Here is a 72,089-nt window from a genome sequence, read left to right as displayed (position 1 = left end):
ATATTTATAAGTTATGTTTGTGATAACTTATATATTGATTACAGATATATTATATATTGACAACATACAGGAGAGGTTGACACAGAGTCTACCGAACAACCTTGTTGCTACGCAGAGCGTGACGGAAGGCATGGTGCGTTGGGCACCGAATGACGCATACGAACAAGCGCTTGGGAAGCTTGAATACGCGGGAAGGGTTCGGCAAGTTGGGCAGAACGTTTTGCACGTACGGGGGACGTCATATTCATACTGCACCCCTTCACAGGCATGACCATCCCAGTGTACATTGCAGAGTTGCTCTGTACACGAGGATAAGATTGCTACGATGGAGATCTTGTTACTGGTGCAAACCGATAGAAATGAGGCGTTGGAGCAGCGTATGAGGCAGTTCGAGTCCATTCTTGCCTCCATGGGAGCACTACATACGAGCCCTGTTACTGAGCAGTCTACAACTCCAAACGGAGGTAGTACATCATCTGTAGGTAATGCATCTGCAGGTATGATTACAATTGTATAAACTCTCTATTTACTCAATGCTATCGACTTGATATGCATATAAATTAATTTTTTAATATTATTATTATTTGCAGGTAATGCGACGACGGTTGGGCCACTATCGCCCCAAGGTCTAGTGTCCCCCCTTGGACGGCAGTATTCGCAGTCGCCGCTGGACCAGCACTCACCTGTTGGGGCACCTTCACCTACTACACCGTCCCTTGTGCATCAGTCATCCGTTGGCCAGTCATTGGCTGGTACGAAAAATTGTGATATCCAAAATCAACGAGCGTGAAGAATTGTACAGTTTTCGTAGTGCTGTTTTGTTAATAACAATAACGTTTATTTATAAATAATTTATTGTTGTTTCGATTCTGAATTATTGCAATATTGTTTAAATTTGTATTTATTGTAAATATTTTAAATATTGTAATAATATTTTGGGAATATTGAAGAAAAAAAAATTGACTTGCAAATTTTGCCACGTGACTCCTGCCACGTGTATGACTGTGGCCACGTGGATTTTGACACATGGCTGCATGTGGCCACGTGGTTTTGGACCACGTCACCAATCCCCATAGTCAGCCACGTGGCCATAGTCAACCGTGTGTCAAAAGCCACGTGGATGGGAAGCCACGTGGTTGCATGTCAATGTGGCTTCTGACCACGTCGATCACGTGTCGCGACGTGGCTAGGAAGCCATGTGGCACAGTGGTGACGTAAACAGTGTGGCCACGTCGCGAAATGTACATTTCCCGACATCCTGATCCGCCACGCCGTGCCCACGTCGCCAGTTACACGTGGCTAACTGCAAATGGCCCAAAAAAAAAAAATTGAAGTGTTTTAAGGAAGATTTCAATAGTATAAAGAGAAAACCATGTTAAAATTTTTAGACAATTTTGAGATAAAAGTTTTAATTTTCAATAATAAAGAAGAGAAAAGAAATCACGTGCTCAGTTTTAGTATCAATTTAGAAAATACATGTAGTTTCCGTAAGTAAGGACAAAATTACCTAAGTCGAACAGGTTGATACATTTAACAACACCTAGGTCGAACGGGTGGGTACATTTGACAAAACCTAGGTCGAATGGATCGGCATCTATGTTTGACATTTTAGAACATGTAAACATATTATGCTCAAACTAACATGCGCAGCGAAAAATAAAATATAAGGATCTAGGCTTACCTCTAGCCATCTTTGCTCAAGCGTTTCCACGATTCATCTGAAGAATAAGAAAATGTTATCTGATGGATCTTTTAACCTATGCCTTACTGTATTGCGGTACTAATAGTGTACACAAGCTATTAATTTATAGGCTAGGTCAGAGACCCTCAAATATGGTAAATATCATATTGTTCATCCCATCAAGAAAACAATATTATTAATTAATTTTTGAAATCCATTAAACGACTCCATTACGGTAATTTAATTACATAACCGTAATACTACATATACTGTTTATTTATTAAATATTAATAAATACTTCCTTACGTGGCATATAGGACATATAAGAAGATAATATCTTACATGACAAACCTTGGTCGAGCTAGCAAGTTGTTGCGCTTGAAAACCCTAGGTTGACCGAGGTTGTATGTTTAACATGAGGCCAAAGGAAAGGACTGGTATATATAATTAAACAAGTAAATTTGATCAGCTGAACAACATTTCAGATTTAGTTTAAGGTTTATTTACGCATGCAAATAGAAATGCAAGTCTTTTACATTCAATTATTTACTTTCGGTATTTGTTGCTAGTAGACACTTAATTAGTATATATATGTAGTAGGTATGATCGGAAACTAGTTTTTTTTTGTTAGTTACAAAGACGAGGCTCGAAACGAATGCTACACTCTGTATATTGCATCTAATTAACAAGCAAACATTTAACCTCTTCATTAAGAAATTTTAGTGGGAAATTAAATTATTGTTTGTTTTATTAGTTACAGAAATGAGGCTCAAAATGAAGGCTACAGTCAGTATTTCTATTTTTTATTTATTTTTGGATGGTAAGAATTCATAAAATCTGTTATTTTTTTGTCACACAATAATATTATGGTCCTAAGGGAAGTGATCATATTATAAAAGGAATCATCTTTCTTTCAACATACATGCAAGCGATCGACATCCCGAGGAAAAAGATCGAATCCGGAAGATGCTTCGCTTCTTGAAGTTCTTATTGGCACTTCTGGCTGATCATGCCATGTCTGCTAGTGCTAGCAACATATTCCTCTTAGCCGGACAAAGCAACATGTCCGGCCGCGGAGGCAACTACAACGACTCGACGTCAAACACGGTCAGATGGGACGGCCAAATCCCGCCTGAATGCAGATCCAAACCAGAAATCCTCCAACTGGCTGCAAACAAGAGCTGGGTGGAAGCCCATGAGCCTCTCCACCAGGAAATCGATCACTGGAAGACCTGTGGGATTGGACCCGGCATGCCTTTTGCCAATGCAATCTTAGCCAAATACCCGAGCTTCGGGAGTATTGGTCTGGTCCCCTGTGCTAAAGGAGGAACCAGGATAATTGAGTGGGCTAAGGGGACTGAGCTATACAACCAGCTGGTGAGTAGGGCAAAGGCCTCCTTGAATGGTGGGGGGAAAATTCGAGCGCTGCTTTGGTATCAAGGTGAGAGCGATACAGCAGAGCAAGATGCCAAGCTTTATAAGAGCAGATTGGAGAAGTTTTTCAACGATGTCCGACATGATCTCAACTATCCTGACCTCCCCATAATCATGGTACGGATTTTTTTATAATTCTATTATCATTAAAAAGTCCTATATAATATTAAAAAGTGTCGTATGTAGAGTTGAGTATTAAATATTTAGGCTTTGTTCATTTAATTAGTTTTATTTGGAACGTGATTGGAGCTCGATTTTATCATGAAGCTAGAAATTAATTTGTTTAAGCTTAGCAATCTTGTTCAAGAACTGCTCAATTAACTTATTTGTCTATTAAATAAATTAAATATCATGATTAATTCTTTTTTTTTCTTTTTTTTTTTTCTTTTTTTTTTATGAATTAAAACTTTTATAACTCAAACTCACAGATACAACTCTCCGGTAAACAATAGAACCAACATCCTAGATAGGGACAAACCCCCCAAAAATCCATACTAATCATTAGTTAAATATTAATTATTGTAAAAATTTATCATTTGAGTTAATTAAATAAATTAATTTGAATCTTAAATAATCCTATCTCGAATTTATATATATGTTTTATAGTATGCATATAAGTTCATTCACGTACATATATATATATATATATATATATATATATCCAAACATACACACAAACATACAAATCTCTACAACTAAAATCTCAGTAACAATAATTCAAGTTATATGTATCATACTATGAAAAGAATATAATTCTCTTTTACTTGAGATGTTTTCATTACAAAATTAAAATAATACGTACTAAAAAAATAGTAAAAATAAAGTTATAAGAGTTTATTATACACGAGTATATATCGTTTAATATTGGAGCAATTTGTGTGCAGGTTGCAATTTGCTCAGCAGATCAAGGACCTTTTATGGATGTGATAAGAAAAGTTCAGCTGAATTTTAATCACAAAAATGTCAAGTGCGTTGATGCCATGGGATCAACCTTTTTAGCAGATAACAAGCACTTGGATACCAAGTCTGAGATTCGCGTGGCTCAGAAACTGGCCGACGCCTTTCTTTCCTCTTTTGCTCATCTCTGATTCTGTCCATGGCCTACTCAAGTAACCAAACATGTCTCCCCTAGCTCCCTTGTACCCCGTTACTTATATTGATCAGAAAATAAATAATTATACTAAAAAAAATTTATATATATATATATATATATATATATATAAATTAAACTATATATTATGATTAAGACTTTCATATATGATACACATGTTTCTTTTATTTTTAAGATGTCCATGACGATTGATGCATAGCCTCATCAAACAGCTTTTCTTTTTATGTTTTAATTTTCTCTCCCGATAGTGCATTAGAAATCTTGATGAACAAGCTAGCTAGGGTGCAAGTGCTCCAGCAATCATTTATACATATATATATATATATATATATATATATATATATATGCTTAAAACCATATTACACAGACGCCAGACGGCTCGGCTTGTTTGATCAGTACGTACTACCTAATTCGAGCTCCAGCTCAAATCAAACGCAAGCTTGAATTCAAATCAATTTTGCCGCACGTACGTACGTGGAGATCGATGTTTTGCTGCAACGTTTGACCGGCCCTCCACGACGTCGTTTTGTCTTAAACATGGGGCTTTTGAATCTGGATTATATTGTATGTCAATTGAAAGAATTGAGTGATGAAAATGCATGTTTTGGTTCAACGGGAAACCAAAACTGTTTTCGTTGACCCAATTTATAGTACAACAAATGTTAAAGAACATGTGAATTTAATTAGCCATCTACATGAAAAGTCAAATTATAATCAAACATGTGAAAAGCAGAAGTCAATTACGTACGTACTGTTGCAAAACAACCTCAAAACGTTGCAGAACAACAACGTACGTTTAAGCTGACGTACGTACGTTTGCTGTTCTGCAATGTTCCAGCGCGCTGACCAAACGTTGCAGAGAACAACGTCAAACGTTTTGCTTGCTCGATTTCTTATCTTTATTAACACGACTATTTTTTCAACGGGATCGACGAAAGCCTGATCCCTAGAGAAGTTTTATAGATTTTTCTGACATTTACAAAATGACCCTTTATGGAATTGTCGCTGTGGAAGCGGCTATTATAGTACTCCAATGACCATATATACTGATGGTCATGATAGCCATCACTACAAAAAAAATATCCATTCCTGGCATTTTTTAAACCACCAGGAATGCATCAATAAATGCCAGGAAACAAGTTCCTGACGTTTGATTCCTGGCAGTTGCATCTACCACAATTGCAGTGTCTGGAAATGTATAGTTACTGGCATATGTGATATATGCCAGAATATCTTGGCACAAGAATTATTGCCAGTAATGAACCAACAAGCACCAGGAAATAATTCCTGGCGCATTTTGACGCACCCTCTGGCGCATGGGCATGCGCCAGTGAGTTTCAAATTTATGTGCAGGAGTTTCAAATTCATGTGCCAAAAATTTATAATTTTTATTTAATTAATATTAATTTGTATTAATCTTGTAGAACCGGAATTTTTAAAAACTCTAAAATCAGTTTCTAAAGCACCAAAATCCTTATAAACAAAAAATTAAACATCATACACAAATCCTAATAAACTACTTACTTAAACATATTATAATAAACAAATTCATAAACAAGAAAGTACTCACTAGCTGCATGTCATTCAAAAAAGTCTTCATTTAATATCTTTGTCATTCACTGCTGAACAATATCCCCCAAAATAATGAACATATTACAAAAATCCTGATAAACATATTACATCATACAATATCCCTTGTCATGCAGTCTTCCAAAACTTTTCTAAAAAATCAAAAAATCAGTAAGATCATTCTGCTGTAAATGAACAATTTCTGTCAGCGACAGCACAATCTCACAATGTTCATTCAACAACCTGTACAATAGTTCAATCAGCAGCGGTGGTGATCCTCTCAAATTGTAAATTCCACCAACTCCTGTAGGGCTGCCACCTAACATTGCATGTGAAGTAGCATCATCTATCAAAAGCAATTGGAGAAGTTGAAGATATATTATATTTGCAACTTATGCACATTTTTCTACATTAAATGGGAGTCAATGATAACAAGCACACAATCAACCCTGAGCAAGAAAGACAAGAATAGAGTTTAAGGGGGCACTAGCATGAGTCATTAGTGGTTTTGTTTCCTTCTTTATTTCTTTGATAAATGAGATAACAGACTGTTATTTAGAAAGCAAAATAGGTCTAAGCTTTAGAGCGATACAAATATTTCCTGCAATTCAAATACTTATCAAGACTATATTGCTGTTTGCATCTACTGACAGTGTGAATATGCTATGCTCTATTACGATTATGGTTTATGGATATGTATGGCACTACTCTCTTCTATCAAGTATGGTATAATGTAGAAACAGAAGCAAAAGACAAGCATGGCAGTGAAATCAGATTTCTTTGCTAGCTCTTGAAGAAAAATTACTATTTCTCTAAGAATATATGCAGCATATATATATATTCACGGCCCAGATACAAGCTAATACTTTGATTTACTGCTTAATTGTCTTAAGGTGCAACAAGTAATTTGAACAGTATCCTAAAGGCTTAGTTAGTTTGTCTCATATGGATTTATTTTCCTCCAAAATTTGCAACTAAACATTATCATGCTACTGTTTTCCCAAAGCTAGCCTACAAAACAAGAAAGGGAACTCACAAGGCTTCACATTAATTTTAACAACTGATATATGCATAGAAAATCAGAGCACAATGGAGAAGGAAATTAACCCATTAAAACTTAGCACTTTCTAGACAGCAAGTAAACAACAAATTTGCAACTACTTGAGGAAAAATGACTTACATGGTATAGATGGATCAAGAAAAGGCACAGGGTGGATTCCATTTCCATGAGCCATAAATGGGGGTACAATAGGAGCATGTCAATCAGAAGAAATCTCCAAATCCTAAAACAACAAAAATTTATATTCTTTTTTTAATGAAACAAGTTTAATTTCATTCCAAAGGAAAGCAGGAAAAGATCCTGAACAAAGAGCAAGCAGATAGAGTAGCTTCCAACTAACAAAACGTAGAACCCAAGCATCTTGAAAATGCAACAAAAAGGGCAAATATTTTGTTTTTTTTATAACCAATACATGTACCACTAACTACTCTGAATCAAGGATTCATGTGGGGAAAATCCTGCTGAGTGCACAGATTCTTCTTAGCCTCTGAATCTTCAACCTTCAAGAAGAAACTAGAGTCAATGTAATGAATGTAATTCCTAGTATAAAATATATGAGTCTCCATTTCCTACCACAGACTTCTCAGCATCTTTCATAAATAGAATGAAAGGTGAGCTTCTACTTTCTCTAGTTACAACTTGGGAAAAATATATTATTAAGTCATCAAGCAGATGATGAAAAACAGCACAAAACAGGGTGATAAAAAACTACCTCAAACAAAGTGTTAATAAGTAACTTGTCCAAGTCTTTCGAGCCCGTGTCCAAACGAAGATCAATAACTGTGTGTGTGTGTGTGAGAGAGAGAGAGAGAGAGAGGGAGAGAGAGATTCAATATAGAGCAATCACCCCTAAAATAACCAACATCATACACAAATCCTGATAAACTAATTACTTAAACATATTCTGAAAAACAAATTCATAAGCAATAAAGTCATTATCATCCAATAAACCCACAGAATTCTTCTTCCTAATCATCCACTCCATCATCTTCTTTCTCACCATCCACTCCATCATTGTCACAATCTGCATTGGTGACACATTCGCGGAGATTCGAGAGAATAGGTCGATAATCAGAGTCAAAGTTTGGCTGACTGACCATCTACATACAGCAAATATTTTGATCATAATATGAAGGAAAAAAAAAAAGTATTCATTATATATGCTAAAGACAATGTCATCTATATACCGATGGGAGCGAATTCTGAAACGCAGCTTTAAATTCCTCAAATTCCTTGATAAACTGAGCATAGTTAACATATTGTGGATAGTTAGATGGGACTTGTGGTGCAGAAGATGATGTGGCCTTAGAGCCAGATGCACGCCTAATGCCCAATCCGCGTATGCGTCCAGGCCTTTCTTTGCCAAATACTTGTCCATATGCGTCATTTGGATCCCAATCTATACAACCATGTGTGGGCATTCGTGTCGATGGAGGCGATTTTGACATAATCTCCTTCATTAGTGCCTATAAAAAGATAAACGGATTAGCAAATCCCTGGTTTGTCTTGTCACCTCCTTCTATGACACCAATTTAAAAAAACTCAAACAACCATTAAAAAACCAAAAAATTGGAAAAAGAGCAATTATACCAACAAAATAAATCAAACACATACGATTTTATCCCCCGCCTCTGCTGTCACAGGAGTGCCATCCTTGTGTGTGTGAGTTTCAATAAATAACGAGCTTCTGTTAGGGTCTTTCCTTGATCCTGACTCCTACATATTACGAATTTAAAAACATACATTCAAAATAAATTTTGTTAAAAGCCATCTAATGCAAGCACCCACACAATATCTCTTTCAATGCATACCTGTTCAAAATATAGCTTAGCTAAGCTCTTTGACCCAGATGTGTGTAGAATGTTTTGCTTGTCCCGACGTTCCTTATTTTGAAGGGCTTTCCTCTACATAATTTCAATAAAATAGTGAGATACATAAGCGTTACAAATGTTGGGATGTTAATAAAGATACGTTGTTACCTGCACTTTGGGATCACACCAATGTCGAACTTCAGCTTCAAAATCAACAAGGTTGCTAATGTATTGCGGATCAGTTGTGGCAATAACATGCTCTGCAGACTCACCTGGCTGGATGTTCAATGACTTCTTAAGTTCGTATTTGTACTCCCTCCTCCTTTTTGACAATTCCGAGTATGCATGTTGTTTTACAACCTCTAGTGGAAGATTTGTCTCAAACTTAAACTTCCTTTACATCGAAGTTATAACCACAACGGTGTCAGTACTATCTTTCCAACAAATAGTGATAGTAGATATAATTAACAAAGACAACTAAATGAAGCAAATCTATATATAAATTCATTTTCTCACGTGAATAATTTCCCACATTGCTTCTTTTTTGTCAATTGGCACAGACCTCCAGTCATTGGGGATTAGAGGGCATAAGCTAGCTGTTCTCACAATGGAAGAACAAAAGCCAGGGAACTTCTCGCTACCCACTCCAACTACCTGACCGTCATTATTCATTAGAATGACAATCCGCAGTTCACCACGTAATTGCCAAACATTTTTGGCTCCACCTACACTACATGTATCACGAATTCCATTCTCATCTGTAATTTAAACAGAACTTATGTTAAAAACAAATTGTTAAAATATAAGTAAACCAAACTATTAAATCATAAACAAATTGCATACCAATAGTCATGACCACCCCCCTTTTGTAAGTCGTTTGTTGGGCCTTCAGTGTGCTTTGAGATGGCCACTCTTGAAGGTCATGTGTTGTGGGGGATGACTGTGCATGAAGTCCAGTGATGGGTGCGGGTGAATCTTGTGTCTCCCGATCCGGTGATTGGGTCTCGTCATCGGTGCCTATTGGTTGGTGCAGCGGTACAGAAACTGTTGAATTGATCAAACGTCTATATTTACGAGGCGCCATTTATACCTGTAGACATGAAAACACCTGTTAGCAGTGAAACCAACAAAATAATAGGATTAACACATTAAAAAACATTGTCAAAGTATGAACAAAATTTATCACATATTGAAATATGTTAACACTATATTTACCTAAGTATTTTAACTGAAAGTATTTCCTATTTGAACCACCGTAGAATTATCTACTATTGTTCCTTCTATATCATTTCGAACCAACTCATAATTATCAAATTCTTCTGCATGCGTATCTTGGATTTGAAGGTCGAAAGGCTCGCACTCACGATAAGTGTCATCAGTATCTTCATTTGATTCCCCCTGACCGACGTCGTACACATCTCTTGCTTTTGTATGAACTACGGCAACCCAATTTGGGTTCCTATCGTCCGTAACATAATATACTTGTGATGCTTGATAAGACAATATGAACGGATCATCAGCGACATTGTCACCAACGTGTATTAGGTGAGTGAAATTCACAAGGATTAAACCATATTCATCCTTCATCCATCCCCTGCCCCGTGTTACATCCGCCCAGTTAGACTTGAATAACACGTGTCGTGATCCATCGTAATATTGCACCTCAAATATGCGAGTTAGCACGCCGTAGTATGTCGGGCCATCTATACCGAGTACACTAACTCCACTATTTTGGGTTGTCTTTCCTTGATCGTTCTCAATAGTACGAAACAAATTGCCATTGCTGACATATCGCTTAAATTCTGATGCTGTTCTTAGAGGCCCTATGGCATGCCACTTTAACTTTTCCCCTAATTCATTTAAGTGGAGCTCGTCCATTTGTTGAACCTGAGATATGGGTGTCACATCATTAGAGTGAATATAATTTCACAAAAGGTAGGCAATAAATTTACCATGTGTATCACCGTGCAACATAACACTTACATAGTCCCTAAACCAATCTGGAAATTCTTCAATATGCTTCTTATTCAAATCCTCTATCGTTACGCTTTCCATATCGCTTGAACGACTTAGTGCATCAACGTGAAGCCTGCATATTTCACCTATTAACGTCAGCATTTCGGTCATATAATCTAAACAGTATTTTACTCGTGATATTAAAATTGCAACTCACGTGCGATATGGAGCGAACATATCGATGTTTAAGAGGATATATCTATGTGCCTGATTCAATGTAGTGTCGTCAAGTTCGACAGTACGAACCGCCCCTCTAGAGTCGTCCAACTGTCTAGGTGGGCGGTTGTGAACCGTTGTCACGTTTTCCAAATACCGTGAACAATATGTTAGTTGCTCATCTGTTATATACCCTTCTGCAATAGACCCTTCTGGTGCAGCTTTGTTACGAACATTTATCTTGAATCGATGTAGACACCTATACATATTACATAAAAGTGTGTAATCGAGTACTATGGAGTATAAAAGAACTTATATTGAATGAATTGTGTCGTACCTCTCAATAGGATACATCCAACGATAGTGAACAGGTCCACCTAACTTACATTCACGAACCAAATGTATGACAACATGCACCATCACTGTGAAAAATCCTGGCGGAAAGATTCTTTCCATATCACACAAAATGAATGGGATTCGACCTTCAAGGCGATCCAAATCCTCTAATCGCAATGTTTTGGAACAAATCTCTCTGAATAAAGAAGACAACTCTATTAAAGGTTTTATAACCTTCCTTGGCAATGTTCCACGCAGTGCAATTGGCATGAGTTGTTGCATGATGATGTGACAATCATGACTTTTTAAACCCTTAATACAACGTTCCTTAAGTTTCACACAACGTGTTACATTTGAAGCATACCCATCTGGCACTTTCACATTTGCCAATATCGCCAAGAAGTCATATTTCTCCTTATTAGACATTGTGAAGCATGCGGCCGGTAAAATTGTTTTGTTAGGGCTAGTTCGGACAGGGTGTAGTTCACCTCTCAAACCCATCTCTTCTAAGTCAAGACGTGCCTCGTAGTTATCCTTTGTCTTACCTTTCATGCCCAACAATGTGCCTATAATATTGTCAAGAACATTTTTCTCTATGTGCATAACATCAAGATTGTGACGCAACAAATTATCTTTCCAATAAGGCAATGTAAAAAATATACTCCTCTTTTTCCACTTTACTGGCCCCACCGTAGAAGCTCGACGGCTCCCTCTCTTTTGCCCTACACAAGGTTGATCTTCAACAAATCCAACTTCTCCTAACTGTGACATGATCTCTTCTCCATTTAACACAATAGGTGGAGGATCCAATTCTTGGGTACCATCAAACAATTTCTTATCCTTTCGGAACCTATGATTCATTGGCAACCATCGCCTGTGCCCCATATAGGCAAATTTACGTCCATTTCTTGAGCGTTTCGCCCGGGTATTATGCATACAACATGGACATGCAGCGCGCCCTTTCGTACTCCACCCAGACAAGTCACCATATGCAGGAAAATCATTTATTGTCCACATCAAGGCCGCACGCATAGTAAAGTAACCCTTTGTGGCTGCATCATAAGTTTGTACTCCGACATCCCATAATTCCTTCAGTTCTGATATTAGTGGCTCTAGGTATACATCTATTTTCATTCCAGGTGCACTTGGGCCTGGGATAATCAAGGATAACATAATAGAAGCTTGTTTCATGCTCATCCACGGGGGTAAGTTGTACGGTACCAACATTACCGGCCAAGTACTATAAGAATTGCTCATATTACCGAAAGGATTAAATCCGTCTGACGCTAAGCCAAGCCTGACATTGCGTGGGTCAAGCGCAAATTCTGGGTACCTCTCATCAAATGTCTTCCAGGATTCACCATCGGCTGGATGCCGTAGTACCCCATCCTTGGTGCGCTGATCATAGTGCCATTTCATGTGTGAAGCAGTCTTCGTTGACATAAACAACCTTTGTAACCTTGGAATCAAAGGAAACCACCTCAATACATTCGCCGGTTTTCTTTTTGATTTTTGTGACGAATCATCATTTAACCTCACGGTCTGCTTCCACTTTGACGCTTTGCATTTTGTACATCTTTCTAAATTCTCGTTGTCCTTCCAAAACAGCATACAACCATTGCGACATGCAGGGATCTTCTCGTATCCCAACCCCAAGTCCCTCATGTATTTTTTGGCCTGATATGTGTCTTTAGGCAGCTTTGCATCTTTTGGAACAATTCCTTTAAGAAACCCCAGCAATTTTGAGAACGATGTGTCACTCCATCCACTTTCACACTTCAAATTGAATAGCCCAATAGTAGCACTAAATATACTATGATCGGTGCATCCTGACCACAGCGGCTCGTTTGCTTCTTTCAACAACTCGAATAACTTTTTAGCTTCCTCAGTGCATTCTTCATCATGTTCTTCTACTACATTATCGTCTTCCACACCCATCTGAGACCCACCTTCATCTGCCCGAATATCTTGCATGGGGAAAGTATCATGCAAGAGGGATTGCATCCCACTGTCGCCTTCATGAATTGGGTCCATATTGACTGGAGCGTTACTAACTTGATCAGCAACGGTTAACAGTTGTTCTCCATGCATGAACCATGTTGTGTAACTCTGCATAAACCCTCCTTTTCCCAATACCAGATGGTTGTATACATCACTAGAAGGTAGTGTCTTCTGAAAATAACACTTATTACACGGGCAAACTAATCTCCTAGGTGTATTTGTGTTTTCTAGTGCAAACTCAATAAAGCGTAACACACCATTCCTATACTTGGGATCAAACCTAGGCATTGTGATCCAACTCTTGTCCATCACTAAACTGCACTATAAATTAAAATAACTATGAATTTTCAATCATTATTAGAACAAAGATGTATAATTAGAACAAATGGATGTCTAATATTATGACTAGAGATATTTCTCTTAACTATATATTATGACTTTTAAGAAAAACATAAGAACAATATTAAAGCCTAAGGAAAAAAGAGAAGCCATAATCTTCAAGGTGATTAACAAAAGCCATATAATTTTAAGGCCAGACAATATAAAAAGAGAAAGTAGAAATTAAATGAAATGATAGCTACAATGTCTATGAAACTAGTGTCATCTCGTTATATGGAAACTAATAGATAAGTTATTCACTAGGAAAAAAATAAAAAACCAAAATTCTCTTAAAAAATGCAGGTTAATTAACTTATATATACATTGAAAGTGCATGTTCATAAACCAATTAAGCTGAGTAATTACTGAAATTAATTCATAGATTTCCTTAGAAGCATGCTGCACCCAGTTTTTGTGTTAGTTTTGATCTAACATTGCAGATTTCCTAAGAGATGAGAAGACTAATATTTGACTAAGCTGATTAACTTACTTAATATTTCAGATTTAGTGAAATTAATGTACAGATTTCCTTAAAAGCATGCTGCACCCACTTTTTGTGTTAGTTTGATCTAACATTGCATATTTCCTAAGAGATGAGAGGCCTAGTATTTGACTAAGCTGAATAACTAAACTAATATTGTAGATTTACTGAGTTTTAGATACATATTATATTATATATCAATAGCACCAAATGGACCCAAGTACATCCCATAACTATAAAAGATTACTCTGTTGAATATTTGTTCATTTATGTGTTTTTATACTATTAAACCAAACTAAATATCTGTTAAAAACACACAAATAAAAATAGGAGCCTAATAAAACCATAAAAGAACATAATGGAATAACCAAATGGACCCACCAAGTACAACTCATAACTAAAATAGATTACTTTGTCCAATATTTGTTCCATTATGTGTTTTTATACTGGCTAATTTGTTCTAGCACTTATTACAGTGTCTCATATCCATTTGTGTCCACTTTCTCTTCCTGAAAGAACCCCGAATTTTGCTTGAACTCTTGCTGTATTAGTTTTTGTTTGTTTGTTTTTGTAAAAAGTGCATTGCATAAATTTAAATAAAAAAAAAAAAAACAATAATACAAAAAGATGACAAGAAATAAACTTAACATCTAAGAATAAGCCAAATAAATCACGGATTCAATAATTTGATGACATGAAAAGGGAAGTTGAAAATGACGAATATTTAGGTGATCTAATAAATGGGCTGTCCAAACAGTATGTGATTTATAATTTTACTTCAACTCTTGCTGAAAATCCACCAAGTATGAATTTTCAACTCTTGTCCATCACTAAAGTTTTTGTTTTTTTGCTCTGTTCTGATACTTTTTTTACTGTGCACCAATGGGGCTTTCAAAAAAAAAAAAAAGCTAAAAATTTATATGAATTCTGAATGACTTGAAGAAAAAAAATTGACAGACTAAAATAACTAGTGTAAGAAGAATGACAATTTGATGGCTTGAACTTGCTTCAGACTTTTGAGTTTTGTTCAATAAATCAATTGCAACTAAAACATTGAGTTGATTTCCAAAAAAAAAAAAATGAAACATTGAGTGCCTTTTGCCTTTTTGACTTTGTCGGCAGATTATAATAGATGAAGATAAATATCTGAAGTTGGTAACCGCGGTGGTGATGCGTTAAAGCAAAAAAAAAAAAGAAAAAAAGAAAAAAAGAAAAAGGGAGCAACGTACTGAGCAGGCTTCAAAGGCAGCTTTTGGACTTTTGTTTATTTATTTAAACGACTCGTTTTGGAGAACAATAGGAGACACTGTATCATCTTCTTCTACCTTCATCTAACCTAAAAGCTGAAACTAACAGAAAAAAAAAAAAAAAAAAAAAAAAAAAAAACCAAAATCAAAGCTAACACCCGTATATATACAGAGCAAACACCCAATCTATGTAAACCCAAAACAAACTATACAACGAAATCATGTCCAAATGCCAAGCAACAGGGACTATAACCCCTTTTGTTCTAATGTTTATAAAACATGTGCATCTTCTATGTATAACGAAAAATTAACCAAAACAAACGAACCCAATCCAAAGGAAAATATAGGGGTTTTCACAAATGAGCTAGCCTCCAACAATTATTACACCTAATTGAACTAAAATCCACTACATTCACTAAACAAATTCAACCGTATTCACTAAACGAAAATATAGGGGTTTTCATAAGTTGAAATCTACCGAGGAATCCATGCACAGAAAATTGAAGCTAAAGAAACACACCTACTGATTAGAGGGAGGCGAGCTGGTGGGCTGGCGGCGTCGATCAACGATGGTGGAGCGGATTTCAGGAGGAGATTTGTGAGAGAGCAGTAGTGAAATTTTTTTGTGAGAGACATATATATGCATTTATATAAGAAAACTGATATATACTTGATCGAGAGAGAGAGAGAGAGAGAGAGAGAGAGAGAGAGAGAGAGAGAGAGAGAGAGAGAGAGAGAGAGAGAGAGAGAGAGAGAGAGATCGAGGTCTTGCACGTTCGCGCGTGTTATTCAAAAAAAAAAAAAAAAACAAACAAACTTGATAAGGAAGCAGTTTTTTTTTTTCAGCGTCCCGCGCGATTTTCACTCCTTGGGAAAAATGATTTCCTGGCACATACTCATATGCCAGAAAAGAGACCACCATTATATTCTGGCAATTCTTATTTCATTAATGGCATAAGAATTTATGCCAGGCTTTTTAATAAAATTTTCTGGCATATTTTAAATATGCCAGCAACCTTTTGCAAAGCTGGCGTTTTTTATAAACACCAGCATTTAAAATGCCATTAATGTTGTTTTTTTTTTGTAGTGCATGGAGACTAATCTCCATATCGTACGTGGTGGTTGAAAGATGAGAGGCAGAAGAAAAGAAAGAATACTACACATACTCCTAGCTAAGTGTTTAGTCATTGACGTAATGGTAAAAATTATCATTGAAAAGTTTGGAATACCTCATGGGCATATTACAGTATTGAAAAATGTTAGAATTCCTTTTAACTAGCTTTCTTTTGGTGTCATTCTAGATGATATGGATTTAATTTTTTTAAAAAAAAAATCTGAAAAGGTGACACTTGCGAAATGTAATTTTTTAAGCAAAAAAAATTAAATCCACGTCATTCAGAAGGACACTAGAAGGAAGTTTAGAATTTCTCTATGGTCATATTACTCCTACACGAGGAATTAGATAGGGAGATTCACAACAGGACTCCCGGGAAGTCCAATCCTGAGAAATAGACACTTAGCAGCTATTCCCAATAAATCAGGTATCACTTATCCCAACAAATCCGGATTAGGACTCTACTCCAAGTTGAATTGAAATAAAAGTCATAATCCGATTAGCAGAACTATCCTAGTAGAATCGAGATAGGACTCTTAGTTCAAGTATAGTTTGATCAGTAGTCATATTCCTGGTAGAATCGGGATAGGACTCATGGTCCAATCAGATCATATATCAGAATACAAGTAGAACTCTGACAACACTTCTAGATCAACAAAAAGCAAGAATCCTAATTCAGGTTTGACTCCACCTCTTTGCCTATAAATAAGCTCATACCCCAGGTATAAACTCAAACTGATTTTTTATGCACAGATCATTATTTTTTCATAGAAACTAATTTAGGCATCGAAGTGGGATTCTCAAAAGGATCCAGTAATTTTAATTGTTTTGCAGAATTCTTGGAAAGCATGAAGAACATCAAAGAACGTGTTGATTCATACCATACCGAAAACTGTACCAACAGTTTGGCGCCGTCTGTGGGAATAATTATTCATTCCTTTTTTGAAAAAAGAAGAAGATCCAGTATGGTGATAAACAAATGTTCCGGAAGCTAGACCAACCGACAACCCAGGGCCCCACTGGAACCAGTTATTCAGAATAATCCACAGCCTCCACCTTCCGGTGGAGACTAGGATCGTATAGCAGTATTGGAAGCTCAAATTGAAGCCTTAAATGCAGAATTGCTGCCTAGAAGGCCGGGATAAACCCATCTCGAGGAAAATCGGGATGGGCATGAAGAAGAAGATTGCAACAACAACACTAATGCTTGGAGGGAGGATAACCACCAAGGAGATCGTTCCAGGGAAGATAATCACCAGGAACAAAGGAAAGAAGGCCCGGCCCTAATGGAGGCTGATAGGAGGATGCAGGATATTTGAGCAGAGTTATTGCCGACTTGGAGAGAATGTGCAAATACATGGAGATGGAAAGGAATGACAAAAGCAGATCCGTAGTTGTGAATAAGCTACTAATGGGTATAGACTCACCCTTCACCAGACGGGTAGCAAACTATCGACTACCCAAGAAGTTTAAGGTACCTCAAATTCTAGGTTATGCTGGAGACAGAGATCCTCTAGATCACCTAGAGAATTTTCGAGCTCATCTAGACATTCACGGGACACCCGATGAAATAGCGTCCCGGACCTTCTCCTTACTCTTTCGGGGAATGCCCGGGACTGGTTCAGGAAGCTGCCCCCGAATTCTGTTGATCAGTTCAAGGAGTTGTCCAAGATATTCTTAACGGAGTTTCTAGCTTTTCGGATAAGGAAGAAGCATTCGGGATACTTGCTATCGTTGCACCAGGAAAGCAACGAGAGTCTTATGGAGTTTATGGCCTAGTTCAATCGATAAAGGGTTATGGTTGAAGACATGACCGAGGATATGGTCTTTGCTGCCATTTATTAGGGAATTTCAACTGAGGATCGTTCGATGAAGAAATTGGTCCGGAAGCAATCGAGTACCTTGTAGGGCCTAATGGATCAGGTAGAATAATTCATCAATCAAAAAGAGACGCTGAAGGATATGGCAGTTCTAGGCTACCCCAAGAGACAGCCCTAGAAAAGAAAATGAAAGAATTCAGAAAAGCTGATGAGGAAGAGCAGAGGTAGTAAAGAAGTTCAAAGATTACAACTTTACACCTCTCAATGCCGAGATATCAGAATTTCTCATGGAGATCAAAAAAGATCGAGCGTTTTGCCAACCACCAAAGATACCAGGTAATCCTCCTTACCGAAATGTAGGCAAGTTTTGTGATTTTCATAAACAAGTAGGTCATTAAACTGAGGGGTGCGTAACCCTAAGGTTGTTAATAGAAGAATTCATAAAAAATGGCAAGCTGATTCGATTTTCGGGAGCTAGAAAATAACAGGCCCTTAAATCATCGAGACTATCAGCCCCGAGATCAGTAGCCACGGGTTTATTATACTCGATACCGTCCTCAGCTAGACGAAAGGGATCAGGAGAATGATCCCCATGAGGATATGAAAAGAAGAGAGGACCGAGGAAGTAGGATCCCACAACATAAAGAGCCGAGGCAACAGGAGAATATGCGTGTGATCAGACTTTTATTTTTGCAAAGAACTATACTTTTATTTTTAACTCAAACAAGTTATAATAAAGACAAAAAAATTCCCCAGATTTGGGAATAAGTATTTTCAGAATAAAGAATAAAGCTAACTTAAGCATCAAAGTGTTCCCGATCTAGGGACCAGGAACCTGTTGATGTCGCTTCTTTTGCAAGCAAAAGCCTCGCGGTCCTATACCGAGAGCAAAAAGATAAGTCTCCCAGTAAGTCCTATACCGGGAGCAAGAAGACGAGCCTCTCGGATTAGTCATTGCCGAGAGTAAAAAAGAAGTCTCTCGGATTAGTCATTGCCGAGAGCAAGAAGAAATACTCTTGGATAAGTCCTTACCGATAGCAAAAATGAAGCCTCTAGGATCAATAATTGCCGAGAGCAAGAAGAAAGACTCTTGGATTAGTCCTTGCCGAGAGCAAGAGGCAAAGATTCTTGGATCAGTCTTGGTCGAGAGTAAGAAGAAAGACTCTCAGATTAGTCCTTGCCAAGAGCAAGAAGGAAGTCTCTCAGATTAGTCCTTGTCGAGAGCTGAGGGGATCGGATTTAATCCTCGGGGGTTTTACAGTTTTTCAGACATCAAAAGGAACATCGTAAGAAGGAGCCAAGGCTCGGGTTTTCCAAGACATAGAATACCCATTATTCGAGCAAGCTTTGGATAAGGGAATTGGGAGGTAACTATTAGGAATTATTCCACTTAGATCGGTCCAAGGAGGAGACAATAGGACTCCCGGCAAGTCCAATCCCGGGAGATAGACACTTAGCAGCTATTCCCGAGAAATCATATATCACTTATCCCAGTAGATCCGGATTAGGACTCTACTCCAAGTTGAATTGAAATAAAAGTCAAAATCCGATTAGCAGTCCTATCCCAGTAGAATCGGAATAGGACTCTTAGTCCAAGTATAGTTTGAATAGTAGTCCTACTCCCAGTAGAATCGGATAGGATTCATGGTTGAATCAGATCATATATCATAAAACAAGTACAACTTTGACAGCAATTCTAGATCAACAAGAAGCAAGAATCCTAATTCAAGTTTGACTCCACCTTTTTGCCTATAAATAAGCCTATACCTCAAGTATAAACTCAGGCTAATTTTTTATGCGCATAGCATTATTTTCTCACATAAGCTAATTTAGGCATCGGAATGGAATACCCAGAAGGGTCCCGTAATTTAATTGTTTTGCAGAATTCTTAGAAAGCATAAAGACCATCAAAGAACGTGCTGATTCATAACATACCGAAAACTGTACCAACAAAGGCTATCGTTCAAACGATTCCTACCTACGATATGAGTGTGCTTCAATTACCTAAGACACTATGCAGGGACTTAAATTCTATGAAGAGCAAATTCTAGTTGAAAAAAGAAAAGGGAAGTCTAAGGTGACGTGGATGAGCTGATCAAGGAGGAGAACTGGGCTTCAAGGATATGGAGTGCTTCAATTTAGCTTTGCTAGCAAGGGTGGTGTCTACTACCTCACCAAGAATCACTGGTGGCAAGAATTTTTAAGGAAAGACAGAAATTAGGACGAGTGTAATCTCTGCCATATAAAAGCAAGGGACAGTATCTCTACCTTTCTTGCCTTGAACACCTCAAAAAAAATTCTGCCTTTCCTTTGAAACTAGCTAGGACCAAGTCTTGAACACCAAACAACCAACTGCTTCTATCTCCTAATTACACCTCAAAAAATGAGAACTACAACTGAACAAAATAAAGCCCAATATTCTGCACAAGCAAAACCAGAGCAGAAAACAATATAATCCCAATAAGCCCGCCAAAACAAATCAGTATTCTGAACAATATATGCGGGTTTTGTGCTTAAACTAATACACCACAATTCAAATAAATTCTTAAAAGATTTTTTTTTTTTTTTTTTTTGAAATTGCACTCCCATTTTATTGGATGAGTATAAAATGAACATCTAAGAAATATACTAGAAGATATTATCTAAGAAATTGTGGGCTTCTCAACCGTGGAAAAATAAAACTACCAAACGGATGACATAAACAAAAACTTTTAATAATTAATTATAAAATATATATTATAAACCGGTTAGCAGGTAATAATCACTTTTGCCTATTCTTAAAATTAAACAGCAACTGCCTTTTAAGTTTGGGATTTGATTCTTATACAACACTAATATAACAACTGTACAACAACCCCTCACATGAGGGTGGGGCCCAAATAAATCTAACATTTTCCTTTAAGTAAAGTTAGTAACAATTAACAATTATTAGATATTAATAATGACTCCGATTAGGATTTCCTATAGTTATTTACTTAAATTTAAAAGAATTTAAACAATTAATCGCGAGAAATTAAATAAAAATTGGACCGACCAAAAGTCCCATAAACAGTCTCCAGTAATTACATTGCCGAAACTTTTTCAAATTCGATTCTAGAATATCCTCACCCCATCTCTACGGCCTCCTTATCCTAGCATCAGATACACAGAGCTCAAAAATCTGAGAATGAAACTATAACACCGACCTGCGAGTGAGCAGCAAAGCATAAAATGAACCATGAATCTCCTCGTCAATGCAATGCACACCCTCCCCTCACTTTTCCTCCACACAACTTCCTTCCCTTCCTTTCAATTTCACTCCCTCCATTACCCAATCAAATCCACCACCAGACTTCCTCCTCGACGCCAAACCATAACATGCGCCTCCAACGGCGTCGTATTCTCCGCTGCCTCCGATATCGACATGGTCAAGAACAAGCAAGGCGTGTACGCGCCCAAGCAGAAAAAGGTTGTGGTCCTCTGGGACCTGGATAACAAGCCCCCGTGCGGCCCGCCGTACGAGGCGGCTATGGCGCTGAAACAGGTGGCCCAACGGTTCGGCGAAGTCATCGACATGTCGGCCTACGCTAACCGCCACGCGTTCATCCACATGCCGCAGTGGGTGGTGGAGGAACGGCGCGAGCGCAAGCAATTGGACGTGTTGGAGCGCAAGGGCCTGGCCGTGCCCTCCGAGCCCTATGTGTGCGGGGTATGCGGCCGCAAGTGCAAGACCAATCTCGACCTGAAGAAGCACTTCAAGCAGCTCCACGAGCGGGAGCGCCAGAAGAAGCTGAGCCGAATGAGGTCGCTGAAGGGAAAGAAGCGGCAGCGTTTCAAGGAGCGGTTCATATCCGGAAACGAAAAGTACAACGAGGCGGCTCGGTCTTTACTCGCTCCGAAGGTCGGGTACGGGCTGGCCTCGGAGCTGAGGCGCGCCGGGGTGTTCGTGAAGACGGTGGAGGATAAGCCTCAGGCGGCGGATTGGGCGGTGAAGAGGCAAATGGAGCACTCGATGAGCCGAGGGGTGGATTGGTTGTTTTTGGTGTCGGACGACTCAGATTTCTCGGACATGTTGAGGAGGGCGAGGGAGGCGAATTTGGGGACGGTGGTGGTGGGAGATTGGGACAGGGCGTTGGGGAGGCACGCGGATCTTTGGGTGCCCTGGATTCGGGTGCAGAATGGGGAGGTGGCGGAGAAGGATTTGGTGCTCAAGAGTGAAAGGCGGAGGGAGGAGGAGGATGAGTTGTTTTCGGTTTCTAGTTTGGATGGGAATCTGGATAGTGAGAGCGACTTGTTGGACGGTCTAGTGGATGAGCTTGTTGCTGCGAGGACCGAGATTAATGAAGTGAGGATTTCGGCTTTTTCTGAAGGGGAAGAGGAGGAATGGGATAGTGAGGAGGAGGATGGAGATTACTGATGTAGCAATGCATTCTTTTATGCAACCCCGATGTTTTGCTTGAATTCTTGGAGCAATTACGATGAGATTGAAAGTGGAAGAACCTAATATGCAGTTCACTGTTTCCGAGATGTACAAAGTTGATAGATTGGCTTTTCTAGAAATGACCACAATGTTCATCAAAACTCCGAAAGTCGCAGCTTGTAGTGGTAAAATTTGCAGAAACGGTATTTGTCTGCTCCAGAACATCCAAGTAGGTTCCCATTGTTTGCGTAGAGTTAGCAAAAACTGGAATTGATTTCATAAATATATTATAATGAGAATTGGTACGATACTATTCAGGACCAGTTTCTGTTTTGACGGTTTTCTTAGCATTTTGCTTTGTTATGGTGTTTAGTCCTGAAATTTGAATCAGTAGCAGAAAGGTGTTTAGTTGTGGTAGCATTATGTGTTTCGTATTCACTACGCAAGAACTAGTTTAGTTTTCCAAGGGGAGCAAATTTTAAGACAAATTGTTTGTTGCTTAACTTGCTTGCTTTACTTCTTTAGACACTGGTTTGGTTGGTTTTGTCATGATACCATAATATTATTTACTGGTCTTGAATGTTGTTGCTGTGTTTTTTTTCTTGATTACTAATGTGAAAACCCTTTTAACTAGCTAGCTCCAGAGGTGATTGTAGTCATGCCAAGATGAAGATTGATTAAATGAATTGGAAAAAATAAAAAAAATAGAAAGAAACTGGTTAAAGATTGAAAGGAAGCTGCATCTACCAGAAACATTTTGAGGGAAGATCAGGCCTATGATTTTGTAGAAGATGTGTGGCTCTAAGTAAAGTTGCACTTTGTAGAAAGATGTCTAGATGACCTTGCCTAGATTGGTTTATAAGTTTTCTTGAGTTTTAGACTTAAGGAATTAGAACTTCAACCTATTATATTTCTACCGCTAATAATGAAAATATTATATGTAACAGAATATAGTGCCTCTGCATTTGACTAAAACCTTGTTGGGCCTACTCAAAAGGCGCGCACACGCACGAAGTTACCTAACGCCCTCAGCACTGCCCACCCTTGGGTTGGGACGGTGGGAGGAGAAAGGAAAATGTAACATTTTTACTAGGTGAGCATTCATAAAATTTGATTAGTTCAATGGTGTTTGAGAGCATGATTGTCATTTCTTCACCTGATTTTTCTGGAACTTATAAAATGTGATATATGGGGATTGATTCACTGGTCTTTAGGCTATCTCAACTTTATATGAGAATCTATCCATTTAAAGAATATATCATCCATTGATGTTGTTCCCTCTCAAGTACTTGTTATTTAAAGAGTTAATAGAACTCTAATTCTTTTTCGGATTACTTTGCTCATCAATTATCTTGGATGTGCTCAAAAAGTGAGGTTTGTGGTTAGATAAATTAATAGATTAAATTAGTTTTCATATAATTCTTATGTGTACATAACTTTACTTCTATCATGGTCCCAATTATCTTGAAGCCATGTTACAACTGTTTAGTTAATTGGGTTTCCCTGTATTTCCTATGATTGAAGTAAACAAAACCAATAATTGATTCTCGAATGTTGACTTACCATAATGTTATTTGTTGGTCTTCAATGTTGTTGTTATTGTTGTGTTTATCAAAGGTAGACAAATTCTGGATTTTGTCATGGTAGCTAATGAATGTTTGGATAATTGGATTAGATCTGGAGAACCTAGAGTGTTGTGTAAATTGGATTTTGAGAAGGCTTATGATCGTGCTAATTGGGAGTTTTTGTTATATTTGTTGAAGAGATGTGTCTTTGGGGAGAGACGTCGAGATTGGATAACGCATTGCATTTCTACAATGCATTTTTCCGTTCTCATTAATGGTTCTCCTTCTGGTTTTTTTAGTAGTTCGCATGGATTAAGACAAGGGGATCCATTTTCTCCATTATTGTTTGTGGTTGTTATGGAAACGCTGAGTAGGATGTTTGTTATAGTAGATAAGGGACTCTTATCATAATTTTCGATGGGGTCAAAGAATAATGAAGAGATTACAGTGTCACATTTATTGTTTGCATATGATACTTTGATCTTTTGTGAGGCGAATTGTTAACAACTTTGTCATCTGCAGCCTCTTTTATATGTTTTGAAGCAATTTCACTTGAGATTAATTTTATTGTAACAAACAACTCTTCAACACACGACACATCCAAAGATGTAGTAGAGTTAGATAAGGAACTATCCTCTTCTAGAATATCAAAGAGTTTGAATTGTATTACACTAGTCTCCAGGTACACGGCTGTTAGGTATAATCCTAATTGATGTATACTTCCCATTGTAATTCTAGATTTGATTAAACTCAGATTCTACTCTATATATACAAGCATACTGCACTATGATCAAGTGGGCAGATTAGCAACAAATCATAAAGTCCTATACATGACAAGAACGTAAAATTTTCAAACCTTCAATCCTTACGGATGGCCGAATCAAGTATCCAACTCCTAAGGCTCTCACAGCCTCACTAGCACTACATGAAGTTGAACCTCCTTGCTTCACTCAAGCAAGCAAACATGCAGAATGGCGTACCACAATGAATGAAGAATTTGATGCTCTACTCAAGAATAGAACTTGGTCTCTTGTCTCCCCTTCACCAAACATGAATATAGTTGGCTGCAAATGGGTTTTCTGAATTAAAAGAAAGGCAAATGGGACAATTGAAAGGTACAAAACACGTCTAGTAGCAAAGGGCTTTTATCAACAACCTAGAATTGATTTTGTTGAAACCTATAGCCCTGTAGTTAAACCTATAACTATTAGAACTGTGTTAGCACTTGCTGTCTCTGCAGGTTGGGCAATACATCAAGTCGATGTTAGCAATGCTTTTCTACATGGTCTTCTTCAAGAAACTGTTTATATGGCCCAACCAACCCGGCTTTCAACATCCAGCATATCCCACGGCAGTTTGCAAGCTGCACAAGGCCTTATATGGCTTAAAACAGGCCTCACGCGCATGGTTTTCGCGCCTCAGCGCTAGACTACTTGAACTAAAATTCCAAAGCTCCAAGGCCGACTCTTTATTGTTCACTTACAAAGCAAATGGTATTATCATTTTTGTGCTCACATATGTTGACAATATCATCATTACCAGTTCCAACACAGCAGCTATTTCTCAACTTATAAGTGCTCTACACTCCTCATTTGCTCTCAAAGACCTTGGATCTTTACATTACTTCTTGGGAGTTGAAGCTACTTGGCATGAGGACAGCTTATATCTATCTCAACAACGCTACATTCATGATATTCTAACAAAAACAAATATAGTTCTTGTAAAGCCTGTCTCTACTCCAATGTCAGCCTCTACAACTCTCAGTCGGTTTGATGGTTCAACAATTACGAATACTACTCTCTACCGCAGCACAGTAGGCTCTCTTCAGTATTTATCTCTTACTCGACCTGATATTGCTTTTGTTGTTAACAAAGTCTCACAATTCATGCAAGATCCAAGGGATTCTCACTGATCTACTGTAAAGAGCATCTTGCGCTATTTGAAGTCTACAATTGATCATACCTTATGCATTCATAGAAAATCTTCTCGGCAGCTCACAGCCTACTCGGACTCTAACTGGGCTGGCTGCCCGGATGATCGACATTCAACTTCTGATTATTGTGTTCTTCTAGGCAAAAAATCCTCTCATGGAGTTCCAAAAAGCAACCAACTGTATCTCGCTCCAGTACTGAATCCGAGTATAAAGCCCTTGCAAATGCTTCAACCGAGTTAACATGGATTCAGACCCTTCTTGGTGACCTTGGTGTCAAATCTCCACGACCACCAATCTTGTTTTGTGATAACATTGGAGCTACATATCTTGCGTCAAATCCTATTTATCATGCTCGCACTAAGCATATAGAAATTGACTATCACTTTGTAAGGGACATGGTTGCATCAAAAGCTCTTGACGTTCAGTTTATCTCAGGAAAAGACTAGCTTGCCGACATTCTCACTAAGCCACTAGCTGCAGCCAGATTTATCATTCTTAAGACCAACCTCAACGTCCGGTTACTTACCACGTTGAGTTTGAGGGGGCATATTGGAACAAACAACTCTTCAACACACAACACATCTAAAGATGTTGTAGAGTTAGATAAGGAACTATCCTCTTTTAGTATATCAAAATAGTAGAGAGTTTGAATTGTATTACACTAGTCTCCAGGTACACGGCTGTTAGGTATAATCCTAATTGATGTATACTTCCCATTGTAATTCTAGATCTAATTGAACTCAGATTCTACTCTATATATACAAGCATACTCCACTACGATCAAGTAGGCAAATTAGCAACAAATCATAAAATCCTATAAATTTGACTAAACCTGGGCTAGTTCCTAGAGGTGATGTGGGTGATGTAGAGGGTTTGGTTCGTATCCTTGGGTGTAGAGTGACATCTTTGCCGATGAAGTACTTGGGTCTTCCTTTAGGAAGCTTATTACAAGGTTACTATTATTTGGAAAACTGAACATCGTTTGGCGGGTTGGAAGAGGCTTTACCTGTTTAAGGGAGGCAGGTTGGCTTTGATAAAAAGCACTATTTCTAATTTGCCGACATATTATTTATCTCTCTTCCTCTCTTCCCTGTTCCTGTTGGCGTGGCTAATAGGCTCGAATAATTTCAGAGGGATTTTTTTATGGGTGGACTTGGCAATGAGTTGAAGTTCTATTTAGTGAATTGGTCGAAAATTTGAACTCCGACAAAACCAGGAGATTTGGGAATAAAAAATCTGATTCATTTTAATCGAGCTCTTTTGAGAAAGTGGTTATGGTGATATGCTACAGAGAGAGGCTTTGTAGAGATTGGTGGTGGAAATTAAGTATGATAGTTTGAGGGGAGGTTGGTGTTCTAAGGAGGTTGCGGGGCCCTTCGAGGTGGGAGTGTGAAAATGTATATGGAGGGGGTGGGAAGCTTTCTCTAAATTTATTAGATATGAGGTGGAAGATGGGTTCAAGGTGAGGTTTTCGCATGATTTATGGTGTGAGGAACAACCTTTAAAGATATCTCATTTGGACTTCTTTAGTATTGCATGTTGTAAGAATACATGGGTGGCAGATCATATGCAATTCCGAAATGGAAATCTACAATGTAATATATTCTTTACCAGACCGTGTGCGATTGGAAGGTGGAAGTGATCTCTTCTTTCTTTGAGCTATTGTATTCTCACAAAGTAAGGCAATGAGGTGAGGATAGAATTTGTTGGATCCCTTCTGAAAGGAGGAAGTTTGAAGTGCTGTCCTACTTTCATGTGTTATCCATCTTTGTAAGTTCCCATTTTTCTTTGGAAGAGTATTTGGAGAGTTATAGCTCCTTCGAGAGTGGCTTTCTTTGTGTGGACGGCAGTTAGGGAAAATCTTGACTTCGGATAATTTGAGGAAGATGAACGTTATTGTGGGGTATCCAGATTAATATTATCAACTAGAATAATTTATAGCTAGCTTGATTGGACCAATAAAATGAAGTATTCAGGCTCTGTCTAGAAAAACCCCAATTGGTATTATATCTTTGATTACTATTTGTATCATATTCTATTTATAAACAGGTGCAATCTCAAACTATTTAATTTAGATTGTTTTGTATATGCAAGAAGAGTGGGAAATCTATTGATTATCTTCTTCTTCATTGTGAAATAGCAAGAGAATTATGGAGTTCACTTTTCCAGTTGTTAGGTGTTGATTTGGTTTATGCTTAAAAAGGGTGACAGAGTCGTTGGTGAATTGGGGAGAACATATGAGAAATCGTAATGTTTTAGAAGTTTGGAGGATGGCTCTTTTGTGTTTAATGTAGTGTATTTGGAGAAAGCGGAATGCAATGAGCTTTGAAGATCGAGATACTTTGGTATTAGAGCTGAAGAATATTATGTTCAAATCCCTCTACACATGAATAGCAGCGTTCAATAGTCTGCCATTTTCTACATTTCTTGAGTTTTTGGATTATTTTTTTTCTCTCCATATTATGGGGTTTTTACTAGGGTTGCATCACTCTGCATTTTTTATGAGATTGAAGTACGTATAAAAAGAAAAGAAAAGAAAAAATGTGTTTATCATCATTGACAGAACATAAACCATCCCTGAAAAAACAGAAACTGCATTGGCTACTTAAACTGGTGTTCATTGTTGAAAATCTTAGTCGTGTGATAGAGTTTCACACATAGTTCTTTTGATGATGTTTTATCATGTCATGCAAACCGTGGAACTTTCTTGAACTGCCAAGCTTTTAATAAAATTATCATATATTTGCAATTCCAGCCAAGGTTATGAGTTAGGAATTTTGATTGTGCCAGTCTCCAGAGTTCATCTTTGGGTTAAGGCTCATCATCAGGAGCAACCACAAATCAAGCAAGTTTGAAACGTGTCTAACAAAATCAAATTGTTCATTTGTAGTACGAAAACATCTCTAATACGGTATTTGTTTATTTGGCTGTTTGCACTTGAAGATAATTAATCTGTTCTTCTCATTATGAACTGTTTCCTTTCACTATCGGACTCTGTAGGTTAATGCTCATGGTCTTCAGGTCTGCAAAAATGGTATTTGTATGCTTCAAATCATTTATGTTTGTTTTGCTTGTGTGGAGTTAATTAGTAAAAGCCTGAAGATCAGTGTTAATTGCAAGTTTTGATTGTTGTTACTATTGCTTTTTCTTATTTATTTCAATTTTATGTAAAAATCCCTTATAACTTTTTTCTGGGGTGATTATAGTCATACCAGGATGAAGATGAATGGAAAAGAAAAAGGGTAAAGTATGTTTTTGGTCCTCCAACTTGTAGTAGTGTTTCCATTTCATATTTCTTCTCCCAGTTGTAATTGTCTTTTTAATTGTCTCCATTGTCCCAATGTCATCTCTCTGTCCAAGTCTGCCTAAATTGACTAAACGGAAGGTAACACATGGTAATCAAGTGATTAAAATTTCTGACATATCATTTGCCAGGTCAATTGAGAATTCTTGTGTGTTGTTTTATTATTTACAGTTAGACACTAATTAGCAAAACTCTCTCTCTCTCTCTCTCCCTCCCTTCACTAACCCTTCCACAACCCTAGCCCCAATCCACCCCATTCTACGCCTCTATGGATTCCCACCCTTACCTCAATGGGAACACCACAACCCCTATTGCCCAACTTTTCCTCCGCCAATCTCTTGTTGAAACGTATGTTGTCACCAAGTCCTCCTACACCAAAGTGGACAACATCCAAACCAACAACTCTTACCCCACCAATTCAGAGGAAACCACCCAAATGCAAACCTGAACCTTGACCCTTACACAAACCCCGACTCACCCCATCAAGACACTAGCACCACCACTACTAACTAATGCTCTTCCCAAAGCTCCTCTCCCCATCTAAAATCCTCTTCCATCCCACTGGAATTGGTGATCCGGTGACTAATTTTTATTCCTGGGGAATTCATTTCTTTGGTGTGAAACTACAGATTTGTTTGGTTTATATGTAGCTGTCTGGTTTGTTATTTTTTGAGGTTTTTGGGATTGAAAGGAGTAGGGGTGGGTTGAGGAGGAGATTGTTTTCTTTAAGGAAAAAAAAAAAAAAACCAAAGGATGTGATGCCATGTCAACAATTTCTATCAAATACCATGTCCATTTTCATCAAGTTTAAACAGATTTGGATGGAGGGATGATAATGAAATGATGTTGAAGATTGGAAGACAATATTGTCGCAATTGAATAATGGGGATTAAATAGAAACCTTATTAAAATTGAAGGACAAAAAATGCACTTTACTCAAAAAAAAAAAAAAAAAATGATGTTTATTATGTCCAGCAGTCTACTACTTTTCCTTTCATGAATACTACTAGATTGAACTGATTGAACAGTTTGATGTTTTATGTTACATTTTCTGTTTATCACGATGTCCTTGTCTCACTTATGGAAGTTTTTCTGAACTTTCTATGCTATATAGTATTCTGTTGAACGTAATGTCATCAAATAGAACATCTGTGCCTGCTCACTCTGCTCTATCTGTTTAACCCATCATCACCAATTCCCCGAAGGCATTATCAACTGGGATTTTACCTGTTTTTTGCTTTACAAGGTTGTAGACAAACAGGATGTGCTTCCCACTGCAAGTTTTTTTCATCTCCATTTGTGGTTAGAAAATGGATTCTTTTTATAGAATCCAACTGTAAGGAGCCTAAATCTTACTATTGACAAGTTGCAGGGCAAGTGGACTTGAGGGAGTTACTTGGCAGCTGCTCGAGGCCATGCGTCATGCAAGCCTTCTGTTAGTTGTATTTCTGTTAGCTTCTGTTAGTTGGCGGGTGTATAAATAAGGAGACTTGTATTTTGTTAATGGATTCTGGAAGTTAGAATAAGATGTTCATTTGTGAACTTGGAGGCATTTGGCTCCTCGAATTGCCAAGGGTTTGAATACAATTTTTCTTCATCTTTCTCCTTTAATCTTTCCCTCTCAAATCTCTCTCAATCTTTCTCATTTCTATCTTAAAATCAGTAACAGCTATTCGGTACCGTTACAATTGGTATCAGAGCACCGATCTATACTTCCGCTCTGTTGATTTGATCAATCCAGATGACTCAAACGAATCAATCGGCGCTGAAATATTCTGCTGATGGATGTGGATGGAACGACGGATTTGCTGGATTTTATCTCGTTCTTGGAGTTCCAGAGCATGTGCAGAAGAAGCAAGAAGCTGAGCGGAAATTTCAACAAGCCGAGCAACAACGAAAAGCTGCAGTTATCGCACTACTTGATGAATTTCTTGAGCAGAATGCTACGTACGCCAGAAAGCTCCAGGAGTTGCAGCAAGAGTATTCGCGGAAGACTCAAGAAGCCGAGCAGAAGTCTCAAGAAGCTGCTCAGCAACGATCTGACGATTTGACAGCTGCAATTATGGCAAACACTCGGAAGAATCAGGGTAGCCTCTTCAGCAAATTTTCTCCGGAGGCGGAACATTTGGCCTTGGCCTTGAACGGGAGAGAAACGCTTGAAGTTACGGAGATCGTTCCTCTAGCAATTGACTCCATGGAGGTTGAAGAGCTACCTCCAGTTATTGAGAAGGTAGAAGACCTAGGCCAAATCAAGAAAGGAGAAGAAGAGAAGAGAGACAAAATTCATCCAGCAACAGATCAGGTTGAGGATACCTTCCTGTTTGACAAAATTCCTCAACCACACATAAGTGAGTCTCTCGTGGTGATGCACCTTCAAGAATTGGTGGAGCCTTCTCAAGAAGAAGAAAACTTGTGTGCGGAAAGGGAGAATCTGAAGTTCGAATTCAGATACATGAAATGTGGAAAGCAAAATTGGAAAGCACCACATACATCAACGTGGACTTTGTGCATGCAGGACCTTGTATGAACGTGCAGAACATCTCTAATCACACCTTGTATTCCTTTGTGTCTCCCCACTTGCGTGAGGATGCAGTGGATTTTGTTGTCCTTAAGCATAGGTGGCGTTGGAAACAAGTGGAAGAAGAAGACGAAATGAGAATGGCAGTGAAGAGAGAAGCCATTCTGTTACCCTCTCAGTTAAGCCTAACGCATGAAATTGACACTGAGGGCCCAGACGCTGGAGCAGTGGATTAAGTTTTGCTGGCCATGTCTACCTTATTATCTGTAAGAGGGAACGTATTAGTCTATTAGAAGAAGGTAGATAAGCTCCTACGTGTCCATGTGAGGCTGAAGTTGTAGATTGGTGAGGACCGGCTGGTGCCTTGCTGCCAATTGCAAATAACGTGTAGAATTTGAGTCCACGTGGAAGCAATATAAATAAGCTTGGGTTGCTTGGCTCAATGTGGAGGCTTTATTTTTTCTGAATTCCAATAATTTTAGTTACATCTTCGCTCCAAGTAGAGGTGTCCTTTTAACAGTTCCTAGAAGTTGCAGTGGTCAGCTAGCTTTTAGCTTCTGATCATGTGTAAGATAGGAAGTTCAAAGCTCACGTGATGATTTCAGGAGGCCAAGTAGAGGTGTCCTTTTAACAGTTCCTAGAAGTTCCAGTGGTCAGCTAGCTTTTAGCTTCTGATCATGTGTAAGATAGGAAGTTCAAAGCTCACGTGATGATTTCAGGAGGCTAGCTTACCTTTCTTGAAATTAGCACTTTGAGGGCAAGGTACTTAGAGTACTAGTAGCAAACTCTAAACTATAATCCCTAAATTAAGAAAAATTTAGGGAATCAAACCATTTTTTTTTCCTATACGAAAATACCCAACAACAGCTTCCCATTATATTTTTCTATATCAATTAAATATTATTTTTTATTTTTATTTTATTATTTTTTCTCTTTCTTACTTTTATTTTTTTATTCATTTTTTTCCTCTCTCCTCTCTTGGCTTCTTCGTCCTCTCTCTCTCTCTCAAAACCCACCACCCACAAACCCAAATGCCCTGTTTCTCGTCACCCATTAATCTGGCCGGCGATGCTCTCGTTGCTTTCTACCCTATGGACGAAGTCAATCCATCCATTCCCAAATCGCCGACAATTGTTCCCCACCCCAAACAAACAACAGCATTCCCAAATTTTTCGAAACACCAGACTTTTCTCGAGAAAATCAAAGAAGAAAGCCCAGATGAAAACACAATTTCATGAAGGAGCAATAGATGACAACGATGACCTGCGAAGATCCGACGACCACGTCTCCACGACGATGAGCAAAGATGACGAATGGCCCGGCGATCCAGCTCTTTAACTTCGCCCAAGTGATAAGCATAAGCCAGCGATCCCCCGAGAAGCTGTTCAAGATCCTCGGCCTCTACGGCCGGTTGATGGATTTGATTCCGAACATCGACGTGGGGAGGTGATTTTGGGGCTTGGGGCTTTGCCGGGGTTGAAGAAATTTTGGATTTTGATTGAGTTTGAGCTGTGGAGACGTGGTCGGAAAATGGGTTTGTGGGGATTGAGAAGGGGTGAGCCGGTGAGGAAGGTGGAAGCCTAGAAGGTGAAATTGAGGTGAAGACGATGGAGGACGGGGGAAGGAGGAAGGAGAGAGGAGTAGGAGAGGGAGATGGTTTTTTTTGGATTATAATATCTTGTTGGAAAGCTACAATGCTACCCAATAGGGTGACTATCTATTTTAGGGTAACTATTGTGGTATGGTTTTTGGGAACTTTTTTCACATTTTTCCTATTTTAGGGAAAAAAAAACTACTTATAGGGCATCTACTACTAGTGCTCTTAAAAAGGAAAAGGTAATGTAAGATTACTAACAGCAGATTCTTAACTATTTTCTTATATTTAAGAAACAAAACTACTTTTTCCTTCCCTATAAAAAAAATACCCTACAATAGATTCCCTTACCTTTTCCTATATCAATTCAATATTATTTTTTTTACTCTTATTTTATTCTTGTTCTCTCTTTCCTATTTTTTATCTCTTCCATATATCAATTAATTATACTTCTTTTATATTAAAATAATACATAGGGAATGAATAGTAGACATGTATACATAGAAAATTACTATTCATTCCCAACCCCCTCATCTAAATATAGGGAATCTGCTGTGGAACGTTTTTTGATGTTTTCATGAAATTTTTCCTAAATATAGGGAAGATAACCAATATAAGGTAACTGCTACTAGTGCTCTAAGGAGCCTAAATCTTACTATTGACACGTGGCAGGGCAAGTGGACTTGAGGGAGTTACTTGGCAGCTGCTCAAGGCCATGCGTCATGCAAGCTTCTGTTAGTTGTATTTCTGTTAGCTTCTGTTAGTACGTTGGCGGGTGTATAAATAAGGAGACTTGTATTTTGTTAATGGATTCTGGAAGTTAGAATCAGATGTTCATTTGTGAAATTGGAGGGCATTTGGCTCCTCGAATTGCCAAGGGTTTGAATAAAATTGTTCTTCATCTTTCTCTTTTAATCTTTCCCTCTCAAATCTCTCTCAATCTTTCTCATTTCTATCTTAAAATCAGTAACAGCTATTCGGTACTGTTGCACCAACTTGCCTTGTGCCGAATGATTTGGCCATTGATTATGGACGGCAGGCTTGCTTATATGAAGGTTTATTGTGGTTTTCATAGCCCCTGACGTAGAAGTCCCTTTCATTTCACACAATGGAGGGCCCTTCAGCTTACGCTCCCTGAGGTCAGGCCTAATTATGCACAATGCTTCTATACTTTGTCTTGTGACCAATTATTAGATGCATCGGTCCAATTGTAGTGGGGCACTACAGATATATTTTAGAAATGGATTAACGATAAAATTATTGAAACCCCCATATAGGGGGATTTACAGCCCCATTATCATGTATTATTGTCTTGATTGTGGATGCTAATAGTTAATCTCGCAGAAATAGTTTGTTGACCAACTATTCTGGGATTCATTAATGGGTGAGCAAGTGAGGACTATAAATATTCATTGAATTTTGGAAAGAGTAATGCTATACATCACCATCCTATCCTTCTAAAGCCTATGTAGCGTGGTCTCCTGTAGTATTTGATGCATGGTATACATCACCCTCACATTCCCCTCACATCCTCCTAAAGCTTATGGCGTGGTTCCCCATAGTTTTTGGTTTTGGAGACCATGCCACATAAGCTTTAGGAGGATGAAGGGGTAGTGTATAGCATTATTCTTTTGAAAATGACGTTTGCCTCCCATTATAAGAATGTCAAGAGATGTTCATTATAGGAAGTCAATTGAACAAAATCAATTTCCTTGTAGAAACTTGGGTCTGATATACGAATTAGGATCCTCTCAGATTGCGATTTATTATCATGAAGCCATTTTAGGTGTCTCGATGGAGTGGGTAATAGTGTGGTTAGAGCGGTCAATATGCTATGGTTTGTCTATGCTAATGGTTTCATCAGTTATGTGTTTTGATGTGATATAAATGTGAAAAGTATTTTTCAATTGAATATACATTTGAGAAAATCTTTTGTGGGTATACTTATTTTGAGAAAACACAATATGATGTAGAGTTGACTTTAAATTTATATATACTAGCTTGTAACCCGTGCTATGCGCGGGATTCTTCCTTATAATTTAGTTTCATAATAATAATAATAAAAAAATGAAAGAAGAGAAGCATAGAGAATATAGATAAAAAAAAAAATGAAAATTGAAAAACACTAATATAATATAATAGGGACAAAAATTTCTTATAAACTGATTTATAGGGCAATCAGATCTGACTTTTTTTCCTATTTTTCTTAAACGAAATTATAATAGCATCTATTTGTTGAAACCTCAATAGGAAGAGCATAGACGATTTACAAAGCAGTGGATCGTAAGCACTACTCTTTGAGTTTCTCAAATAGAGGTGAGCCATAGCATGCCCAGCTCCACCACCACATTAATAAAAACTTCAGCCAATTTATATTAATCAAACATTAAGATTTTTATTGCAGGAGTCAAATTCATGTCTTAATATTTACCCAATCAAACATGAAGATTCTCACAGGGACCTCAACGATTATTCTCACGGTATTCGCTTTATATGGACGGTTTAGAACAACACATAAAATCGTGTATGCCTCGTAACATTATTTTACCACATGCAGCAATCGAATTTAAAGGTGTTTTTTTTTTTTTTTGAACGGGAATTTAAAGGTGTTTTGGCAGTCAACCTCAATCAAAGACTGAGACACGCGTGAGTACATTTTTTCTACCAACTTTTGATTATTTAATACTTGCGTAAATATTTGAAGGATATTAGAAGGTGTGCTGCTGGCTTTCGGTATTTTTTTTTTAATAAAAGATTTGAATATTTTATTTGATATTTTATTAATTAAAGATTACGAGTATAAAATTTTTACACCACAAAGTATAAAGCTATGCAAAATCATAGTCACATACTATGAGGTTACATACTCATGAATACAAGTAAAATTCTTACAAAAAAGTGTACGTTATCTATGACTTTCATTTTCCGGTAACCCATATACAAAAATTATAGTCACATGCTATGACTTTCAGGTTTTTTTTTTTTTTTTTTTTTTTTTTTTTTTTTTTTTATGCATAAGAGCTCACAGTTAAGCCCGGTAATTAGAAAGAGGTAAATTTAATTACTTAATCAATACTTCAGCACTCTCTCTCATGTGTGGGTTCAAACTATTTTTTAATAGGTGAGATCCAACACGTGGAATATAATTGAAATCGGGTGAATAACGGAATCAAGGTTCAAACTTACAACATTTAACTCTAATACCATGTTAAATAACCATTTATCTCAAAAACTTGAGCTGATAGAAATAGGTAAATTTAATTACTTAATCAATACTTCAATAATCACCTATCTTTTAATAGGTGAGGCCCAACACGTGGAATAAGGAATATAATTGAAATTGGGTAAATAACGAAGTCAAGGTTCAAACTCATGAACTTTTGACTCTAATACCATGTTAAATCATCACTTATCTCAAAAGTTTAAGCTGATAAAAAGAAGTAAATTTAATCACTTAATTAATGCTTTAACAAACACGAGTCATAAATTTGATATAAATTCAACACAAAATTAATAAATTAAATTTAAATTTTTTGATTTATTTAATTAAATTAATCATATTAAAATTAACCTATATAACTTTATATGGATATTTATTGCGGCAATTCCTTGATTGTTGATATTTTCTAATACTATCCACTAAATTCATGGTCATGATTGACATGGATCTAGTGGCGTAGGCAAAAAACCAACTGAACCTGAGAACCGACCCCTATATATTTATTTATTTATTTATTCATTATTAATATTGTCACTTCTGCCGACTGAGATCTCCAAGCTGTACAGTGAGCCAAAAAAAAAAACTCCCCTAGGTGGCTCGTTTGGTCCGCAATTCTTACACGCGATTCTTTTTTTTTTACTGGTGACATAATCTTCATCGTCCACTTATAATAAACAGCCACGATTTAAATCAACAGATGCTCACAATATTTTAAGCATCACCAGATTCTGATCCCCCCTCTTTTCTTTCAGTCAAACCAAAAACCATTCAGAAAGCGTACGGCGTGAGTAGTGGAGGAAGTCTTTTTACCCCTCTTTTTTCTTTCTTTTAAGCAAACGACATTGAGTATATTGGATTCGTGTGTTGTCGGGCTATACATAAAAATATATACGTTTGCGTGTCAAATTTGGCTAGCGGGGGAAGCCAACATAAAATTTTACAGATTAATTTTAATCCAACTCATTTAATTAAATAAATTAAATTCTTTAATTTTAAATTTTAAATTTTACATGTTGAGTCCGAGTAGTGTCTAAAAATGTATATAAAATTATATAAATCAATTATATCTTTTAAATTTTATGTTTAGTCCGCATCAAATATTTCAAAAGTCAATCTCGCAAAAAGGTGTAGTGATCACGACCAATCATCTGACAACTCCTATCCGTCGGATCATGCGTGCCAAAAAGAGTAAAATGTATGATTTTCTCATTCAATTCACTTTATCAAAGCTTTGAATAGTTGGAAACGGTTACGATCAACGTCCCAAGCAACGTACTGTACCGACGTACAGAAAATGGCTGCAACGTAACTTCCAGGAATGCCCCCAGAAACAAGAATGCAAATTAAAAAGTAGGTGATTGATTCGGGATTCCACTTTCTTTCTTTCTTTTTTTTTTTTTTCTTTTTTGGATTTATTAAATTATTATTGAGACGGTGAGTTTTGAATTGAAAGCATTAAAAAGCCAATAATTAATTAAACAGAACCTTACAGCCGAACAATTACGAATTACACACGTGCCACATATCCAGAGTCCTGGAATTTACCAATTAATTTCCTCCGGATCTGCCCACCCACCCAAACAAAAGTCCCTTACCTTTTTGCTATTTCCACTACGAGGCTTCGTCATTGCGTGGACGGAAAGTCATTCTCAGAAGCACTCTATCCAAACGCCAAACGCCATCCGTCATCCGTCTGCCACCGACTTCTCTCAAAAATTTCATCCACTTGTCCACAAAACGGAAGTTGTCGTTATCGTTCACACAAGTTACCGCAGTACGTTTGAGGTTTGACAAACAGAACACGTTGGCCCAAAGGGCTTTGCGTGCGAGAGGCGTAACCAACCACGTCAGCAATCACATGTGCCTACGGACTGCTACGTGGATATATTGTATGGACTCGAAGATGCCTTTCTCATTTCCACTTACAAGTTAAAACGTCTTCAACGATATTTATTCATTTTAACTCTTTAAAAAGATCAACATTCTCAACTTTTAGTTAATTACTTTATTTTTTTTTCAATGCACACTCCAAGCTCTTTAGAACTTAAAACAAGGAAAGAAATACTGCAATGCTTATCTAAAACTAAAGAATCACTATATCATTAATTATCCTGATTTAAAAGATTATGTTAAAAAAAAGAAAAAAATGTTGGAATGAAATTTTGGGTCTTTTATGAGCTATAAAAGGTAAAGAATTTGATGTTTTAGACCGTCTATTGGAAATAGGGGCGGAGCTAGGATTCAAGATTTGGGGAGGCCAAATTGAAAAAAAAAAATTGGGAGGGGCCAAAACTATAAAAATAACCAAATTTAAGGGTAAAATTAATTAAAATTTTTTTTTTTTTAGGATTTATTTTTTTGGGGGGAGACCCATGGCCTTGGGGGGGGGGGGGGGGGGAAGCCCCCCAAGGCCAAGGGTAACTCTGCCCCTGATTGGAAATGCTCTAAGAAAGAAAAGGGAAACAATATATAACATACAATTGAGATCCGTGCAATTTTCTAGGTATTGTATAGAGCAATGACTTTAATATGGGTATTAATGAACAATCTATCATGTCAAATAAATAAATTGAATCTTTATCCCTCCGGCCACCTTCCACCACTAGCTATGCCTCTCCCTTCGCTCCTTCGTAACCTTCTTACGATTGTCGAGCTCCTATCCCACCACCTTCTTCATCATTATCCCATCGCACAAGGCGATCAAACCCCTTTTTGGGGTGGTTGAATCTCAAAGTGTACACTGCCCGTATCGGGCAGTTATTGCCTCATGACTACTACCACCACCCTTAGGCGATTAACTGTTTTGAGGCACCATACTGCTCGTCCAGGGCAGATGGTTGTTTATGCCCTACTCGACCGCCTATCAGGTATGGAGGAGAGAGAGAGAAACCACTGAAGGTGAACAGCAAGCTAAAGCGGTGGAGATCGGATTTGCAACCAACAGGGAATGGCGTATGGAGAAGAGCAACGTGATGAGAGGGGGAGGGTAGGCAAAGAGAAGGTTGCTGGTTTTGAACAAATTAAAAGATAGAAAACACCATAGAGGACAAGTTTCTACCGGAAGTATAACACCCTAGATGAAAATAATGTCGTTTTGCTATATATGCGGTTGGCTGGTTAGCGGTGGAGCAATTAGTGATGCAGGACGAGTAATAACTAGCCCTTTTGAACAGTCTTAGGTGAACCATTCATTTTGACCATTGAGGCAGTTCAACCACCCTACAAGACGAGGCAATGATAAAAGAGATCGGAGCTCAACAACGGTGAAGAGGTGGTGAAGGAGTAGAGGGAGAGGCGGGAATAAACGAAGAAATAGCTGAAAAATGAGGCACAAATTTTTTTTTTTTGCACATTATATAATATATATGACTCGATAAATTTTGAACCGTTTATTTGAAATAATGCTGCATAGTAATATTGTATGCAGCATTACTTATTTGTACCCGTGCACCTATCTATAATCCACATAACATACGTAGCATACACATATACCATGTACTATAAGTCTATAACATGGGAGGGAGGGAATAGAGATGGGAAGCTGATGGATTGTGTCGGCCAATTTTGGATTTATCTTAAAGGAAGATCAACGTGGCGGCCGTACCCAGAAGACAGACTAGCAGCCAAGTAGGAAACTAATTTGCCCCGCCCCCCTCTATATATATTTTCCCTCTACATGTTGCACAACATTGTTTCTGGCATCGGAGGCCTAGTGTACTTTCTGAAACTGATCGAAAGCAGAATCTTCCTGGCCGGGTTTTTTGTTTTCCTTTTTTCCTTTTGGGTAATATTCATATGTTGTAGAAAATAGCATAGCCTAATTAGAGCCATGGATGGAGACTGTTATTCATCGTCGAGAAGCACTGAAAAGCGCAAGCAGAGGCAACAGCAAGACAAGCCGTATAGGGGTATAAGGATGAGGAAGTGGGGGAAGTGGGTCGCTGAGATTAGAGAACCCAACAAGCGGTCTAGGATTTGGCTTGGTTCCTACACCAGCCCCGTCGCCGCCGCACGTGCCTATGACACCGCCGTCTTCTATCTCCGAGGCCCTTCCGCTCGCCTTAACTTTCCCGATTTACTTTTCGAGGAAGACGATGATGAACTCCGCGACGTCTCCGCCGCTTCTATACGCAAGAAAGCCACCGAAGTCGGAGCCAGAGTCGACGCGCTCCAAACCGCCGACCATGCGTCGCAGTCGAAGTCTAGTCGGGTCTCAGAGACGCCCGATTTAAACGAGTACCCGGGCCCGGAAAACTCCGACGAAGATTGAATATATATATATATATATATAGATGCTTATCGCCAGCTGGTTATGGTTTCTTTATTCCATCTTCTACAACGTCGCTCTGGCGTGCCAGAAAATATATATATATATATATATATCTGAGACGCCAAGAAGAGATCGAAAGAAGGAAGAAGTTGATGTTGGGTTTGTGAAAATAGAATCAAAAGCTTCTGTTTGATAGGTTTAGATGATCTCTCAGTTCAGTTGTAACAAGACCTAAGCAGCAATAGTTTTGTTAGTCATAAACCTAGTTTTTATTTTTCTTTAATTTGATTAACTTCTTTCATAGTTTGATTTTAATGTTTATGGATAAATCTTCTTTTACATGTCTATCTGCAATAAAGTTTTGGAATTTGATGAGGACGAAGAAGAGCGGCCGTGGAATGAGGGGAACAGCGATGGCCTACCAACCAAGCTTTATAATTTCTTTTTCTTTTTTTTCAGTTGCCGAACGAACCACAAGAGATAAGAAGATAAGGCAGAGTTGGGCACCAAGAACCGGTACTCATGACGTGCCCGTGGACACCACAAAAACCATGAAACAGTAACACAGAGACAGTGAGAGAGAGAGAGAGAGAGAGAGAGTATAGTGGTCCTCAATCACAGAGGTTGTCACCGTCATGGGATGGTGGAAGCTTACGAAAGCGTTGTTCGCTGGAGGTTGATGGGTGATGGGTTGTGGGCGGTTTGAGCTCTTTTCATTTTTCCTTCTTGTTATTTTCGTATTTTATTATGCCTTTATTTTCGTTAATTTGGCTTAGGACTCGTCATAAAAAAACCTACTGTAGTTTTTTCTTGTAATGATTTAATTTTCATCAGAAATTTGGAATTTAATCTAAATTATTGAAAAAACTACATACGGTGATAATAAATAAATATTTCTCACAAGAAAAAAATATATGACATATTTAAGACTAAATTAAATAAATTTTTTTACGGTGAACATTCTTAGTAGCCTCATCAAATTTTACTTATCAAAGTTAGGGGTGTGCAAAATCCACCCGCACCAGCGAACCTGCCCCGCCCCGCCCCGTCAATAACGGATATAAGACATTTCTAAAAAAGTGCAGATCCTAAATATGCCAACCCTTGATTTATGGGGCGGGTTGCGGTATTAAATTTTTTCTCACCCGCACACCTGCCCCGCCCCGCCCCGCCCCGCCCCGCAATCCCTTTATACTCGTACCATCAAATTTTCCCCAAAAAAATTATAAGAATCATGACTAGGGGTGTGCCTTTGATTTCATCAAATTTTCTCCAAAAAAATTATAAGACTCATGACTAGGGGTATGCCTTTGATTTCATCAAATTTTCTCCAAAAAAATTATAAGACTCACGAATTGCCCAGATTGTGTACCTTTGATTTCATTCAATTCTGCACTATCATTTTCATCTCTATTCTTATTCTATTTTTATATGCACTTTCATCTCTATATTCTCACATACACATACTCATTCAATCTACAATTACATAAAAGAATAAAAAAATTATTTACAGTTAGGTTTGTTGATAATTCTAGTTCTTTCTTCTCGTTATTGTTTGCTGGTGAGGTTGATTCAATTGGAATTTTCAAATTTTGAATTGGGTTAACAAGATTGTGAATTATTTTTCTGGTTTTGGGCCCATAAAAAAAATAAAAAAAAAATACCCGAACCCGCATGAACCCGTCCCGATCCGCACTACCCAAGATCCAGTGGGTTGACCATTCACTATGCGGGTTGCGGATCTTAATTTTCAAACCCGTTCACTGCGGGGCGGGTTGTGAGAAACATGCAAATCCGGCCCAATCCGGCCCACGCCCACCCTTAATCAAAGTAGTTAAAAACCACTTTTCTCTATTCTGGTGAGCCACTTTTTAAAAATTCTCCCAGCAGCCTCACAATTTTAACTATTTATTATCACTATTCCATTTACATAATATTTTTTCATATTTCTTTATTTTTTTTTTCTCTATTTAATCTTTTTACAAAGAATCCTTCGTATTCATGAAATAAGGACATTATCGTGTGAGATGGGAGAAGAAAATGAGAGAAAAAATGAAAAAAGTGTGATGATCATGTGAGAGAGAAAGGTGAAACAAAATTTAGTGAGTGAATATTACTCATCAGAATTAATGAGTAATTTCACTCATCAAAACTTTTTGGTTAAAATGGTGAGGCTGTTGGAAGTGATTTTTTAGTATTTTCATCAAAATGGCTCACCAAAATAACTAAAAAACTATTTTGATAAGGCTACTAAGAATGCTTAAGTATTATCATAGCACAAACATACAGTAACGACCAATTGAAAAACAATGAAAAAAAAATGAAGCAGCTTAATTATAGAATAACCTAATTTTAAGTATAAAGAAAATAAAAGTTAAAATTTGATTGGAGGACAGTTGGGCAGGCACAGATTTTTGCTGCCTTCAACAAAATGAACCGTCCGAATAAAAAAAGTAATATTATACTTGTAATTCATTTACAACTTATTAATACGTATTAATATTTAGAGCCACGTCACAAAATCTAATACTCTCTAAATAATTTGAATATTTAAAGAAAACTACTTTTGATTTCTTAAATGTATAGATATTTTCTTAGCTTATAAAATAACAAGAAAAACTATTTCAAGAGATATTTTAAAAATTTTCCGAAAATAATATAATTTTTTTATAAAGCTACTGCTAGTGCTCGCTTTATATATAGACCCCAATAGAATAAACATTACGTTTATTTGGAGTGATATTTATACATCCAGCCAACTGAACAAATATTGTGGCATTTATCACTAGTAGTTATCGATCTATATTTCGTATGATCCCAAAGAACAAGATTTTGAGGGTTTCTTTCTTTTTCTTTTTCTTTTTCTTTATTTCTTTTCAACTTGAACTACTTTTTGAGTTGAGATTACATTGTTTCATAATTACAAATGGGTATACATGGTATGCTTGTTAATTTATTTTGGAGAGTAATTTTTTATATAGAAAGTGTAATGATGTGACATTAAAGTAAAATCTATTTGTGTTTTGAAGAGTGTTTTGTGTTTTAAATTGTATTGGTACAATAAATCAACCCGAAGTCCATGCGAGCATCAAATTTACTGACTTAAGCATCAGAGTGATTTCAATCCCTTAGAGACCAACGGCTTCTTGATGACCATTTTCTTTGTTTTGCAAGCAACCCATCGCAAGTCTGGCCGTCCAAATTCTGCTTCAACAAGTTGTTTGTTAATATTTTTGTTTGGAGAAAGAAAGAAAAAAAGTGATTTCGGACATTTTGAGCAACATGAGTTGTTAATCATCCTAGAACACAGTGTTTTAAAAAGGGTCACTTCCAATTAACAGCAATACACATGGAATGTTTGCCAATATATTCACATGACAATCATATAGCAGTATACTCAAATATCATTTATGTTTTTAATAACATGCTTCCACTTTTTCTACATTCAACTAGCAAATAGAAAATGCTTCATTCGGTTGACATGGGGAGTGCCATGGCTCTCCAAGAGCCAACATCAAAACAAACAATAACCCATCAAAGCACTTTCGAGTTATCAACAGGTTGTCACTCACTGTGACCAGGTTGTCATTCTCATATACAGCCAGCTTAAAATGCTATTCATAAGGAATGGAGATCTTTTCTTTATTCTTCACTGATGTGGCAAAAGCAGATAGTGCATCCCCACCTGTGAAACCTCACATCCAAAAGAATAAAATTCTTTGTATATGGAATTCTGTGACACACATGATATTTCATGGTCTAATAAAAACATTGCTCCCAGTCTTTTTCCTGCCACAATAGTTAATTTGATGTCAGATCATATCACAGGGTATAGAAAAGCAAAAATACGTTTCCCATTGCCATTTCCTGGAAGTATTTACCCGGCCCTCTCACCTTTTGTGTTTTGTTTCTTTTATTTTTCTCTTTCTTTTTCTAACATCGAATCTTTTCTTTTTATTTTGAATTTGGTTTTGGATTTAAAGATAAATAGGATCAAAATAAATCTAACAAACAAATAACAGTTAGATGTAACAAAAGAACTGCATAAAAATTCTGGGATATATTATAATATTTTGACTAAGCAGCTTTAGATTCCTTAAACAAAATGTTACCTGGTGGTCCAATGTTATTAGATGTTTCTTTTCAACAGGCTTAGCTGGACCCTTCAAGAGAAAGTAATCATTGTGTGGTCCAATGTAATTAGATTTTCCGGCCAACATCCTGTTGTAGCAGGAAGCAGTTGGGGTGCATGCTAACAAATGTATATAGGAGTCACAAAGGAAATCACACAAAGCCATTTGCAATTTTTTATCCGACATACAGCAACAATAGCCTGTTCAGAGTCAAAGCATGCCGCTTCATGCTAGGAATGAGCAGCACCTCTTAATTCACCTGAAATGCAAGTGTAATTCTAGTATTAACTTTTCTCTTTAGTGAAATGTTGCATCAACTTATTTACCTTGATCACACACTCTTGCGATAGCAACAGCGTCGCCGTTCGGCACAATGTAAAGGTCAGTTACAGAAGTCGAAACTACGATAGTGACTGATACCCTATGTAAGTATAAACACAAGAACATGAAGCATCCAACAAGAATGTCAAGTTCTCCTTAACAAGCAATCCAATCAAAGGTGCAATTAACACTAATGGGACCAACCAAAAAGCTACAAAAGGCCATGTTGATTGAAAAGATTTATTGGTTTGCTGTCTCTGTAAAACTGTCCTTTCCAGTGAAAATTTAGTACCGTGGTAACTGATCCTTTATATAAAATACCAAGCACGGGCCGTACGGCAGATGTGATATATGCATATGATATGTTGGTGGTGCTACAAACCCATAATGGTGTAGTAGAGGCAGTCAGTTGGCAGTGATGACAGCGTAGGAGGTGCTCAGGGAAAAAAAAAAAAAAAAAAAAAGGACAACAGCATAGGACGCATGATCAGTTTTTCTTTAAATCCAAAACCTTTATAATATGTATCACAGACTGTTTTTCCTTGAGAAGTCAATTTTTCTCGCTAAAATTTGGCATTGGGAAACTCTAGAAGAGAAGAATGAAAGGGTGAACTTGAAGCTAACGTTTTGGCTAAAAAATAAGATGCAAAAAGAGCAGCTCAAAAGAAACACCGCTAAGAAAGCTTCCTTCAGCTTTAGCAAATAGAAAAGCCACTCCCATTTTTTATATCAACAAAGAAAGCTTCAAAAATACTGGAAGGGACAACCGACACTGGAATCTGTGCAGTTGACACAGTAAACTGAAATCAGGGTCCAGCAGATTTATAGAATCATGTAAAGTTAATGGACCACATCACCATGAAAATAATATAATCAAGAGAGTGATCAAAACATAATTTCCCGGATGACTTCAGCAAGCAAGTGAAAGCAACTTATGGCTAAATTCAATATATATTACACACTTCATATATTCCAAAATTATACTCTGGCCAAAAATATATATAGATCCCAAAACCTGTAGAAAAAATTCTGGTCAACCTTAAACTTGTAATCCTCTTGAGACTAGAGACCAGATAGCACCTTATTTTAATCGTTCTTTGCAAGTAAACCTGTGCAAGTGAGTTTAAATTTACCATTTTACCGTAATAATCTTTAGAGACTTGAACAGGTAAACCCTGTCGAAGAGTTCACTGATAAAAGAAAGCAGCACAGTAGTCGAACATTAAAAATTGCACCAGTATAGCTAGAATGCTTTAGCCCATACTTGTGTAGTACTAAGAGCAAAACTGACATCCTTATTTGAGTGTAAAACCTACAGTATCCTCTAAGTAAGCAAATCAACTGTTATTTGGTACTCACAAATAGATCCAAAAAGGATTTCAAACGAAATTAGATAACAAAATGCACTATTGCTGATATTAGCTGCAAATATATGATAATTTTAATCCTGAAAACATAGCAAATGTAACATTAAAAAACCACTTTCCCAATGGAATAATTAAAAGTGTAAAACCAATAATAACTGTTTTACCATAGGGAAAAAAAATTGATCTTTGATGTGAAGTCCATATTGTATTGACATATTTCGTGAGGCAAAAAAAAACGAGGTATAAGTCTAAGTCTAGAGTGGTGTGTTGTTCCTCTAAATACACCGTCACAAGTTGCATGTCAAAAGCTACGAGTCTCAAGTATTCTGGGAGGTAAAGTGACTAGGAAACATAAAAAACTTGACCTTAGGTGATTAGATTGGATCACACATAACCTAGAGTTGGTCAAGTCATGAGAATACATAAATAGTTAATTTTGGACTTAATTTAATTTTTACAAAACTATTCATAAGTGTTTGAACGGAACATTTTACATTCGAATGGTGAACTCGGGTTCTCACATAGATTGCTTTATTCAAAGCTTCATTCAAGCAGACAGATAATTTAGCTCAACCTTAGAACATATTTTAACACCTATTCGAATATAAAGATCGACTGAGAACTATTGTATCTATGAGAAAGCCTTTTTAGAGGCAATCCTTTAAAGATATAAGCCATCATTTCAATTCTTCTATATTGTTGTGTGAAGTCCGAAGACATTGTGTGGATAGCACAAAGAGTGCGTCAAGGAGCCGACATGTGATATCAACAAACGAAAAGTATCGCACTTGAATATTCAATCTAGTTAGTTTCCACAATATCTGTATCCCTGATTGAATAGAGCATTGAATATTCTTGACTGTTTGCTAGAAGATAACAAAACCCGTTAATATTGGCAATCACTTTCATTTGAAATTCTTTTGGAAAATTAAATTTATTAAATAGCCGGCAAATCTTCAATGACAAATCTGAAAGATACAGGCTTCTCTATGCATGTGGTATGAAGAAAGAACAATTTGATTTTGTTCTCCTTAGGTGATCAAGAAGGCAGTGCCAGAAAACAAAACAAAACAGCGCCAGACAACCCCCTTTACACATTTTAAAAGAAGTGAGAGAGGGTATCCTATGGTGTAAGACCAAGGGGAGAATCAAGGTTATCTGAAACCAACAATCAACATGAGAATTTCCTTTATGATAACTGTGCCAGATCCAGCACCACTATGACCAAGAATAATAGCTATCTGTGCTGCAAAAATTTTCAGGGCTCCTGTTTCTCTGCAAGTCAGAAAACTTGTGCTGCAGCCCTGGACCAAGAATTGCATGGAACCTCCATGTGCTGGTGACCATTATCTACCCAAATGACCTCTGTCAACTAGACTGAGGATTTCCTTTCAGAACACACTGTGAAATGACAGATACTCAGGGGAAGGCAAAGCACAGTTTACAAGAACCAAGTTCATGAGCAAGGTGGATGCTACCATCTTTCTGACCTTGTATTCACAATGAACAGAAAAGATTATAAGCTAACCAAATTTTCTTTCAAAATAGAACACAACATTCAAGACGACACTTTGCTTTGATGAAGTAAAAGAATTCTCAAATTTGGAAATTTGAAGCAACATAACATACCAAGATCAACATCATCATGACACAGCCTCTACCAACAACGCCTAAAACTTCCTCTTCCAAGGAAGTACTTTGGCTGATAAAAAGAGACCCTAAATAAAAGGACCAGGCAAAAAAAAATCTAGAAGAAGGTCAACAGAAAAAAAAAAAAAAAAAAAAAAAAAAAAAAAAAAAAAAAAACAACCGATTATACACTGCTAGCTAAAACTTGGTATTGTTACTACAGCATGTTTGATAAAAATTTAAAAAAAAAAAAAAAAAAAAAAAAAAAAAAAAAAAAAAAAATATGAACAATAATTTATTGAAAAGAAAAGGCAAAATTCTTGTACACGAAAAGTAAACAACAGAAACAACCACCCTAAAGGTGTCTAGAATCTAAAAAGTTAACAAGATCTAAAATATTCGAAGAGGAAAAATTAGGAACATAGGTTACAGCTCAATCCAAGAGAAATCTCAAAAAATAAGATTTGAAACAAAGTACATTGGATTTGCAGTCCTCAAATAGGCGCCGCCGAATCTTTTCTCTCCAAATGCTCCATGTTAAGAACAGGGGAATAACTTTTCAGATAGCCCATTTGGAATGCCCCAACCCTTGAGTCCTCCAACAATGTAGTAGCTCTTGTATGTTGCTAGGCATCGCCCACAAAATTCCGAATAAATTGAGAACCAAGTGCTATAAATCGCTAGTGTACTCACATTGGATGAGTAGGTGATCGACGGTCTCCTCATTCTTTTTACAAAGGCAACACCAATTTAAAATAGTGAAACCCCCGCCTTCTAAGATTATCAACAACAAGGATTCTATCCCCAAGTTGCCGCCGTCCATGTAAAGAATGCAATACGGGGCCCACTTAACCTTCCAAACACTTTTCCAAGGGAACGAGCACGGCTCTCCAATCTATTAAGTGTTATAATAGATTTTCACTTCAAAGTCATGGTTGCTAGCTAGGGTCCATAACAATCTATCCACTTCCTCCGGATGGGTAGTGGAGGAGTATAGCAAAGTGAGGAAAAAGATTCCAAGTTTCCAACTCCCAATTCTGGATTGCCCTGATGAAACTCAGATTCCAATGAAGATAGGTTCTGGAGAATTCCAAGTGATCTGACACTAAAGCCTCTTTGTGATGAACTATCGCATATGGTTATGGGAAGAGGATTTGATAGTATCTTCACCGCACCAAACAGCATGCCAAAACCGAATACAAGACTCGTCCCCAACCCTAAAGAAGACAAAATTGGAGAAGATGCCCCAGCCATTCCTAATATTCTTCTGAAGGCATACCCCATCGGGCCCTCGGGTTTGCTTTGAACACCAACCCTTACTTTGGACCTTGTACTTCTCAACAATCACCTATCTCCATAGAAAAGTCTCCTCTTACGAATCTCCAAAGACTATGCTCTGAGCATCCCTAAGTTTTCACATACGCCCACGTTGTTGTCTAGTCTATCCACCACATCAACCATCAAGAGCGCCAAAAAGCTCCATCTCTTCCCAGGAAATTCGACCAAAGATACCCTTTCCCTCGTTCCACTATACATAGCCTGGAAGAAATACCCCCAGGCTCAAAAATGAATTCTAAGGATTTCAATTCTATGAAACAAAAAAACCTCCCCATAGGCCTTCGAACCATTGACAAAGTCTTTCGATAAATATTTGAAGTATTTTTAAGCATCTTCAAAGATAGACTTAGCAAGACCGCAGCATAAGGGTCATATAAACTCTTGAAAGCCAAGAACCAACGGAAATTTATTAAATAATTAAAATTTCTTTCAGAAAGAAGAGGGGTATCTAGAGGGCATGAAAGTTTGAGAATGTTCTATTCATCCTAACTCGTCCACACCACATCGGTCAAAGAAAACACAGATGGACGAATAGGCAAATCTGATTATTTGTTTTAAGCAGACTAAGTATGAACCTTTATAACCAAAAGTTATGAAGTGTCAATCTAGCAACATGTGCCAATCCACTATAAACCTTACAAGAACAGTTGTGGGTGATTAGGTATAATAGAATTCTCTCTCGCGTTCGTATATATATATTTTCATGAATAAGCCATGTATGTTTTATCAGCAGTAGGAAGCATCCACATCGCAAAAGGAACAACAGAAAAAGGATATAACAGACTATCAACTTCGTTTTAAGTTTTCATCTGCTGACTTAAGAGATGTGCTGCAGGTAGTTTATAAACATACCCCATCATTATTTGCGACCTTATTGACTATGATTAGTCTATCATCATTTGTTCAACCTGCATAGAAATAGGAAAAAGGAATTTCATGTAAATTTCATATTACTATTTCCCGTCCAAATCGAAAATGCTCAAGATGCTGATTGCCCAATATGAGTATATTCATAAGGTGCTTGTGATGGGAATTAAAGAATCAACCATAGCAGCAGAACCAAACGAGAAAGAGCTATAACTAGCAAAGACTGGTAACCTAGTCCTACACGTACTCTGTGTTGCAACATACCTTACCTTTAGAATCATTAGGTTTTGCAAGCCCTAAAGAGTTCTATCACCTCCTTGCCTCATCCCATTACCATAATTCACATACCAAACGAGCGATGCATTGTGCTAGATACTAGTACTGGTATTTAATATAAAATGTATCTTGCAAATAACCAAAAAGAAATGCTACATACACTCCCACACGAAAACTTCCGAGTACACGCTTCTTGACGTGACACTAAAAATCACTATTGGATCCAAAATTCAACAGTAATCTATCCAAAATCTAATGATTACTTTTAGTGTCACGTCAGGGAGTATGCACTTGAGAGTGTAGGAGTGGAAGTGTGTGTAGCATTTCTCGTAACGAAAACCCAAATCTTAGACTTGTAAAATCTCTATGCTTGCCCATTACGGCCACAAATAACCCTACCCAACTGAAGGTATCATATACACACTGAACTGTTCAAATATTGATTAAAATATTAAATTATTATTTCTTATTAGTTTAAGATTTTGGAATAAATGATAATTTTCCATAGCCCCTAACTCCACACAATATCTCATATTTGTCTGGATCTACCCGCAAGAGGAGAGTGTCAAAATATTAATTAAATAATTAAATTTACTATTTTCTTTCCGCTTAAACTTATCTTTTTAGGATAAGTGCTAATTTATTGAGACCAGTTCAGATACATAATCAAGATTGGAACCCCAAGTGAAGAGTCGGCAATAATTCCATACGTTCATAAATACCACAAGTAGCATCGGCCACCAAAACTACTAAACAAAGATTTCAAACAAATTTCACAGAATCGCTTAGAACTTCCATGTGATAGGAGAAAACTCACAAAGCTCAACACTGAATTAGCTGAGGACCACAAAATTTGAGAAAATACGAAAAAAAAAAAAAAAAAAAACGAGGTAACTAACCGGCAAAAACGTTGCAGTTGGAGCGGGGGCAGAGAAAGACAGAGAGAGTGTGCTCCGGGTGGGGCAGCAAAGCATGCTCCACATTCTTGGTCTTTCTTCACTTGAGATGTTTGAAGGAAACGACTCGTAGTATTAGCCAGAGCGAACCTTTTTTTTTTTTTTTTTGAAACAAGCCAGAGCGAAGATTTGAGTTGAGGAGAAGTACGTGTCATTTCTAACACTTCAAGGTTCTGAATTCCTCCCTAACAGACGACTTGTCGTTTTTAGTAATTGTGGTCAAGCCCAACGCAAGCAAAACAAAGTATGCGCTCAGGCCCATGCATACTCGGACAAGGTTTAAAAAAAAAAAAAAAAAGGCATTCAGATTCAGTGCGTCAAGAACTTTTTAACAGGTGTAGGCCTTAAAAGTCATGAATATTAAATATATTTTCTCCATTTTAAATGTAATAGATAATAATTATTTTATGTTAAAAAATTTAAATAATGTGGCATAATGTTCATTGTGATACACCAATATTAAATATTGACCATAAAATGGAGGTATTCCTTACCCTAAAGTCATTGGGTTACTGATTCAAGCAATGAGTCATCGCTTAGAAAAAAAAAAAAAAAAAAAACAATGAGGGAATGAACCGTAAAATCATTTTAAAACTATATATATATCTAATTGAAAAAAAAAAAAAAAAATCAATTTGAAAGATACAAAATAAGTTTTTATAAAATATTCATGAAAAAAAAGGTATAATAACATAGTCAATAGTTAATTATGCAAGATAAACATAGAGATTAAAGAGTGCTTAGCAATATTATTTTTTGAAAAAAAATTAATTGTAAAATATTTATTTCTACAAAGTTATTGAAGAAAATAACACACATGCAGACAGGAGGTGTGTTGATGAAGATAGAGGAGTCAACATTGAATGATCCAACGCTGGAAGAACTAGTTAAAGAAAGCCAACATAAGGGAAAATGATTTGTGGGGGACGGAAAACCCCTCTTTTCATTAAACAAACTTTTTAATGAAAAAGTTGTTAAGAGTCTCACATTGCCAAGGTATGCCTGGGTTGTAAACTTTATAAGCCATGAACACCCCTCCTCTTTCAAGGCGTCTTTTGAGAGTGAATAAGGCCCATGGACTTTTACATGGTATCAGAGCCACAAGCCCTTGGACAATGTTGGGTCTTCCCTCTCGTTGTTGAACACGTGTTTAGCCAAAAGATGTCACACGTGAGGAGGCGTGTTAAGAGTTTCACATTGCCAAGGTATGCCTGGGTTGTAGACTTTATAAGCTATGGACACCCCTCATCTCTCAAAGCGTCTTTTGAGAGTGAATAAGGCCCATAAACTTTTACAAAAGTATCATATCAAATGACACTTTTTCATTAAAAAGTGTTTGTTTAATAAAAAGAAGGGGGTGGGGGACGGTTTCTCGTCCCCTCTGTATCAAGGCTCCAACATAAGAGATCAAGCCACCTAAGTCAACCACCAAGGGTCGAACTAGGTGTTTGGGTGGGGTAGTTACCGGCAGTAGCCTTCCATAGTTTTAATTTTTTCTTTAAAAAAATTAATAAAATTTTCTCATGTTTACTCTTTAAAATTAATATTTTACGCCAAAAAAAAGTACTCCTTTACGTTTTTGCCTAAAAATCTAAAATTTTAGTTCCGCCTCTGTAAACCATATCTCAAAAAGGCAATACAAAACAAACAGCTAGTATGCTTGTTTCTATTCTTCCATAATTAGAACCAAAACAAAGCTCTTAACTCCCTATTTTTTGTGATTTGTTTTTCTATTGTAACTACTTATATTTGCATTGTTGAGGAAATTTAGCATAAACAACAACAAAAATAAAAAATAAAAAAATCAATTCAACTTTGAGGCACGTGTGAACACTATCTTTAAGGTGATAATTGCTCTCACTCGAAAGAGTTTGCCACCAAGTTACAAGCACATGCACCTTCATGATACAACAAAATCACCAACTGAAAATAGCAATTCTGAAGTTTGTTCTTCAAAGTTTCTCTACAAAATTGTGTATTTTACTTGAAAGAATAAAAGAAATTAAGATGTGATAATCGTAGGATAGATCTCCTATTTATAGATTTTGAAAGGGTACCTATAAAAAATTGGAACTTTTCAATTTGGCTTGCAAACGATCGAGTATTAAGAATTTTCTCTATTACAATCAAACATCATGTTTGCAGTTGGCCTAATGGTTTAGAGATCTCCCTTCTAAGGGAGAAGAAATTGAGTCAACCCCCCACAGTTGCACATTTATGTTTTTATTAACAATCCAACTCAAATGGGCAGTGTGCTGCTGAGCGTGCACCCAAGCCCACGTGCACGTCAGCACGTGCCCAAGCCTAGTGAGTTTCTAGAAAAGTTAAAATTGGCACTTATGTAAGGTAAGGGATTTCAAACCCTTCTCCCTAAGTTCAATAGAAGAAGCATTTACAATTTAGCCACTTATTCACATCTTTAATCTCACAATCTACAACTACTTATAACAATCCCTCTCTTAGATTGTGATATTAAATACTCAATCAAATATCGATATCTTCGTGCATACAAGAAGAATGTATATTTCAATTTAAACATTCAATTAGTGTAAGTATTTTAATTTCTAACAAAGTCAATGGTGGCCTAAGCTTAGACAAAGACTTTATATATTAGGAATGGAAATACCATATACATGATTCTATCCAATTTTAGCGGAAAGCTTACAAATTTAAGTGCACTTATCTAGGTACTCCACCTTGATTTTTCATGAACATTTACAAAAATAAACCTTTAACTTTTGCCAGAAGTTGTCTCACTTCTTATATTCATATAGGCAAAAGTCCTTTACCGTATTTTTCATTGTAGACACTGAGAGAATTATTGAATTTATTAAGATTATAAAACCCATCCTTCATTTATCGTAACAGCCAACACTGAACATCCTAGAATGGGTTTATCATATATGAGAAAAAAAAATATCAGTGCTTTGTCAGCCACCTAACTGTAACTCGTTATTGCCCTTTAAACCTTAAACTATTTGTAAATATTGTAAAGTTTGGTTCCTATTACAGGTGAATTTCAAATAAAAGGTTTTAATCTCATTCCACAATATGTACTTTTCACTAAATCTCTCGAGAGTCCCTTAGTAAATGGATTTGCCAAATTTTTACTTGACCACACATACACAATAGTGATAATACCATTTATTATCAATTGTTTGACATATTAATGTTTCAAGCTGATATGTCTAAATTTATAATTATGAACTTTACTATATGCCCTAGACATAGCAGCTTTTACTATCACAGTGCAAAATAAAGGCTGGCATAGGTTGTGGCCACAACTTTATATCTAATAACAAATTCCCTAAATATGTTATGATGGAAAAAAAAAAATGACGTTTTCTCACTATGTTATGAATGATATGAAAGGATAAATGTTATGAAATGTTATTTGTGAGCATGTGCTACATTTTCGTTATATGAGCATGATCTCAAGGCAACTATGAGGGCACTAAATCCGAATGGTATGTTTGATGGTAACACAACACAACCATACGACGGTGTGGGTTACACTATGGCCCATGGGTATCCTATCTTGAGTGAGACACCCAATGCGCACCTTGGTCTATCAAGTAGTGTAATAACCCCAACTCCCTTTCGAGGGTAAAATAGTCTTTTATTACCTATGAGAATGGATGACTGGACAAAATAATAAAAATCTCGATATTTTATATATAATACCTTATGTTTTATTAAATACCACTTTTATATTTTGCCAAATACCTTCTTTTACTTTTAAAAAAATAAAAACTTATTAATATTGAATGCCTCTTTTACACATAACAATTTATGGTAATATTTAATACCTAAATTTTTGTCTTACATGTAAAAGTCTAATTGCCAAAAACCCTAGTGGTCCCCAAGTGAGAAAACCCTAAACCTATAAATACCCCCTCTTAGCCGTCACTCTCCCCTTTCACCACCAAAATCCCTTCCAGCCGCCCCTCTTCCTTTTACAAAATAAATTTTCAGTTTCTCAACTCTCACGGTAGACTGCAGGTATGGTTTTATTGCCCTTTTTACTGTTCGTTTCTTCTCTTTGCTGATTAGTCGTGATCCTTGTTTGTCCTTGTTCTTCTTTTGTTTCATTCTTCTTATTTGTCCAGCTTCTTCATTGTATCGACGCACGATAACATGATATGCCTTTTATCTTTTTCTTCTCTTTTTCGGTTTCTTCTTGTCTAACGTAGGAATAGTGCCTACACTTACCTTATTTCCCATATTTTTCCCTTTTCTTTTACTGTAGGTGGCATGTGGTAGTACTTTGTTTCTTTTTCCTTTCAATTTGCTACAACCGATATTTTGCCTCCTTTTCTTTTGATTGACTTGTCTCTTCAAGTCCTATTGCTTACTCATTCTTTTATGCCTTGGCTTGTCTTCTTTTAATTTAGTTACAGCATGTTCCCATCCTAGTTGATTCATTTATGACTTCTTTTTCTTTTCTATTATAGTTGCACAAGTCCGAATGTCTAATTTTTGTTGTTGGTTTTCTTTGTCTTTTCCTTTCTTCCATAGCCGTGGTACAGTCCTCTTGGTGGTCTTTCATTTTTCTATTTACTTTGTTTTGGTTGCCTTCAATCTGCTTCATAGAGAAATAAAACAATTTTAATTTAAGTGTTTCAAACCTTTTTGTAAATTGCTTAAAATCACGAAGTGTTAATAATTTATTTTGACCATATGTATAATTAGTGACATCTAAGTTTATAAATTTACAATTTCAAGCACTTTTTAATATATACTTTATTTTAATATATGTTATTACGTGTACACAAAGCGTAAAGGGCCGGTATTGATAGGTCCTATTATATATTAATGGAATTTCTTTAATAACTTATAATATTTCGGTAACTTATATTTATTTATTTATATAACGAAATCTGCTTTCACAATACATGTGGCCGCTTCTCTCATTTTATTAACCACATGAAATAGAAAATATTTCTTACGACAGTTGCCTTTATTGAGCCCTATTCAAATAATAAAAATGTTATTTCTTTTTTTAATGGTTTAATTATTATTCGGTTAATGTCGTTAAACATACCTCAGAAATCCATTCTCAATAGGCTAGCAAGACGAACCGTAGTAGTGTCTGGATATATTCTAGTGGCCAGTATGTAGTATTAATTTGTTGGAACCTGTATCCAGGTGACTAGTTAGCGGTCGAGATAGTCCAGCGACTTATTTCAATCAGAGAAGTAAGGGATCATCTACCCCTTCTCAAATTGTTTTATGTCATATTACTTTATCCTTTTATTAGCATATTTGAAATTAATTGTTCATGTTTCGTATTTCAAATTATATTGACGCATGAATGACTGTTTTAAAAATAGTTTTGAGATAAGAGTTGTCGGTATAAATATTATTCTTGAAATCACAGTTTTAAAAGAAGCTTTGGTTATAAAGAATTTTCTAATTATTAGTAAATTGCTTAGTTAGTTTCCGAGACGGGAAATTACAGCTTTTTGAAATTAATGAGAAAAGGAAAGCAAAAACCCTCCCCACACGTTGCCTCCAGAGTTATCAAAGGAATAAGAATAATTTATGAGAATGAGATTTTTACAAATGAGGCACGTGTGTGTGGAGAAGATTATTATTTTGGCCCCAGAGATATTCACAGAGATTTACAAAGTTTAAGCTCGGTACCGTTGCTTGGATGGAAGCGCAACCGCTCAAGGACTTATAGAAAGCGGATCCATCCCTATGTCATGCTAAGTGCACTTCAATTAATTAGCTGACGGGGCAGGGCCTGTAGCCACAGTTTACCTGCCTGAGGTCGCAGTAGACCGCATAACCCTAATACACAGGGCGTAATAGTGTATATGGGCCCTACATATGAGAAACTTATTTATCAGCCAGTAATTTTATGTGTTAAGTAAAATGCCGAATTTTTATTTGTATTCTAGAAATTTAGATTTCAAGTGTATTTTAATAATTGTTTTAAAGAAAATGAAGTTAACTCAACCGTTTTATGGTTGAGGGTTACCTTACTGAGCATTTCTCGCCCACCCCTTATAATCTTTTGTTTTCAGGATATGAATAGAGAGACCTAGGCGGCCGGGATGGGATCTAGGCTAGCAGTAGGATATTATTTTTCTGTTACCTTAATATGTGCACTTGCACTATAAATCCAGTTCCTTTGCATTTCAATTTTTGTATTAAACATTATTACTCTTTTCGAAATAATCGTTTCCGCATTTATTGAAGCTCTGAGTTTTAAAATTATTTTCTAGTAATTTACTTAATTCAACATATTAGCTAGGTTACCTAGTAGACCTTATGAATCTTTGCAGTTTGGTGTTTGAAAATGGACGAACCTAACCCTTAACTGTTTGGGGGCGTTACAAGTAGGGCTCCTGATATGTTGTGCATTTCCTTGTGGCCAAGGGTGTACTATGAGGTTCAATGAGATGCACCAACCTTAACCGCACAAGGGATAATTGTACGAATATGACCAAAAGGGAAGAGTTAACATGATGTATATGTATGTTATGAAACGTATATGTTTTATGCAAGAAAATAAAATGTTGTTTACACGTTCTTTACCTTTGATTTGTTATTATTACTAATAAAGAATAGAAAGAAATGTTTTCGTGTATTTTCAACAATGGCACATTTCATGTATTGTTTTCTCATGATGTTTACTTACTAAGTCATTAACTTATCTTTCACCTCTAAATCGTTGTCTTATAGAGAGCACAACTAGTTTAAGGGGCAAGTAGGAGGAACTAGAGTTATACGCGGCTATTTGAGTCACTATGATTTCAAGTCTTTTGATCTAGATTTGGAGAGCTTTTATGTGCTTATGAATTTGATTTGTATTAATTATGTTTGGACTTGGGAACTTGATACTTATGATTAAGGAAGAATGTAAGGTATTTATATTAGAGCTATGGTGAAAGTACTTGTCAATGTTTATAGTTTACAAGAATATAACTAAACATTCGCTACTTATATAATGTAAAGGTATAGTAATAGCACTTCAAGTTGTTTTAAAGGTAAAATAATTTGGTGAAGTTGCAAAAATTCTCTACATATTAGGGTTTAGGGTAAACATTCGCTACTTATCCCCATCAAATTGACATCTATTTTGCACATATACCCCAAAATTATCATTTGTGATATTTGACCCTCTCAAATTACCATTTCGTTGCAAAAGGTTCTCTCTGTTACCTGTTGGCATTAAAATGGACAAAAAAATTATGCACATGACCTACACAAACATATTATGGACTTAAAATGTCCAAAATTTCCTATGGTAGAAGCTTCCAGTAAACACGTAGAAATAAATAAATAAAGGTAAGGAAAAGATGGGGGGGGTGGATTTTTGGGGTAGCCGAACCACCTTCTCAAGGCTAAGGGAATTACTCGACCACTCCTATACACCTTGGGGTTGGTTCAGCCACCCTCCTCATGAATTTTGGAAGTGGCAGCCACCTTCTTAGAGCTGAGGGCATGGTTTGACCACCATTAAGTATTTTGGAGGTGTCTCAGTACCCTCAGATATTTTGAAGGTGGTCAAACCATCCCCTCAACCCTTGAAGAGGTTTAATACCACCTTTTTTTATTTTTTATTTTTACTTTTTGTTGCATTTTATCCTTTTTATTTACATGGCCACAACTTTGACGAAAAAACAAAACAAAACAAAAATTCAATCCATGTGGCTATATGGATAAAATGGCATTTAAGTCAATCTAACCTCCAAAATTGGGAGAGTTTAAGTAATTTAAGTCATAGTTTTACATGTGCATGTCATCTGCGTCATTTTCAATCTATTTTAACACAATAGCTAACAGAAAGATCAAATTGCATTGAAATAGTAGTTTGAAAAGAACAAGGGTTAATTACATTTTCTCCCCATAAACTAAACTGCCACTGTAACACACCGGTCTCACATTAAGAAAATGAAGAGTAGCCCACATAGAGTGCGTGATTTATAAAGATGGTCATGAGTGTTAATTCTCATATTGCCTAGTTAATGAGTGAAACTGGACTCTATAATAGATTCTAAAAAAGTTTCAAATTGACTAGTCTTTTTGGGTGATAGCGCAGATATAACTAGCTCTTTTCCCTTGGTCTTTACAAGTGGTATTAGAGCCGGAACTCAATCTGAGATGGGGGAAGGGTGCACAAGTTCATGAGGGTCGCTAGTAGGGACACGACATCCCAAGATGGAGCGATTATGGTGTCCCACATCGCCTGGGTGTGGGAAATATGATATGCTTACATAGAGCATGCTATCTCTAAATGGTCTTAGGCCTTTTGGGGTAAAACCCAAGAACAAAACCATGCGGGCTTGACCCAAAGCGGACAATATCATACCACTTAGAGCACGCTATTACAAATGATATTAGAGCCAACTAGTAACATTAGGCCATGTAGTACTGAAGCACTGCATGACGTGACCCTAACGAGAATGTCATGAGTTTAAAATGTGGAGTTTGTAACACCTCAATCTCATATGGGGAAGATAAAAAGCAGCCCACATATAGTGTGTGATTTATAAAGATAGTCATTAGTGTTAAGTCGCACATTTTCTAATTACTAGGTGAAACTGGGCTTTATGAGTAATTCTAGAAAAACTTCAAATTGACTAGTACTTTTGGGGTGATCATGCAGATGTGGCAAGTGTTTTTCCTTAAGTCGTTACAACTGATGTAGTCGTTTTGTGTACAAAAATATCAATAATAAAATTATCACTCGCAATAATACGAATCCTTATAGGATAGGGTTATATTGAGGGTGTCGAACCTTAAGGATTGTGTAGGTGTTTTTATCAAGCTTTTCGAGATTAAATATAACTTAATTAAAAGATGTTTGATTTGATTTTTGTTTTTTAAAAATAAATACATAAAAGTAAAAGACATAAATGTAAAGAGACTAGGGATGAGAGAAAGAATAGGGGGTTGATTTCACCGCTCACCGCATAATAAAGGTCAATCATAAATTAACAAGGAAAATTCATACTATGCATGATATAGGACTCGTCTCACTTGAGTAATCAAAAAATTACCTCTAAAGAATAAGTATAATCCATCTTCGATTGGCACAGACCGTCCACCTAACAACTAAGATGCAGTACGACCCGTCTTCCCTAAAGATGGATTAACTACGTCTTTAATATGATACACACAATCAATGGAATAGTATAACCCATCTTCGGTTGGTACGAACTCTCTACCTAAATTACACTAAACTAAGGTGTAGTACAATCCGGCTTCCCTAGGCATGACCTATCTAACCCTCTTGATCATATGTCAATTAAAACCGTTGTATATAACAATCATTCACATAATCACAGAAAATATGAAGGATTGAGTTCAATCAATATAAAAGACTTTCTAAGACAAGATAAGAAATTCATAATGATTGAATATAAACATTAAGATTAATTCTCACAGTTATACAACCATAATGCTTATAGAAAATCTCAAATTAAAATATAATTAAACCATTGTTACTTGAAAATGGTTACATCAACACTCTATTATAAATTTAGCCGCTCATAGTGGTGCTGGGATGCCCTCCTGCCATACTTTTCTCCTCTTCAATTTGTCAAACATCCAAGAATAGTTTTTTGTCTAAAGCTAAGCACACATTCTCTTGAAGCTTAGGGGTCTATTTATAGATACTAGGAGAGGCCTAAAAGTTCTAGAAATCAAAAAAAAAAAAAAAAAAACGGAACTTTGTCTCTTAGTCCAAGTAAGAGATTGAAACCTCAATCCAAGTAGGAAAATGATTCCAAATTCGTTCAGATTTGCGGTCTTTTTGTTTTGGGGTGATTTTGGAATAGTAAACGTCCAAATTAGGAAAAAGCTATTTCTGAAATATTTGTTTCATTTTGTATTAGTTTTCCAACGCCACAAATTTCATTACAATCCAATATCTGAGCCAAAACTTATGATCAAAATACTGAAATATATGCAAAATTCAAATTTGAATCCAATCCCATTTTGACTCTTAGTGGAGAAATTCTGATTTAATCCTTCCCTTGATTTGATTAAACTTAACCACATCATATAAGTCTTCTATTATGATTGGCTAAGCTTGCCAATATCTTCTAGGTCTTCTTAAAGTGTCCTTTAAGCCCAAAATCAATGTAATTAATTGTATAACATTGTTCCTACCATGTTATCCCCAAGAATGCAACATCATAAAAACAATGGTTCTCATTCATTGGCAAGCTTAACCAAATAAACTCCATCTTCATAATTTCAGGGAATTAAAAATTAAGCTACTAATATGGCATTATGAGATATCACAAGATTTAACCAGTGTAAAGTAAACTAAACACATAGTCATGAGGTTTCAAAAACTAATCTTAGTCATGAATGGTTCAATACTCAAAATTTGTTTGACTCCCCATTAGATAAAACAACCAAGGCCATTTTTTTTTATTATTATTATTATATGCATGTTGTGCAATGCTTAGCTCCTTTAAGCTTTCTAATTGACTTATGTAACGAGTGTTAGGTCAATAACTCCCAAACCAGATAGTTTTAGGGCACTAGGTGTAAAACACCCTAAAGACTTACTAACTTGAGTCAAAAAGGCTACGAAGCTAAACTTAGCCATTTTATCAATCAAAACAAACTTTCACCTTTTGACGCGAATATTCAATGCTTAATGAGGCAAGAAGTCTGGTTACTTAGTGAAAAGCTCAAAGTGATTAATATTATTCTCTAATTTTTCTTTTTCTTTTTCTTTTTCTTTTTTTAATGCCAAGGTTATTCCTCCAACAAGTTACCCAGCTGCATCCAAGATATTGATAATAGACATAACTGATTTCAAATTTTGTACCCCACAGACGACGTGCTAGTGTGCTTGTGAGAATCAAATTGAAACAAGTAACATCTCATGCTGCCAAAGAAAATAACAAAACTTCTTAATTCCCTAGTTAAGTGATCATGTGTTCATCATGTTAAGCTCACCAATGAAATACAAATCAGAATTAAACTTCAACCAAATTCTTAGAAATAACATGATCAGGCAGTCACAATATCTATAACAGGACAACAAAATGTTTTTCCTACCCCCAAACTTAAACGATACATTGTCCCCAATGTATAGATAGAGATACAATACCGGGTGAAAAGAAAAAATTAGGGCTGGTCGTACTCCCCCAAACTTCAATGCAAGAATGTCTATCCTGAAAAATAAAGCATAACTCCAACTGTATAATAAGCATCAAGAAAATCAACAGGAGAAGCGTTAGTAAAGTGGGTTGCCTCCCATTAGCGCTAAGTTTAACGTCTTCAGCCAGACAAACCAAATCCACAAAGAAATCAAAAACGAGGAAGGAGAATAAAAACTCATGGGATCCATCAAGTAGATGGAAGCAGCATATCCATTCTGGTCAATGCCCTTTATGTAGGGCTGTAATCATTGCCCTTGGTAACTCTGTTATTTATCTTCTTGGACCACCGGGAAAGAATGTTACCTGGAAGCAGTAATCGAGACGTTCTGGATATGGCCAATGGAGGAACGTCGAGTTTCGCAGTAGTAGGAAGCCAATAATTTGCTTGGCTTATAGATTGCCCTGTATCATAATTATCCACCTTGATGTGCATCATACCAGCCTCGAAGGGATCTTTAGTAAGAATGCAAGGAAGGGGCTCTGCAACCAAGTTCTCTATGGAGTCTAGAAAAAAGCACTTAGCGTTATCCGGTGGTTGCTAGAAGGCATGGAATATGTTCAATTTTACCTTCAAATTCTCAAACCTAATCTTCATAATTCCAGTCCTACAATTTATGTTCGCATTAGCCGTAGCTAAGAAAGGGCGACCGAGGATTACAAGGATCATCTTTGTGGGATTAGCCACCGGTTCAGTATCAAGAACAATGAAGTCCATGGGAAAATAGAAACTGTCGACTTGGATAATAACATCCTCGATGATTCCCCACGGTTTCTTGATGGATTGATTAGCCAATTGCAAGATAATTGGTGTGGGCTTTAATTCCCCCAAACCGAGTTGTAAATAGACCGAGTACGGCAATAGATTCACTCCAGCCCCCAAATCAAGAAAGGCTTTATCAATCTTGTGGTCTCCAATAATACAGGAGATGGTGGGAGCACCAGGGTCCTTGAACTTTGCAGGGAGACTGTGCTAAAGGATAGAACTGACCTGCTCAGTGAAAAACACCTTCTTCGGAGTGTTGGCCCTTGTTTGTCGCTTTTGAGTACACAGATCTTTGAGAAATTTGGCATAAGCAGGCACTAGCTTGATGGCATCAAGGAGTGGGAGGTTGATTTTTACCTGTATGAAAACCTCCATCATATCTTGTATTTTCTATCCTTGTTTCCCGAAGTGAAAAGGTGCCTTGAGACGTTTTGAGAATGGGGCTCAGGGCTCATATGGCATCTCAGGAGTAGGAGTAAATGAAGAAGAAGCCTCAGTTCTTTCTTGCTTACCCTTTTCCTTCTGCAGATTCTGTGGGGTGGCTGGTTGCTTATTGATGAGTGCCAAATATTGTGTATTTGGACCCCTTGATTTGCATTAGTTAGACCTTTAGCCTTGTTATTTTTCTAATGTTTTGGTTAGTTTTTGTGTTTTCTGTTTCTGTAGGACAATAAGAGAGGAATGACAAATTTCATAAGAAGATAACTGGAAATTCGGAGACCCTGACAAGTCGATCGATCGAACTTAAAATTCGATTGATCGAATATTTGCCCGAAGTCGATCGATCGAAATAAAAGTCGATCGATCGAATTTTCCCAGAAACTGCTTTTGCAGAGCGCGCCAGAACGCCCAATCAGAAGCCAAAAAGCAGTCCTCCCTCTGATTTCCGCTGCAGAACACGCTGGTTTCGTGTTTGGGGTTGTCTCTAGCTGCAGAAGAACCCTAGAGGAGGGTAGAGGAGTCATTTCTTGCCATGGCTTTCCTCTATAAAAGCCATAGCCATCCCCTTGTTGAGAGAGTAGTAGAGAGGGTAGGAGAGGAAAGAATAGAGCAGAAACTCTGTAGTTAGTTTTAATTTCGTGCTTATTGTAGTGTAATTCAGTAGTTTATTTTCAGAATACTTTCTCTTTGTAGAGCTTTTCTTTCATTTCCATGGTTGTTCATCATTTTCTTGTGGTGTTCTTAGTCATGGAAGGCTAGTAACCTCAACTAGGGTTGAGGATGAAACCTTTCCATTGATGACACTCACAACCTTGCTGTACCACTTGCACATTTAATGATATATCATGTTAGTTGTTCAAGTTCCATTCATTTAAAGCTTTATCTTTTGCAATGAATGTGGTTAGTGGTGGATAGAGGACATTTTATGTGTTTCAACCGACTAATACATTGTTTTATCGGTTTGAATGATGATATCCATTGTGATTGAATGATACATTGGATGTTTTGATTTCAATCGGTACCCTTTGTGAATTGTCAATGTGTTGGATTCATTTAATGGTTCTTGGGTTTATGGTTAAGAAACTTGAATAACACCCTAAGCTTAATGTTCTTTGGGTGTTCAAGTGGAAACCAAGAGTTTGAGTTGTAGGATTTGGTTTGGTGGATTCCTTAACCTTAGTTCCTTTTATTTTACATATTTCATTACATCTCTTTCATTTAGTCTTTTGTTCTTGAATCAAGTCTCAAACCTTTGGAACTAGGTTAAAATGAGGTTGATTAAGCAAGACACCAATATTTGACCATTTCCCTATGGGATCGACCTCGCACTTGCATAACACTATATTGCAAAACGATTCGTGCACTTGCGAGTATTATTTAAAACACACATCACTTATCCTCATTTTCTTGCACATGCTTGTCAACCCTTCTTCCACTTCGCAATGTGGTGATAGCCAACACTTGTTGGTGATGTGAAGTACTACCTTCTACCATGTAGTGTCCCTTCGGGTTGGCCACCGGCTGACTTGGAAGTGTCCCATCTTCCCTCTTGTTGAGTGTATGAGCCATCTGTCCCATCTACACCTCTAACTTGGCAATGGATTGAACCATTGGTCCCATCTGACCCTCAATTTTGGAAATGGCTTGGGAGTGAGAGTCCACTGTCTGATCCATCTTGCTCATAAATTTCAACAGCTGACCTTGAAGGTCAGAATCCAACCAAGGAGATGGTGTGGCCTGAGACTGCTGTTGTGGAGGCCTGTATGTGGAAGAAGGTTGATAGGGCTGCTTGTTAGATTGAGCTTGATTGTACACCCCTGGGACTGAGTTACTTGCAACTTGAGCCTTCCATGAGAAGTTGGGATAATTTTTTTCACCCTGGGTTATAAGTATTGGAGTAAGGATCATTACCTGGATGTGAAAATGCTGCATTAACTTGCTCAGTTGTAACATCAGAAAAATTTGTAGCCGTAGGACAATCATTGACTTGATGCATAGGACTCGAACAGAATGAACATGGTGAGTGTTGTGTGTTCATGTGAGCGGAATGAGGAGTAAAATCAGCTACCATCAATTGATCGAACTTCCTATTGATAGCATCAACTACTTGAGTGGCTATATCCGAAGAGTTTCCTACTCCAAAAAGACCTCCGGTCTTTGGTGCTTTAGGTGCAGGTGCTCTACGTCTAGTGGATGCATGCTGAATGGAATTATTACTCTCAAGTTTTCAAACAAAATCCATGCTTCATCCTCACTCTTCATCATGAATGTTCCCCCACAAGATGCATCTACCATTTGTCTATTAGGCTCAATCAAGCCTTCATAGAAACTTTGCACTAGCTGCCACTTCGGGACAACGTGGTGTGGGCATTATCTAAGTATGTCCTTGAGTCTTTCCCAGGTCTCATACAGTTGTTCTCCCTCATATTGGGAGATACTAGTGATAGCTCTCCTAATATCATTGGTCTTTCTTATGGGAAAATACTTCTTCAGGAATTCTTGTTGTAATTGAGCCCAAGAAGTAATGGAGTTTGGTGCTAAGGAATGAAACCAATGTTTAGCTCTTTCCTTGAGGGAGAAGGGAAAGAGACGCATCCTTAGAGCGTCCTCGGTGAACCCGCTCAATTTAATGGTAGAACAGATTGTTAGGAATTCACCGAGAAAGTCGTAAGGATTTTTAGTACTCAGTCCTAGAAAATATGGTAAACTCTGTATAATGCTAGGCTTAATCTCATAGTGGGCTGACGTAACATCCGGTAGCCTGAGACATGTGGGAGAAGTGTACGTGGTAGGGAGATAAGGATCTCTCAAAACTATAGGGTTATTGTCACCGATAGTCTCAATGACGCACTCTCCTAGCAAATTAGAGTTCCTTTCGGATCTAAGTTGTCTAAGAGTGCATTCAATGTCGGGGTCGCAATAAATTAAAGGCAATGATAGAGAATGATGACCCAGCATATAACAAAAGAACATAAAGATAAAAACAGAATAAAAAGCTCAAAAATGGCCCATAGGAATGCTGGAATTTAGCTACTGCAGATGTTGATGGTGTTGAGTGAGGAAAACTGGTAGGAAAAAAAAAAACACTAAAAGCAAAATTAGAAATGAAAATCAAGAGTAAAAATAAAAAAGAAACAGAAAATAATGAAGCTAGATTTAATCTTTAAAATTAATAACGCAACTGTTAAGCAGTCCCCGGTAACGGCGTCAAAAATTGATGCGGTAGTTTTGTATACAAAAATATCAATAATAAAATTACCACTTGCAATAGTACGAATCCTTATAGGATATGGCTATATTGAGGGTGTCGAACCTCAAGGATTGCGTATGTGTTTTTATCAAGTTTTTCGAGATTAAATATAACTAAATTAAAAGATGTTTGATTTGATTTTTGTTTTCTAAAAATAAATACATAAAAGTAAAAAACATAAATGTAAAGAGAGTATGGATGAGAGAAATAATAGGGGGTTGATTTCACCACTCACCGCATAATAATGGTCAATCATAAATTAACAAGAAAAATTCATACTATGCATGATATAGGACTCGTCTCACTCAAGTAATCAAGAAATTACCTCTAAAGAATAAATATAATCCATCTTCGATTGGCACGGACCGTCCACCTAACAACTAAGATGCGGTACGACCCGTCTTCCCTAAATATGGATTACCTACGTCTTTAATAGGATACACACAATCAATGAGATAGTATAACCTATCTTCGGTTGGTACGAACTATCTACCTAAATTACACTAAACTAGGGTGTAGTACAATCCGTTTTCCCTAGGCATGACATATTTAACCCTCTTGATCATATATCAATTAAAACCGTTGTATAACAATCATTCACATAATCACAAAAAATATGAAGGATTGTGTTCAATCAATATAAAAGACTTTCTAAGACCATATAAGAAATTCATAATGATTGAATATAAACATTAAGATTAATTCTCACAGCTATACAACCATCATGCATATAGAAAATCCCAAATTAAAATATAATTAAACCATTGTTACTTGGAAATGGCTACATCAAGCCCCTATTATGAATTTAGCCGCTCATAGTGGTGTTGGGATGGCCTCCTGCCATGTTCTTCTCATCTTCAACTTGTCAAGCCTCCAATAAGAGTTTTCTGTCTAAAGCTAAGCACACCTTCTCTTGAAGCTTAGGGGTCTATTTATAAAGACTAGGAATGGCCTAAAAGCTCTAGAAATCTAAGAAAAATCGGAACTTAGTCTCTTAGTCCAAGTAAGAGATTGAAACTTCAATCCAAGTAGGAAAAGGATTTCAAATTCGTCCACATTTGCGGTCTTTTATTTTGGGGTGATTTTGGCATAGTAAACGTCCAAATTAGGAAAAAACTATTTCTGACATATTTGTTTCATCTTGTATTAGCTTTCCAACGCTACAAATTTTATTGCAATCCAATATCTGAGCCAAAATTTATGATCAAAACACTAAGATATGTGCAGAATCCAAATTTGAATCCAATCCGATTTTGACTCTTAGTGGAGAAATTCTGATTTAATCTTTCCCTTGATTTAATTAAACTTAACCACATCATATAAGTCTTCTATTATGATTGGTTAAGCTTACCAATATCTTCTAGGTCTTCTCAAAGTGTGCTTTAAGCCCAAAATCAATACAATTAATTGTATATTTATTTAAAATCTGAAAACAATAAAATAACACAAAATCAAACAAATAATAATGTTAAGGAATTAACATATGCAAGTTAAGGGAACCACTAATTTACAAGTTGTCTCCATGAACTGATACTTGTCCCAGTCAGTTGCATTGAACTACCATTTTATTACAAAAAAAAAAAAATCTATCGTTAGGGAATCTCGTTAAATCAATTAGAATATATGTTTTTTAGACATTAAAGGATGGAAATACCCTCAAATACAAAATAAAATAAAAATAAAAAACAAAACAAAAATAAAATATAAAAACTAAAAAGGAAGAACTTAAACTATTTCTTTTTAAAAAAAAAAAACAAACAAAAAAAACCAAAAAAAAAAAAAAGTAAAAGAAAAAAAAGGTGGTCATAGAACCACCCCCAGGTGTTTGGGGGGTGGCGAAACACATAGGGGTTAGTTGAGCTACTCCTAACAGAGCTATCAATCTGGGTTGGCATTTCGGTTTCGTGTCGGGTCAACTAACCCACCAACTCGTTAATGGTCAACCCTGACACGACCCGTTTAGTTAAACAGATCAGATCTCTTAACCCTAATACAATCCATTTAAATAAGTGAGTGACACGAAATGACCTGTTTAATAAACAAGTCGTGTTAGGTTGACCAAAACACAACCTGTTTGACTCTTTTTTTGAAAACTAACTCAAATAATTGAATGACTCGTTTGACCCAACCCGCATAACCAACTACTTTACTCTTAGGTTTAGGGTTTTTTTTAATAAAAGAAATTGTATTAGTGTACGGGTCACCCATGAGTTAAGCAGTTTGACCCCGAATTTACTCATTTATTAAAGGGTTAATTTGAGTAAATCCGAATGGACCCGAACCCGATTATACAAAACCATAATTTACTAATTATGTACTTGTTGGATTCGTGTCGGGTTTACAGGTTGTTTTCAAACTTGTCAACCCTACCCCCAAGCTTTGTTTGGGGGTGGTTGAGTGTAACACCTCGCTTAACACCTGGCAAATGCTTTATTTATCACTAGTTAAACCCATAAGAATAATATTATTTTAAACTATATATGCAAATACAAACTACCTTAATATATATACATGTGTGTGTATTTTCAAAAATACTCTACATTCTACTTCATAAACAACTAAACGAGTTTCAAAAGTGTTTAATGACCTGTGTTGAAAAAGTGTTAAGGAAAAAGTTTTAAAAATAATTATTCTAGGGTTTTATTGAAAAAATTATCGATCGTCCTCTTAATAATCGATTGGTACAATATGGCACAAAACAATCGATCGGTGACAATCTGCATGCTTTTGCACAAAACATTTCAGTACATACACGTGGAATGACTCTATTTAAGGGTCTAGGATAAACCTTAGATCTCATTTTCACCCATTTATAATACCCAACACTAGAGAGAGAGAGAGAGAGAGAGAGAGAGAGAGAGGGGGGGGGTTATCCTTGGAAGTGTTGCACCTAGAGCTTGGAAAGCTCTCACCTTGAAGTATGGAAGCTTAACATAACTCTAATCTATGTTAATTTCTCGTACTTTAAACTGTGTTTTTCGTGTTTTATGAAGATTAATTGTTTTCCTTTTATAAATGGCTTAAAGTTGGTTCTTTTACGAAGAAAAGTTCGATTCTCTCATAAAATGTGCAAACTTTAGAAGTTAGTTTCATTTTTAATCTAAAAAAAGTGTTAAAATAAATGCCTTTCAACAGTGTAGAGCACTTTCCTTGGTTGCTTAATAAATGGAATGTGATTATGTGAATAAAATTAGGAATTTTGATGTTTTAAAGTGATGATTGTGTTAGTGCTTATTTGAATCGTTTATGCTAGATGTATGGTGTTCTTTAGGAGTTATGTAGCCTAGAGGAGTCTTGGGTTAACGTTGGATTAAGTTTTGGAAGGATGTGTCAAGAGAAATCATGTTCCGAGGGTAAAACAATCACACGGTCAACAACAATCAAACGGTCCTCAGGAACAATCGATCGGTCTGGGCAGTAAGTGCTAAGTCCATGACCGGTCGGGGCATTAGCGGTGATTTGCTACGTACCTCACTATGGAAACAATGTTATACCAAAGGTCTCACAGGACGCGCAAACGTCACCGTAAGAGGATTAAATGTACAAAATCTACTGATAGATCATACAGAAGATGATAATGAGCTATAAATGATTATTTTATCCTACACTTCATTGACATGATTTTTTGCATTAAAAATGATGTCCCTTGTTTGTGGAATTATGTCTCGTCTACTTGCAAAATGTACTTCTTTTTCTTTGAAGGCGTAATAACAAAGACAACACTTTTTTCAAAATGCACATTACCACTATGATACCCGATTCTTTTGATTACTCTTTTTAAATCCGTCTCACTACATGGGCTCCGTTGGTGATTTACTTACTAATTAAGTCATTGATTTACATAGTTATTTCTTCACCGGTAAAACATCACAGTATTTTACATTTTAGAAGATTAATTTATCACAAAATGTCAAATTAGAGCTGTTCGTAAGGCCGTAAATGATGGGCAAAGAGGTTGTAGAAGTAGATTTATACGTACCATTTATGTATAGTATATTTGGGACGGTATTGTACGTATATTGAGATTTATATTCTCTTGTAGGCTCTAAGATTGTATGGAAGATATTATTGAGATTACTTACCACAAAATGGTAGTTCAATGCCGCTAAATATAACATGTGTCAGTTCATGCAACTTATAAATCACCAGTAGTTCATAAGAAAAAAAAAAAAAAAAAAAGATAATTAATTCAAAGAACAATTATCACAAGTAATAATTTGGGGATGTACGTGAAAAAGAATATTATCAGTTTGAGGGGATAAATATTTTTTACTTTTCTTCTCTTATCACTTGGCACAAAGTAAAAAGTTTTAAAAAATGATTAAGAAATAAAAGGTAAATGGAAGACCCATCTTGATATAACCCGTACGTGCTCTTCACCATTAGTTGGCCGACACTGTTCAGTGTTCTCTCTCTCTCTCTCTCTCTCTCTCTCTCTCTCTCTCTTGTTTACTTTGGCGGGAAAACAATAGAGTTCATTTGCAGATTGAGATACAGATGATCTCTCTCCTGTTTACTTTGGCGGGAAAACAATAGAGTTCATTTGGAGATTGAGATACAGATGAAATATGCATGTGGGGCATGTGAAAATG

At 36.8% G+C, this 72,089-nt stretch overlaps 4 protein-coding genes and 3 long non-coding RNA genes across 8 annotated transcripts; 5 read left to right on the top strand and 2 right to left on the bottom strand.

Annotated features, from left to right (window-relative positions):
- Positions 1-2,627: 2,627 nt before the first annotated feature.
- LOC133866111 (probable carbohydrate esterase At4g34215) lies at positions 2,628-4,282 on the top strand. The gene is made up of 2 exons (XM_062302666.1): positions 2,628-3,232; positions 4,000-4,282. Exons 1-2 carry the CDS (start codon positions 2,648-2,650, stop codon positions 4,201-4,203), a joined length of 789 nt encoding a protein of 262 aa, XP_062158650.1. The 5' UTR covers positions 2,628-2,647; the 3' UTR covers positions 4,204-4,282.
- A 1,674-nt stretch (positions 4,283-5,956) lies between these two features.
- Positions 5,957-15,891, bottom strand: LOC133865534 (uncharacterized). Its single transcript, XR_009899766.1, has 4 exons — positions 15,802-15,891; positions 7,274-7,355; positions 6,976-7,078; positions 5,957-6,114 (listed from the first exon to the last, which is right to left on the bottom strand). It is a non-coding gene; the product is annotated as an uncharacterized LOC133865534 (long non-coding RNA).
- Positions 15,892-21,296: 5,405 nt separating this feature from the next.
- LOC133865282 (uncharacterized) lies at positions 21,297-22,937 on the top strand. The gene has a single exon (XM_062301660.1). The coding sequence runs from the start codon at positions 21,433-21,435 to the stop codon at positions 22,609-22,611; it is 1,179 nt and encodes a 392-aa protein (XP_062157644.1). The 5' UTR covers positions 21,297-21,432; the 3' UTR covers positions 22,612-22,937.
- Positions 22,938-30,523: 7,586 nt separating this feature from the next.
- On the top strand, positions 30,524-34,510 carry LOC133865248 (uncharacterized). Its single transcript, XM_062301616.1, has 2 exons — positions 30,524-32,696; positions 34,201-34,510. Exon 1 carries the CDS (start codon positions 31,158-31,160, stop codon positions 31,941-31,943), a length of 786 nt encoding a protein of 261 aa, XP_062157600.1. The 5' UTR covers positions 30,524-31,157; the 3' UTR covers positions 31,944-32,696; positions 34,201-34,510.
- Positions 34,511-40,288: 5,778 nt separating this feature from the next.
- LOC133866739 (ethylene-responsive transcription factor RAP2-1-like) lies at positions 40,289-41,357 on the top strand. Its single transcript, XM_062303361.1, has one exon. The coding sequence runs from the start codon at positions 40,578-40,580 to the stop codon at positions 41,016-41,018; it is 441 nt and encodes a 146-aa protein (XP_062159345.1). The 5' UTR covers positions 40,289-40,577; the 3' UTR covers positions 41,019-41,357.
- Positions 41,358-44,364: 3,007 nt separating this feature from the next.
- On the bottom strand, positions 44,365-51,994 carry LOC133865484 (uncharacterized). Of its 2 annotated transcripts, XR_009899752.1 has the most exons (4): positions 51,849-51,975; positions 50,659-50,714; positions 45,131-45,410; positions 44,365-44,807 (listed from the first exon to the last, which is right to left on the bottom strand). It is a non-coding gene; the product is annotated as an uncharacterized LOC133865484 (long non-coding RNA). The 2 variants fall into 2 exon arrangements; XR_009899751.1 differs by lacking the exon at positions 50,659-50,714 and having other exon boundaries at positions 51,849-51,994.
- A 3,836-nt stretch (positions 51,995-55,830) lies between these two features.
- On the top strand, positions 55,831-58,812 carry LOC133867163 (uncharacterized). Its single transcript, XR_009900000.1, has 3 exons — positions 55,831-55,907; positions 57,054-57,103; positions 58,599-58,812. It is a non-coding gene; the product is annotated as an uncharacterized LOC133867163 (long non-coding RNA).
- The last annotated feature ends 13,277 nt before the right edge of the window (positions 58,813-72,089 follow it).

The sequence above is a fragment of the Alnus glutinosa genome, chromosome 4 (assembly GCF_958979055.1).
Source record: "Alnus glutinosa chromosome 4, dhAlnGlut1.1, whole genome shotgun sequence".
NCBI classification, from domain to species: Eukaryota; Viridiplantae; Streptophyta; class Magnoliopsida; order Fagales; family Betulaceae; genus Alnus; species Alnus glutinosa.
This window is presented reverse-complemented; position numbering and strand designations above follow the sequence as displayed.

What these genes read in the sequence shown, in the direction of transcription:
- LOC133866111 (XM_062302666.1), top strand. Translation starts at nt 2,648, where the DNA reads ATGCTTCGCTTCTTGAAGTTCTTATTGGCACTTCTGGCTGATCATGCC. An exon ending in CTGACCTCCCCATAATCATG is followed by an intron (nt 3,233 to 3,999) that starts GTACGGATTTTT and finishes ATTTGTGTGCAG; the next exon opens with GTTGCAATTTGCTCAGCAGA.
- LOC133865282 (XM_062301660.1), top strand. Translation starts at nt 21,433, where the DNA reads ATGAATCTCCTCGTCAATGCAATGCACACCCTCCCCTCACTTTTCCTC.
- LOC133865248 (XM_062301616.1), top strand. Translation starts at nt 31,158, where the DNA reads ATGACTCAAACGAATCAATCGGCGCTGAAATATTCTGCTGATGGATGT.
- LOC133866739 (XM_062303361.1), top strand. Translation starts at nt 40,578, where the DNA reads ATGGATGGAGACTGTTATTCATCGTCGAGAAGCACTGAAAAGCGCAAG.